Here is a 70,316-nt window from a genome sequence, read left to right as displayed (position 1 = left end):
GCCCACCCCAGCAGAGCCACAATCTGGACCCCAAGTCAAAGGACTCAGAATTCATGTTCTCATTTTGGCTCTATGCCACCCTGCCTCCTTCAGAAGAGAGACCCAAGCCGTGGAGCACCTGGGCCAGCTCTGCTTTCCTCCTCTGTCAAGGTCCACCTCTCTGAAGGTGTGTTTGAGGTCAGCAGCTCAGCTGGAACTGTTCAAATTTAGCTGAGGAAAGGCAAATGGATCCCAGGCCAAACACTGGCAGACTGCTCAAGTTCAGGAGAAGGTTCTCTTCCCCTGGCTCGCTTCTCTCCTTGCTGCAGCCTCTGAGGGAGTCAGACGCTGCAAGATGGGTCGAATTCTCCAGATACCAGAAGAAACAGGCCATAGGAGAGCCAGACCCCAGCAAGAGATGCTCAGGTGCTGACAGAGGGCAGCTCAGGCTCGGGCTCACAGGGAACCCCCCCTCCCCCCACCCCGACACACACACACACACACACACACACACAGGCAAGGGCTGAGTCAGCTACCATCTGCTGTAGGGTGGGGGCTGTAGGAGTTCCTGGATGCCTCAGAGACCCATGCCAGTTTTTCTGCAAGAAGAGACCCTGCACAGATGTATAGGTATTTGGGAGGCTCCCTCTCAGCCCTTCTGCTGGCTTCAGGAAAGTTCCTGATGTTTGACTGAGCCCTTGGGTCCCCTCAGAAGCTTTCACTGTTTTCTACCTTCCTGCCTCACCCACCTGTGCAGACAGACACACAGAGCAAAGGTCCTTCAGTTTACTTCCTTCTACTTCCTACTAATCAGCTAACAGAATAAAGGATCGCTTAGAGTAGCTTGGTAGCACCTGTGTACCAGGATAATACCTCTCCCTAATAAATGGGTCCCCCTGTAAATCCAGTTTGCCTGTCAGAGCTCTAAACCCCCAACCCTAACTAGAGAGCTTGTCCTAAAGGCACAGAGCTCAGAGCTCATGGGTGCATCCTGATGTCATCCTGAGGAGGTCAATCCTTCCAGCCATGAAGGGCTGGAGCAACATGGAGGTTTATGCTTAAGACCATTGAGTTGTGAGGGTTGAGGGGGTTTTGGCCATGATCAGCACTCGGCCGTGTCAAAACCCCATCTCTTGGTGTTTAACACCAAGGCAGGCCCCTAAAGGACCCAGAAACTGTCCCTGAAGCCCAACTGGAGCACACGAGGGGGAAGTGAGCCGTCCTGAGGCCGGGGCTGAGAGGCACTTTAATGACAGCATCTGGAATTTCCCTACCGCATTTCAGCATGGTGGCACTCTGGAATCTGCCTGGGGACAGATCAGCTCTGAGTCAAAGAGAAAGACAGCAGTGGGCCCAGAGTAAGTGTGGACTTGAGAGACGCTGGGCCTCCTCTCAGTACCTGAAGTCACTCCTGAGTGACCTGGGTGAGGGGCAGGGGCAGAAGGTTAAGAGAGCCTCTCTCCAGCATGGTGGGTCCCTCTTCCAGAGCACAGAGTTCCCAACACATTACTATACCCGTTGGGAGATCTGTGCAAGCCAGACATACAATGTCAGATGCCTCCCACAGAGCCACAAGGTCCCTGATAAGCCTAGGGTTTCCAAGGCCTTAAAGTGGAAGCATCTTCAATACATATGGATGTGGCCTCAGAGTCCACTGATTACAGTGTAAAGAAATGACCCTGTAGGCTCAGGCAAGGCCTGAGCATCCTGTATCCACCTTTAATACCTTATAGGCACTACCTTTGCCTTCACTGGTACCAAGAGCGTGTCGGTACAACAGGAAGGATCTCTCTCTCTCTCTCTCTCTCTCTCTCTCTCTCTCTCTCTCTCACACACACACACACACACACACACACACACACACACTCACACACACACATCTATATAAGCATATGACTTATGATACGGTCAGTAACTCACTGGGACAGTCTGAGTCAAGGCAGGTGTAAATTGAGAGCCACTGCCCTCACCTTAGTTCTACAAAGCATGAGTAACTGAGTAAACCTTCCCTTTAACAGTCTGCTGCTCTGTGCTGGGAGTTAGGAAGGCAGGACAGATCATGGACACCATGGACCAGCCAGGCTTGGCCCTGCTTCTCCCAGGCCTCCCACCTCCAGGTTAGCCCTCCCTCATCCTTGGGAATCAAGATGGGTTGGCTGAGAATCAGCCCTACCACCATCTAAACCCCAGAACTCCGTGCCTCAAGGGGGACAAAAAAAAAAAGGCAGAACAGAGGGAGACAGAAGAGAGAAACCAGCTTGTGCAGACCCTGGGGACCTCTGTCACTTAGGCCTCGCCCACACACCAAACAAGAGCCTGGGAAAGTCTTCAGAGCTTGGGTCTCTCCCAAAGGGGGATATCAATCTCTAGTATACATGGGCATGTGCACACACATGTGCATTCAAACATGTATACACACATGCATCACATGTAAATAGTGAGTGAGGTTGGGTAGTGGTTGAAAGCCGCAAAGACAGTGGGATGTGAAATAGTATCGCCCGTGGGAAGCAACTTAGCATCCCCCCCTGAAAGTCAAACAGGGTTACCATATGATTGTGCAATCCCACTCCAGTTAAACGCACAAAGAATTAAAAACATGACCTCACGTAGGCTTCACCCGGATCTTCGTGCATCCTGATCCTGATTCACCACAGCCCTCAGCTCAGGTGTGCAGTGGCCAATGTTTAGACAACACAAATAGGACAGAGTTGTGAATGTGTCATCAGCCCTGAACAATGAGGAATGTCGATTTGTCCCTCAGCACAGACAACACTGAAAGCATTAAGCTAAGTGAAAGAAACCAGACACAAAGGTCTCCTGGCATGTGACCCAGACTAATTCACGGAGACAGGAAGTAGAGTAAGGGGAGGCGGGAAAAGAAAGTAACAGGGTTTCTGATAAGTGAGGGAGTGTTCTGGAATTGATTAGTGGCAGGTATCACACAGTACTGGAAATACATGAGAACCACAGATTGCTCACTTGCCACTGGTGAGTTTTCTGGGTTTCGTTTTTTTATGTGGATTTCCTCTCAATGAAGAACGTGTGAAGGCCAACAGTCTCGCCACGAGCAAGCCGTTCTATTTGTGTCTGTCTGTAAAGCTGCTGCACTGATTAGCCTTTGCCCCGAGAAGCCCCCATACCTCAGTGATGTCCCCGAGAGAAGGTGGGGAAAGCCATCCCCAGGGGAGCACTCCCTGGGGGCCACTCAGGGGGGTGTTCCATTTTCAAGAAAATGTCACACAAGAAAAGAGCGCCAAAACCAGCTCCAGCCCCCGTGCGGTCCGGGTCCTGTTGGGACTGCAGTTTCCTATCTGTCCATACCTCCTAAGGTCTTTCTGAGGCAGGATGTGGCCTGACAGAGCCCCAGGATGAGTGTTCACTCACAACAGTGCCTTTGGCATGCATTGCTGGCCATGTGTGGACTAGCAGTTGGGTCTGGTCTGACCACAGTATCCCACTGGAGAAAGCCATGGGCAGAGGTTTCCACTAAGTCAGTTCTGATTCAGTCTTATTCAGCCTCAAGGCACCCACAGAGGTGCTCCTAGCTCACAGATGTTTATGTGGAGTAATGGGACAGGATGTGGGTGCCCTCTGCCCCTTAGAACAGCTGCTCTGTGAACCACCATCCCACCGCCCACCCTCCTGTGCGTATTAGGAAAGTGCTTCACCACTGAGCTACACCTCAGTCCTTCCTGGGATGGTTTTGATGGGAACCAGCAGCGGAAAAAGCTGTCATCCCCACCCTGCCCCAAGAGACATCCCAGCTAAGCCAAGGGGCCAGATCCAGATCCCACCCAGTCATCTCTGGTCCGGAAGAAGTTAGAATGGCTAAGCACTTCGCCTCTCTAAGTACCATGTGTCTTGGGGCAGATGATCCCAGCCCCTTCCTCTGATGACCAAGCCTTAAGTCCTAACTGACTGTGTCCAGGAATCCCTGACCCTGGAGTCGGTTCTGCCTCAGGCCCCATCTTGGTAATCTTGCCAGAGAGTGGCTCTCCTCCATCTCTGCTGTACACGTTGTGTTAACCACATGTCTAAGCAACGAGAGATGCTCAGTGGTGAGCTATGCAGTGTGTAAATAAGAGTGATGGAGTCAGTCTAAAACCCCAGGTACCTCTAGAGTCATTAAGCTCTGGTAAACAGCTTCCCCTTCCTGGGTCTGAGTTCCTTTAACTGAGTGTGGAGATAGCTGCAGCCTGTAACCTCAGGGGCTGAGGCAAAGTGACTGCGACCAAAGGCTCAGGTCAGTCCTGTTTCAAAATTTAAAAAGGACAGGAAGAAGAGGAAGAGGACCTAAGAATGTAGCCCAGTAGTGGGGCCTATAGCATGTGTGAAGCCATAGGTTCAGTCTTTAGAAACACACACACACACACACACACACACACACACACACACACACACACACAGGAGTTGGAGTGGGGTCAGCGCCAATCTCCAAGAGCTTATGAAAAATCTCTAAGATAAGTCATATTTCTCTTTTAAAAGGATTGGTACGTACATTAATCGACTGTGTATGCTGAAGGGGCGCTTGCCTCAGCATTGCCTGTGAATGTCAGAAAGAGAACATGTGGTAGCCAGTTCTTTCCTTTCACCACGAGGGTTCTGGAGGATCGAACTCAGGGCGTCAGGTTGGCAGCAAGCGCCTTTACCCACGGAGTCCTCCTTGCCGTCTTTCCAGATAGTCCTAGGCAGGGAGGTGTGTGCTACTTGGTATATGTTCACCTCTATTATATTTAATAGCAGTTAGCCTGAATACTCTGAAGTCAGACTGGCTGACCGATTAGTGTCCCTCTTTGGCGGGAGGTAGAGGTAAGTGACATGTTTCAGAATGTTCTCTGGCCTCTGCTGGGTCAGCCCAGCCCTGAGAATAGGCCTGGAGGATTTTAATCCTGTCTAGCAGAGAGAAGTGGCCTTTGCCTGGTGCCAGGCTTGGCTCTACCTGACCCTACAGGCCTCTTCCAGCACAGCCCATAAAAATCAGGTGCTCTGAGCAGGCAAAGGTTGTGTGGCAATGGGGACTGGGAGGAGACAGGCTCAGTGTGCCTCCTGAGCCCAGACACAAGGACAGACCGTGTCCCTAGTGTCTCTAAGGACTTCCTGTCTGCCCTCCCACCCTTACCCCCTCCACCCACCCCCACCCCGCTTCTGTGGAATCCCTTCAGTCCTAGGACATCAAAAAGGTTGGACATTCCAGGAAAGTACCAGCCCGCCCAGGAAACCTGAACACCTGGCGGGGCCTCATCCGGCCCATTGTCCTGCAGGGACAGAAACAGAGCCCTAGTCATCAAGATTGTCCACCCCAGGGACATCTAGTCCCAAGCCTTCCATGGGTGGGGCACATAGTCAGGCTTCCTTCCTGCAGACTGTAGTCCAGTGGTCCCCTGGCCCCAGCCTCAGGCGGGCTACAGCACATCTAAGCAAACCCCCAGCAAAGACCTACTTTTCTGCTTGCCTCCAAGGGACCCCTGACTCTCTTTGCTGGCAGGTTACCACAGCCTAGTGTTCCCTACTAGAGCCCTGGGTATTAATGGTGTTCTCAGCCTGTGTCTTCCAGTTCCCAGTAGTGAGCATACAAAGAGAGCTTCACACACACCAGTTCCCCAAGGACCCTGGAAAGGCGGCAGACTGAAGTGAACATGTGCACAGATGTCTGTGTGTTTACTCAAGTGAGCAGCCCAGATGTTGGTGCCTGTGCGCTTCTGCGCATGCGTGTGCTGCCCCCTCCCCTCTCCCATGTGTGTTTCACGTGAGTGAAAACAAGAAAACAGGCTCAAGAGAAAACAGGGGTGGGGGGTAGGGGAGGACACACAGAGCCTGAGACAGTAGCAAACCGAGCCTCTGATCACAGGGGGCAGAGGTCCCCTTGCATCTTCTTCTTGCTTTGCCTGTGCTTAGGCCTGGGGTAGGGGTAAGTGTCTCCAGATGAGGTCAAGAATCTACAGATGGTGTTCAGGAAGGGCTGTCTTAGGCAACAGGCCCTACACCTCCTCATTCCCAGGCCCAATCTGAAAACTCTCCTAGGGCTACAGTTTGACCCAGCTGAGAAGTGACTCTGGGTTCCTGTGGTGGCCGGTGTGGATTGCCAACCTGACACCATCTAGAACCATCTGAGAGATGGGCCTCTGGGCATGCCTATGGAGAGTGGAAATGAGATTAATTAATGAGGAAAGACCATGTTAATTAGAGGTGAGGCCACGCCCTGGTCAGGGGAGCCTAGGTGATGAGTGGGGAGAGGACTCTGTAGGACAGTATCTGATCACCGCTCTTTGCCTCTTGAGTGTGTTACTCAACGCGACCAACTGATCGAGGCTCCCGCTACCCTTTGAATTCTTGGTCACAATGAACGTTAATCCTTAAACTTTGAGCCGGAATAAACGTTATCTTCCTAAAATTGCTTTTGTCAGAATATTTCTTCACAGCAACAGAAAAAGAAATGAAGACTAGATAGAGCCCTAGACATGCAGGATGCAGAGTGAGTCAGGGCTCCTGAGGCAGCTGGGAAGACAGAGACACTCAGAGCCAGGGGCAAAGGTCCTAAAACTATCTGGCCTATCCCAAGAGGCCAATGTGCACAGTGGAAAGGTCTCACATCTGCTAAGAAGCAGAGGTGACGTGGAGGCGAGAAAACCTCAAGGTTTTGAAATGTTCCCCCAACACCTTCACCTTGATGGGAACCCTCTAGATTCTGCCCACCCCTGCTTTCTTGGGGGAGGGGGCTGTGTGTAGGCAGGAACAGGCAGTCAGGAGCCCTGGCTTCTAGGCCTGGCTCTAATGGTCAGGTAATTCTGGGCATGAGACTGGTTCTCCAGGGCATTCTCTCCCTGTCTGTCAATGGAGGACCGTAGAGTCTACACCATGACTCTGCCTCCAAGGGCTACTGGGAAATGACATGGTAAGACGGGGCTTTGTTAACAGAATTCTGGCACCAGCCATGGGAAGAACCACCCCAGGATCTCAGTATCTTCCTCTTGGCTTCCCCTAAAGCTGTCCCGGGGAGAGGAAGGTGATTGTGGCTTCTGCTGGCCCACTTCCTGCAGCAGGGAGCATGGGAACTCACACTTCTGCTGTGTCACCTGCTCACTCATTTTTGCCACAGGAAAGCTCTCTCAAGAGTGAACCTCTAAGATGGGCGTGGTGGCACACGCCTTTAATCCCAGCACTCGGGAGGCAGAGGCAGGCGGATTTCTGAGTTCGAGGCCAGCCTGGTCTACAAAGTGAGTTCCAGGACAGCCAAGGCTACACAGAGAAACCCTGTCTCGAAAAACCAAAAAAAAAAAAAAAAAAAAAAAAAAAAAAGAGTGAACCTCTAAGCTCTATAGGTCAAACGCGATGTGCTCCTTACAGTACCCAGCAACCATGACCAGAGCTGGAGGAGGGCTCCAGGCTGGGAATCAGGACATGGAGCCCTGGTCCCACATCTAAAACAAAGGACTTACCCTCACTGGGCCTATGGGAACAGGCCCCCCTTTTCCCTGCAGTGCCCAGAAGATGGAAAGTCCAAGAATTTCAAGGCAGGAAGACATAGGACTTCTTCCTGAAAAGTGTGGAAGCCCTAAAATAGGGAGAAACTCCTAAGTGCAGCATGAAATATGAATGGCTGGACAGAGATGCCGCTCTACCCAGAGGAGTCTGTATGTAGGATGGAGTCAACTGCCATCACTGGCCTCATACCTCTCCTCAGTCCTGCTTAATCATCCCCATGTAACCCCAGTGGCTCCTACTCGCTGCCACATGCTGCAGGCTCTCTCGCATGCTCTCGGCTTTGCCCAAAGCTTCCATTGCCTGGAGACCTGGAGTTTGCCTAAGTCCCCACAAGATCCAAGTGGCTAGGTCACCATCATCTGGAAGCCCAGGAACCAGTGGGCTCGGTTTGTTTGGGTGGTCAGAACAGGAGGCAGACCTCAGCAGGCCTAAGAGAGGAGTGCTGACTCAGGGTCCCCAGGGCCAGGACACAGAGGAGCTGGCCAGTGGCTTGGGCAGATTGTGCAGACAGTCTGGATTGCGGAGGAGCTGGCGGGCGCGGGGCCCGGCTTGGCGCGGGTGGCTGTGGGGGAGGCTGGAACTGCAGACTATTTTTAGGCTCCTGTTCGATTTGAGAGACAAGGATGCTCCAGGCTATAAGGCTTTGTTCACTGGGGAAAGACTAGGGTGGTCCATTCCCCTGTAAATCACCATAACCCCACCAGGACCTCAAGGCCATCAGAGTTTCCTCTTTTGTCCCTAGGGACCAGTGTTGGGGGACAGAAAGTGGACTGGACACATCTCCATCAACCCCCTATGCAAACATTGTGTGGAGAGGTGATTTCCATACCATTTGCAAGCTGCCCAGCTTCCTGAGCAGAAGGAATTGAAAGTCCCCTCTTAGAAAACTCTCAAGGGAGCAGGGCATTCACCCAGGCATTCAGGTCCCCCTTGAGCTGCCCTTCTGAGTGGCAGAAGAGATACAATCTCAAAAGCACAGATGGGGGCAGTAACCCCGTGGTGGAAGATCCACATGGGCTCCGAGTAACAAATATGTTCCACTGGGTGAACTGGTCTCTCCCTGCAGAACATGGGCTTCCTCATTCCATCTGTGAACATCTTATTGAACACCTACTATATGTCCCACACTGTTCTAACTGCTGGAGATTCAGTTGGGAACAAGACCAAATTCTCCACGCTCACTGCACTGGCCAGTAGAAATGTGATATTGAGCTACAGAGATAATTATAAATTTTCTAGTAAGCCTCATTAGGAAAAAGGTTTTGTTTTGTTTTGTTTTTTTAAATGGGTGAAATTAGCTGGGTGGAGAGTCAGAGATTTGTAATCCCAGCAGCCTGCAGCAGCAACAGAAGGAGCCTCTGTGAGTTCAAGGTCTATGTGGGGTGTGTTTCAGACCTATCAAAGTTACACAGTCTCAAAAATAAAATAAAACAAATAGATTGTGAGGGACAGGGGAAGCTGGAGAGGTGGCTCAGAATTTAAGAGCACTCACTGTTCTCTCATAGGACCTGGGTCCTCGCCTGGTACCCACATCAGGCAGTTCACAACTACCCGTAATTCCAGCTCCTGGAGATCCAACACCCTCTGGCTTCCAGGGCACCGGAACACATGGAGCACATGAAGTCACAAAGGTGTATACATGTATCCATAAACAAAAAAATAAATGGATTTTAAAAATAGCCGGGTGTGGTGACACATGCCTTTAATCTTAGCACTTGGGAGGCAGAGGTAAGCAGCCTCTGAGGCCAGCCTGGTGCATATGGTGAGTTCCAGGCCAGGGCTACACAGTCAGACACACCTCGAATAAAACAAAATAGTAACAACAACAACAAACCAAACCTGTCATTGCAATGTGCTGTCCACATAGCAATTTAAGATAAATGCCTGTCCCGTATTTAGATTTTTTTGAAGTCTAGTGTGCCTTTTAACCATTGCTAGACATCTTAAATCAGATAAGTCACATTTGGAGGGCACAGTGACCCCAGAAGGGTACAGTTGTAGAGGAAAACACTCATTTGAGTCAGGAGAAAGAAATACCACAGTTGATAAATGACATCTGTAGCTGCAGGAGCAATAGCTAGGTCAAGTAACAGGCCTGTGTCTATCCAAGGTGATGCAGGCCCAACCTTAAAGATGGTTCCTTCTCCGTGCTTAAGACCATTTACTCTGCTTAAACTGGAGCAACTGCCTGTCTAAGTGCAGAACTCTTGTCAGGGTCAAGGCCAGCGGTTCTGGCACCGACTGCCTCCGGGATGTGGTCCTGTGTCATTCCCTTTGTGGGGCTGGCTTACTGCCACTGGTGACCCTGACAATATGTTTGTTTTCTCCCCAAAGTTTCTTCCTCCCTAGCTAACCAATACCAACATGAAAGAACTTCCTGAGGCTGATTTAGCTGTTTCAGATTGCTTTCCACAAGCCCACACCCACAGACCTCCTGTCTGGCACCCTCACTGGGATCACCCACCCTAGCTGGGATGGCTCCATTTTCTTCTTCGGCTAGATAATGGCAGACTAAAATTAGGCTTCGGAAGGAGTTCTGAACACCGAAGGAGGAGTGTGGTGTTTTGGTTGAAGCAGGTAAGGATCAGGTATGAGAACTAACTAGACCTCAGGCTGCACCCATCTTACCATCCTCATTACCATTCCCCACCCCTGCCCTGTGTCCTGCCATGACTCCTTAGCACCTGCAGGTTAAAGATCTGGGGCCTTGGCACGTGATGATGAAGTTGTCGTCCAGTCTCACTTCCTGACATTCCTTCCTTTCATCAAAGTGTTCAGAGCACCCTCCTGGGGACTGGGCGCTGGCCCAGGTGTTGGGGATATAGCTGTGAGCAGCACTGGCGAGGCTTCCTGTCTTTGTGGAGTTCACTGTACTTCATCCAGGCCCACAGGCCCACATACCCCTGCCCCTTCCTTGGCAAAATGTTTCCTTTCTCTCCCATTGCCATTCTCTTCTTGGGGCAGGGGAGCTTATATTCCGTCTAAAGCCTTTTCTGGGCATGCCAGGTAGGTTGGGCGACCTCCAGGCTCCCATCTCTAACCTGGGGTCATCTCATCAATGGTTGCTATTTATCCCCTAGCTTCTGTTCCCTACAGTGTCTTTTCTCCTGGGGCCTGCATCAACGCATATTTTTCCAAATGTTTCCTCTAGCCTCTGGAGTTAGCAAGCTGAGGAGAGATGAGCCCAGAGATCCTCACTCTGGGTCATCAGGAAATCCCCATCTGGAAGCATCCTCCTTCTTGTATCCCAGGGAGACAATTCACAGGAATCAAGGCGTGGGAGTTCCAAGAACCATAGATGGGAGACTGAAAGGTGGGATCATGAGGCTCAGGGTAGCTCAGGGCTCATGGGATAGCAGATAGAGTGGCTAAAGGGATTTTTTAGAGACAAACAGGCCTCTATTGCTAGCCAGGGGCCCAGGAATGGCAGGGGTCGGGGGAAATAGGGATCTCCGGTTGAGCTCTCCAGGGGCTAGCCTTTGGTCCTGCTCCCCCAGTTAAGTTCCCCCGGGGCTAGCCTTTGGTCCTTCACAGACTTTGCCCTTCCTTTGCTTCTAAGAGAGAATGCATAAGACAGTGGTAGAGGGATGAGGCTCACTCCCATCCCCAGCTATCCTTGGCATCATGGATAGCCAATGGCTATCCTAGCAGTAGACCTGCTTGCCACTGAGCCTAGTTTAACAGTCCTATCTACCCACTGCCGTACTGAGGCCCCTGGTGCTGATTACCCATCAGATCAAACAGACAAGAACCTTGATCCCGAGCTGGCCATGTCTGATGGCTCATTTACATGGGATCTACATGGGCTCATGTCATGCCTGGATACACAAGGCTTCTGCCTGGCTGGGCCTTTCCTGGCGCCTTTGTAGAGACAAAGGAGTGTGCTTTTACTCAAGTCCCTTATACAAACTCATCAGGATACCCTGAGCATTCCCAAAGGGCAGAGGAAGGCTGTTGAAGTGCAGAGAGGGCGGTGATCACCCTAGAGGTCACCCAGTGACCCGGGAAAAGTCAGGGTTAGACTCACATTCCTCACTAGTTGCTCTGCTCACGTGAGGACTAAAGCCCATTTCTTCCCTTCATCTGAGGTCTCCCTGAGGAGGCTGTGAAGTCACCTGCTGCTGCCGCTGCCTTAACTATAAGGTGGAGAACAAATAGACTGGAACTAGACCCTGTGAAGCTCTGGCGGGAAGGAGTCTGCCCCAGACTACAATAGGCACCAGTAGCTGAGGACTCTGCTCCAGCCACAGGTCTGGGTTCCTCAAGGCCCATAGTCCCTACCACTTTCACTACTTTTGCCACCCTGGGAAGATTAAAGGGGATAAGTGTCCTAACAATAAGCATCAGGCTAGTCCAAATGAACAGGAAATGCTGCCGGTGAGGGCTATCCCAGTCTTAGGGACTCTTCCATAGCTCACTAGAAGCTTGACCTATTCAAAGAAACTGACCCCAATTGGCCGTGCACCCCTCTCTAAGCCATGGCTGCTCTTCAAGGACCCAGGTTCAAGTCCCAGCACCGACATGTTGACTCATTACCGTCTGTAACTTCACTTCCAGAGCATCTAACGCCCTCTTCTGGTTTCTGCATGCACTAAGCATGCACACGGTGCACAGACATCCATGCAGACAAAACACCCGTACACATAAAAGAATATGAATCTTATAAGTATAAATTATATATTTATAAAATATTTTACATATCTTTAAATAATATAAAAATTATAAAATGTGTGATTTAATTTAAATCAAAACAATATGTAAATATATATAAATAATGCATTGCTAATGGGGCTGAGGAAACTGGAAGGAAGATCACTGGGGGAGCATTGATTTCTGAGCTGTCAGGTATTACCCCACTTTTATCCCATGGTCACTGTCCTTAGTCTTGACCTCCATCTCCTGAGCAGCTTTTATTCCCTGCCATTTCTCACCTGTCTCTGCTCCAGCCCTTTCTCCAACGGGGGATGCTCAAGGTGGAGACAGAAAGGCGCAGCCTGCTCTGTCTCAATCCCTTCTTCTTTTCTTCCTAGCAGCCTGGCCAAGAGCAAGCAACCATTCCTTGGTTATATCCTGGCACCACCAGCCTCCTGCACACACCCTTCTATCACCACATCCTAGTGTTCTTCGTTGGCCAGTTTCACCCCTTCACCGTGAAGGTAGGAAGGCCTGGTAACTGCCCATAGAGTGATCCTAGCCAGGTCTCCCAAGGGAAGGGAAGGGGTTGGAGCTACAGGAGGGGAGGGGCTACAGGCTCACATTCCCCATCCCTGCCCCCCACCCCCTCTAGCCGAGGTCCTCTGAGCCCTCCTGCCAGCAGGATCACCAGGGGAAGCTGAAGCGGTGATGTTCACACTGGCAGGAGGTACTGAGTGACAAGCTGGAGTCCTACTCAGCACCACAGGCGTGGAAGACAGGGCACAGACACAGGTAAATAAATAGCTTGTTTATTAGTAATATGTTACATTATTAAAGTGCATTGAGAAGAGATAAGGGACGGAAGCTGGAAGGCCCCCGGCCCCAGGCCCTGCCCCAGACACAGCTGGAGAAGGGTCAGCTCTCTGCTGAAATCTATGGACTGGGGGCTGGGAGGCCCACTTGGGAAGCTCGGTCTGGGCCATCTCCACGGGAATTTTCACAGTTTAGCCTAAGTTAGGACATGTCCTGAGCTGAAGGTGGGAGGTTAGGAGCATGGAAGCACAGCCCCTGGGGAAGGGGGCTGAGGGGAAGGGAGGAGACTCCCCCTGCCCCCCAACCCACAATGCCAAGGGCAGAGTCCTGGAACCTCCCCCTGTGGACCCGGCTCCTCCTTCAAAATGACCACGGCAAATCTACCTAGGGCTCAGTTTTCTTCTTCGCTCTCCCCTGTCTCCCTCACCCACCCCTCCCGTAACCACCCCCCACACTGGAGGCTCATGCCCTCAGACCAGGCTCCCAGGGCAGAGCCAGCTCATGCCACTCTCGTCAAACCCATGCCTGTCCCTGGACTCTGATCCTATCCCAGGGAGCCCCAGCCTGGGATCAGCCCCCCCCTTCCCAGACCCTCCCTCTACCCGCCCCACCCCCACCCCAGCATGTAGTTTTGGTATTTTCATACAGATGCAGTCAGAAGTAGCTATACATGAAATAAGCCTAACATAAAAATAGAGCTTTTCCCGCCCTTCCGTCCGGAAAGCAAACATCCTTCAATAAACATGCAAGGCGCTGTCCGGTGGGACCCAGGCTGTGAGGGAGGTATAGAGGAGCAGCCCGGGTCTGCAGGGACACTGGCCACCCAGCAGTGGAACAGGGAAGGACACAGTTGGGTACAGAAGGTCCCAAAGGACTCAGCCCCAAGGTCCAGAGATGGGGGTCCCAGCTCCCCTTCCCAAAGCCCACTGCCAGGCCGATGGGCTCTCAGGCCAGGTGCATCACTGCATGAAGTCAAGTGTGAGGAGATTTCGAAAAAATATTCTCGAGAAGATAAAGTCTTGAGTTGCTGATGGCCCAGCTTCACAGTCGGTGCCTTCCTTCTACAGTCCCTCACTGTCCCTACCCCACCTGGGCCCCAGCAGCCGCCTGCGGCTAGACGTCTCCAGGCCCTTTGTCCCCCACTGGATTATTCAGTACCCCTGGAAGAATCAGTGGACAGGGAGCTTCCGGGCCGGCCGGCTGAGTGTGACATCATTCTAGTACTCCTGGGCTACAGAAGCCTGGGGCGCACCCAGCTCCTAGAAGCCCTAGTGAACCAGCAGACTAAGTATGAGTGTGGGCAGGACTCCCAGCCAGAAGGAGGCGGCCAGGGCCCGGGCATGGCCCATTAGTTGTTCGGCCAGTGCTCTGTCCTCTGGCAGCAGCTCCCAGTGTTGAGCCTCACGGAGGTAGGAGCCCTCCTGGGCCTCACAGCGGTAGTGGCCATACTGACGGGCCGTGAGGTTCTCAATGAACAGGATGCAGCTAGGGCTTTGGTGGCCTGGCTCACAGCTCTGTTCCACATTCTCCTCGTGGCGCCATAAGTAAGTGGCATGGCGGGACTCCATGGGGCAGGTCAGGTAGTATCGAGAGTTCCGAGCCAGGGAAACCTTCTGCAATGGAGCCTTGTCTGAGAAAACAGGAGGGAACAGGCATGAGGAGGGGTCAGGAACACTTGGGAGCCTCTGAGTTCTGCAGATGCAGCTTCTAGAGCAAGGTTAAAAGGAACACGGTGGAGATGGGGTGCAGATCCTGACTTTTAGGGGTTTTCTTGTATTTTTCCCACATCCCCAGCCCTCTCATGAGCACCCGACATCATGGGAGTTCCCTCAGCGGGATATGGTCCAGGGGCCTCAGGTCAAGCTCATGCCTTCTGCAGATCAAGGTGACTAAGGCATAGCTGTGCCTCCTTCATCAGCCTGGGGCCAAGGTTAGGGCTAGATGAGATACCTGGTTTAGGGTTGGGACACTCTCTGTGTGGCTCAGCTGGATTAATGGACTGCAGCACTGACCTAGAATTAGGAGGAGCAAACATCAGCGGTTGAGAGGCTGTAACGGAGCGCCCCACCTCTCCTCATATGACCCCAGAATGATCCTCCTGTAACCCTTCAATGCACCCCATTCTGAGGTCTGCTTTCCCTTGGGGCCAATGTACCGTTGGGAGCTGTAGATAGACACGCAGCGGTCCTGGTCCCAGCCACAGTAGGGGTCTCGGGACATGAGGCAGCCATGGCAGCCCCCACTGTAGACCTCACACATGTCCAGGGGTACCTGGCTCACTTCCCACTGGGAGGTCACATAGAGCTTCCGCTGGAAAGAGAGCAAGACTGGGTCAGGCCTGAGCCCTCCACTGAGTCCTCAAGCTTTGAAGAAGGAACTCTGCCACCCTAGAGGTCCTTGAAAGGACATGCAAACTGCAAACAGAGTTGCCCTCTCCTCTGCCAGCTGTCTGGGTGGTCCCAAGGGTACAGAGTAGGGTGGGACGGCTCACCCGGTCAGCATCCAATGATATAGCCTGGATGGCCGCTGCACGGTGAAAGGGCTGGATCTCCATGATGTTGAAGACAAAGCTATGATCCTGGTCCCCTGATTCCACCACCTTGTGAATGGTGCCCCTGTCTGTGGGTAGTGAGCAGAGGAGAGAGTCAATAGATAGGATCTACCTCAGTACATAGATTTCTTCAAGGCTGGGCTGCCAGGAGAAAGACTCTGGGCAGGGAGGGTTTGGGAGTTATGGCTCATGCGAGTGTCACAGGACTGGGGTAGGGTGGGGTAAGAACAGCTGACCATGAAGGAACAGAGAGCACAAGGGCAGCCTGGAAGTTTCCAAGGCTGACCCCCAAAAGCCATTCCCTTCAGTGAGTGCCCCCAATATGCCAAAGGCTTACTGGAGGCTGCAAAATTAAAAAGCAAGCCAGGATCGACGCCTTGCATGACCTTGGTTACCCCTTCCCTCCTCTGCCCTTTGAGGTGGGTGTTATCTCCCTTACTCTGCAGATAAGGGGGGTGTAGAACAGCTATGCAATTTGCTCAAGGTCACACAGGTCGTGAGCAGCAGGGAAGAAATTGGAACCCAGACGGGTCAGAACCCCACATCTGGCCTTTCTTTACAAGCTGCTTGCATCCTAGGTGCCTAGGGGATATATTGTCTTTAACTGTTTATTTTAGGTTTTTCAGAAAAGACGTGCAGAGCCCCGGTCTAGCCTTCTCCCAGTCTCCCCAGCTGAAAGCCTTACATAACCAGAGTAAATCGTCACAGCTAAGCAGTTGACGCCAGTGTGCCCCTATTCACTCAGCTACAGACTTCATTTGGGTTTCTTGGGTTTTTCCACTGAGTCCTGCTTTTGTTCCCGGAGTCAATCCAGGATTCCGAGTTGCGCTCGGTCTTAAGGGATATTTTAATTTCTGTAAAATCTTAGATCTCAAAAGAACCTTAGATCCCATATGAGTACTCCCAAGGTCACATAAGCAGACTGCCTGCTAGGGCAGCTTTCTCTCCACTGGCACCTGTTGGGGACTAATGGGTATCCTGACCCTGGTGCTCCTAATCCCACCTCAACTGCTGTCCCAGTTTCTAGAATAGCCTTTTCCTTCTCTCCTTCCACACCCCCATTTCCCAGGGCATCATCTGCCCCAAAAAAGCAGTCAGGTGATGCCTACCTGAGATGGTTCCTCCAGGCTAGTATTTCAACCTGCGGGCTTTGAGATGTGGCCAAAGACTACCTAAACCTGACAAACCCCCAACACGGTCTCTGTCCTTATCCAAGACAGACGCAGACATAAATACAAACAGGCAAACAGACCCCAGTTCCCACTGTAAGAGCTTCCATTCTCTGATGAGAACCTAGAGGATTCTTTATTTTTATCTGGCCCCATTATTTCTAAATGCTGCAGGCTCTAAACTGGTGTTTCTCCCATGGGCCACAGAGAAGATAAGAGACTCCCTCCATAATCCCTGAGTGTATGTATAGCCCACACATGTAGGAAGGGAGTAACAGGGCTCTTGGCCAGCCTTCCCTGTCCTGTCCTGTGTGACCTCCCTTCCCTCATCCCCAATGTACTGTGGGAAAATCCTCTCTTTGAGATTTCCAGGATCCAAACAATGACCCTAGATCTCTAACTTCAAACCGGGCCAACATGGCCAAGGAAGCCCCAAAGTGGAGCAGCAACAGGAAGCTACTGGAGGGAGTTTGAACAATGGAGGGATGGAGCCTGGGCCCTGATGAATGGTCCCAAATGGTATAGGGTCCTTTCCAGTTTCCAGGAAGGCCTCTCTCTGGCCAGGCTCACAATGGCCTCCCAAGCAATTTGCAGGATACCACCCCAATGTGAACTGGAGATGAGGTGGCAGACACAAACTCAGCTCAGGGTATATCGAGGCTTTCTAGAGCATCTCTCGGGCATTCACTCAGCCTCCTCCAGGGAAGCCCCACCCCCACCCCCCACAGGAAAGAAAGAGAGGGGAGAAGATGTCTCAGGCCTCTGTGAGGCTTTGCCGCCTTAAACTCCGTTACATGGCATCAAATTTTTTGGCGTCCTACCAACTTTTCAAATCCTTCCTCTCACCTGCCTAACCCCAAAGACTAATAGAAGGCCCATGGTTCTTATTCCCAATGGCAGAAGCTCCCAGGAGGCCCAGAGCTCAAGCCCACCCCACCCCAAACTCCACTTTCCACGTCTTTTCCTATGGCTTCTCCATAGGGTGAGACAACTGGACCAAAGCGGCGCCTGGCTCTGCTCATCCACTGCATCTCTGCCTCAAGTTCTAGTGCAAGATCTTCTGTCAACTCAGCATGACTTCTCTTTTCTCTCCTCTGCCTCATGTTCTCTAGGAGGCCCGCCCTCTCGGCCTGGGCTTTCTCAGCCTGCATACACTAACCCCTGACAGCTCTGAACACTCAATTCTCCATCTACACCTAAAGGCCCAAGCAAGCGTGACCTACATGGTTCTTTGTACCTTTTATGCCTTCTGCTTCGCTTTTTCTCACCATGTAGCACTGGTTGGCCTAGAACTCACCCTGTAGACCAAGCTGACCTTGAACTCATAGAGATCTACCTGCCTCTGCCTCTTGAATAATGAGACATTAAAGGCATGTGCCACCGTGCCCAGTTCAAATCTGATTTTACAAAGTAAAAAAAAAAAAAAAAAAGGCGGGGGGAGTTCTGGGATAGCCAATCACCTGTGGTTAGATAAAGCACATGGAAGGTCTCTCCATTGCTGGCTTGCATTCGGTGGACAACCACTTTCTGGTAATGGTACTTAGAGTGGAACAATGGTGTCTTCAGTGGCCCCATAGGTTCCACCCTCTGGGCCACCTCTGGGTGACTATCAGCTACCTGGAAGGTTTCTGTGGGTATGGGCTGCTTTTTTGGGAGGCACTGGGGAAGAGAATAGAATAGGTCAGTGGTGACTGGGAGGTGAGGCCAGGAAGGGCTGGGGTCTGGGCCATGTTTGGTCAATGGCTCACCATGCCAGGTCGAGGGTTGGGAAGGCCCATGTGGTAGCCTTTGAGCGATGAGGTACGGAAGACTCTGTCAATGTCACCAAGCGAATACACGCAGACAGCTGAGTAGTTCCTGCAGGGATACACAAACCGCATCTATAAGGTGTACAGGATGCATCCACCTCCACTTACCTATGCCGGACAGGGCACAACCATAGCCCTCTGCCTACAAGCTCTGCGAACCAGGACTATCACTGGAGCAGAGGCCAGTGCCTAGCATATCAAACAAGGTTCTCTCAGGGGAGGGACAGAAGAAGGGAAGGGAGGAAGGAGGGAAGCTCAACTACAAAGTTGTCCCCACTGCAACCTAAAACCACAACCTTGGGTTCTGTTACAGCATCACTGAGTTTCACAGGCCACCTGTTCTGCCTTACGGAAAGAAAAAGGAACCACATCACAGCCTGAGTCATTCTCTGTCCCCTTGCCACCCCCCACCCCGACAGTCACAGGCTGAAGGGTGCTGAAGCCTCAGGAGCTCAGACCTTCAGGTCCTGCCCTATCTGTGGCTCCGTGCACATGAGAGCCAGCACAGGGTCTTTTTCCACCCCCCAACATTTGTCTGTTTTATTTTCAATCAATGAAAATGATTACAAGGTGTGAATTATCAGGCAGTGTTTGAGCAGCTGTGATCACACCCAGCACCCCAGCCTTTCCCAGGCCTACTAGTATCAGTTTTGGGCACACATATGGCAGAACACATAGGCAGGAATGTGCACGTGACCCATGGCCACACACCATGTATACAGAAGCGAAAACACAACAGTACACACATCACACTGCTGGACACCTCTACTGCACACCCAGTAAGAACTCAAGCCTAGCACCTGGCTGCTAATGTCGTGAACTACTCCTTACCAGGGGTTGGAGAAAACACCATAGACCCTGGTATCTCTCCACTGGCCACTGGGGTCGGGGAGCAGGAAGACATCTTGCAGCCGATTGAAGTTCCTGTTGGTGGCTGCATCGCTGCAGACCAACATGGCTTTCAGGAAGGTGTTCCACTTGGAGACAGACAACGAACTCTCACCACCCTGGTCCCCCTGGAAGGACAAGAAGGCAGAAGAATGCCCTCAGCATCTGCTTGACACACCAGAAGCACCCAGAGTACCCAGAGCAGGGCAGGTTTCGAGGGGCTGAAATCTGTAGAGACCTAGGTGAGCTTTCAGCTGGGCTCCAGCTTGGTATGCCCGGGACCCACACTGGGGCCCTGCAGATGAACATTCTGGGTCCTCCATAGCAGACAGGATCAGACACACATCTGCTACCTTCACTTATGCACACTTGTACACAAACACACAAACACAGCACAGGTAAACACACATGTACTACATACCCGCATGTTTGTTCATCCAATATGCATACAAAGCTAAACCACATTTACTCACAGGTACATGATAGCCTGTGCACACACACTGTCACAGTTTCATGCATGTGTGCACACACACACACACACACTCACTCCTATTGTATATATACAGACACACTATCATTCACCCAGCCACCCCTCACAGAGCTGCCTCACCCTGCACAACTGGGCTACTCGGGACACATTGAGAGGAGCCTCGGGGTTCTTGTCAGGGTTGTCTTCTCGGAAGAAGTAGTAGATCTTATCATCATAGGCTTGGTCTTGGTGCACAATGGTGGCCTTGATGAACTGTGGGTCTGCCAGGAACATGGGTGATAAGGTATGAGGCTAGAAACCTGTGTGGCAGCCATTCAACCTTGCACTCAGAACAGCGCTTAAGGCCTCATGGGGCCCTCAGCTCTAAAGCAATACCCCACACCTGTTATGTCCTCCTCTACAAAGATGTCATGGGCCCAGGAGCAATGACTTCATGCTTAGGGACTGAAGGAAAGTCCCTGGGGTGCCTGTGTCACTTCTGCCTAATCAACGGGGCCTTAATGAGGAAGACGGGGCCATTGCCCCACATGGGTTCATGAGAAAGCTGAACTTCTGGCTCTCTGAGCCTCATGCTAGGTCTCAGCTTCTTCTGTGTTTGCTCCCAGAGTTATTCAGACCCATCTGGCCTCCACACCTTGATTCCTCCTCTTTCACAACTCAAGACACCTCAGTGCTGACTGTTCAGATTTGTGCCTCTTAGGAAGTCCTCCTGGCACACAGCAAGAAGACTATGTGCCACCCTGGGCACTCACACCCCTTGGTCCACCCTCAGCACAATCAGGATCTGACTCACTCTGCATGACTGTATCACTTGTGTACAGTTCACTCTCGCCCCGAATGCGTCGAAACCGAGGGATCTTCCCGTTGTATTCCTGCTTCCGGATGGTAGAGTACACTTCATCTCCTGGGGTGGCAGGAGGACATGTGGGTTAGAGCGGCATCTTCTCTAAGTCCTTCCCCCAGGCTCGGGCCCCTGAACAAGGAACTGACCCTCCTACCCCGAGCCTGGTGCTGCAGCACCCTCCCGGGGCCCCTGCCCAATGCTGTTCTACCTTCAAACAGAACCAGGGAGTTCTCATCCGGGCTGAAGGGGGCATAGCCTTTCATCTCACCAAGTGACATCACCACACTGTCATTCACCTGGAGGAGATCAGAGGTGCAGATGGCCACATGACCACCGGCTACTGCACCCTGTGAGGGTCAGTTGCCCAGCCAGGAGCCTATTCTCCCAGAGATTCTGCTTAGGGTAATGCCGGCTTCAGAATCTCTCACCTCTGTCTGGCCATGAGGGGCTGACACCCACCTAGGAAATGGGGACTGCTCAGGCACATGGGAAGGGTTCTTACCAAGTTCCAGCAGCTGGGCTTCCGGGCATTGGTGCCACAGACCAGCAGCCCATTACCCCGCCTCTCTAGAAGAGTGATGTAATTCTCACAGTCCTGTATGGGGAAGGAGAGAATTAGGTGGGTGGGAGTCCCTGGCAGGCCCAGAAGACACTAAGATCCAATGTCTTGGGAAAGAAGACATCCAAAAGGGCTGAGCATAGATAGCAGGCACCCAGGGCTGCTGACTCTATCCTCCCCCGCCCCACCCGTGAACAAGGCCTATGTCAGGAGCCTATCTCTCCCCCTCTGTCTAGGGGCCCAAAGACTAGCCACAAGTCTAGCAAACTCATGTTCCCTCCCTTCCTTGACTCTCAGGATCTTCTCCTTCTTCCCCAAGGGGCCCACTCTTCCCTATGGTCCCTCCCCTGACTCACCTGTTTGTCCTGACAGGACCCCTTTGTGGAGCCGATGTTCACCTGGGGGAGGGGAGAAGCATTAATCCCCCTTCCAGGGGTGAGATGCCCCTGAAATGCTGCCCACACAGCCTCGGGGCAAGCTCCGGATGAGACTATTATCTTTTCCATCTTCCACAGATGTAATTGAGACTTGGAGAGTGTAAGTACATTTCCCAAGGTCACAGAAGCTCTTTGTCTGATACCAGGAGCAGAGCTGAGCAACCGCAAAAGGCAGGCTCTGGGTTCTGGAATCCAGCTTCCTAACCTGGCATCCCCCATCAGCACTGCCCGGCCATGCATGTTAGCTCCCAGTTTCTCTCCTCATAGCCTGACTCCCTACTCCAAAGTAGACTACCTGTAGAAGCCGCCCCAGGACCCATGTGTGAGGGTATGGAGGTAGAAGGCCACATGCAGAAAGATGTGCCAGCTCCTTCCTTCTCCATAAGGACCGTCAGTAGGACCAGAGGTCAAGGAAGAGGAAGGAAGAGGGGACGGCAGGGGCCCAAGCTCACCGTGCGCACGGAGGCATTCTTGCCTTCGGGGAAGTTGAAGCGGTAGACCTTGCCACGTCCACCCACCCAGACAGAGAAGCTGCCCGGCTCATGGAAAAGCACGGTGTGTGGCTCAGGCTGGCTAAAGTCCACATGGTCCTGCCCTGTGCAGCATGAAAGAGAAAAACACCCTGAGCAAGAGGACCCTGGAGTTCCCACAGGCATGCTAGACCCTGCTGGCTAATTAATGCTCCAAGCTCAGGGCACTGGACGTTCAGAGACAAGGCCTGGTTTAGGTGGACCTGAGAAGTAAGGAATGCCCTGGTGGACTCCAGCGATCACCCGTCCTCACCCAAAGCCACTGTTCCTTCCCCAGAATGTGTGCTGTCTCAGAGTGAGGGGCACTTTAGGGATCTTAGGGAAAGCAGCCCCCTTTCCCAAACACACACACACTCCTAAGGGGCTGTGCAAGTATGGGAAGGCCATCAGCTCTGTCCTGAGAGAGAATCTCCATTTCCCTCCATCTCAGTCTCTCCAGAAGCAAACAGCAGGGCTTTGAAGCTCCCCAGTTAGGGTTCGGATCCCCAGGCTGTCATTTTATTCACAGCTGAGAAGTTGTCTCCAACCCCTCCTGGCTTACCCAGGGCCCTTAATGGGCACCATTTCAGAACTGAGAGAAATCTCAACATCTACTCCTTCTCACTATACAGTTGGGAAGACAGGTCAAGGGATAAACAGCCCCAAAACACAGGAAAGCAGGTGGGGAGTGGGCCCTAAATCAGTCCCTCTGCTTCTGTCTTCAAAGCTAATCTCTAACCTGATTTCACCTGCACAGATGCCAGCTCCTTATGGGACTCAGCTCTCTGTCCCAGCAACTCTGGGACAGGGGACCTTCAAAAAGTACAGCCTACGCCTTTCAGCAGAAGGGCTGACCAGGGCAGTTTTACCCAAAAAAGAAACTGTCTGCAGCCATCGCCTCCAGGGAGAAGCTGTCTCATCTCTAGTGACATTGTTGAGGTTGTCCTGGTTGCAGGACTAAATTACAGGGATGAGATGGCTTATGGCCATGCCCTCAGCAATCAACCATAGCCACTGTCCCCTCACCTCTGATTAGCCTGGGCCTCACCCCGGAACCTGGTCTAACCACTGTTTTTTTTTGTTTGTTTGTTTTGTTTTGTTTTTTTTAGCTGCAGCAAACTTTGGGACAGCCAGTTTGGCAGTGACACCCAAGCAGGACACCACTCAGTCCAGGCAAAAACAAACTGCCAGTTCCTCAAGGGCTGCCCTAAATCCTTCTTGCTGCTACTTAAGCCATTCCTAATGATCTTGCATCCATCAGAGGCAAAGAAGGGCCGGAACACACACGTCTCCACAGACAAGTGATCCCAGACAGACAGTGGGAATAATTCAGATTCTGCATCTGCTGTGGCCTGGCTCACTGTGAAGAGGAGGAAACCAAGGCCCTCTGGGGGACAAGCCTGGCCCAAGGTCGCATCAGCAAGCAGGGCAGAATGTTTCATCCGGACAGTATCAGTTCTCAAGAACATTCCTGGAGATGTGAGCCTAGCTGGGTACAGACTGAAGTGCTGAGTCTGCTGCCTTCTGACTGACCTGGCTCTCCTGGGGCACACCACCAACAGCCTGATCCAGCAATGAGGGTGGGAATGGAGGGACAGGAACCCTACCTCTCATACCCTAGACCCCCAAAGCTGCCTCTCGTTAGATTAGCCCCAGATGTGCAGGGCAGAGGCTGAGAGCCCAGCTCTGTGCTGCTTTCTGGGCAGAAGTGCTCAGTGGTGGCAGAGCATGGGCACTGTCCTCCGGCTCTCTTTCAGCTGGGATAAAACTGTAGAGCTGGGCTCAGCAGGCAGCAGACACTTGGTCTTCCTGACTCATGGCTTTCCTTTCACCCGCAGCCTAAGCGGCAACATGAGCAGCCCATAGCCCAGGTCCCAGGCAGCTCAACTTCTCTCACAATTCCATAACATCCAGACTGGGAGGCAGGAGGAAAGGTTCGTATCTGTGCCTGGGGATGCTGGGCTACTGAGACCTACAGCCACAAAGCTAAGAAAAAAGAAGCACTCCCAGGCCGGGCTGGCCACTTCCACCAGTCTCCTTAGCTCCCAAGCACCTGCATCAAGTTCAACACTCTGGACCCCAGAGAAGTCTTGCCCACCCCTTCCCCATTCCTGTTCCCCATTCCCATTGGTTTTTGAAGGATGCATTCAAGGCTCTGCCTATTCGGAGACTGGGCAAACTGGAGTTTATCTTTAAGTGTTCACTAAGCGTTCACTTCCCGAACCACTTTCTCTTTGCTGTCTTGTTGATTCAGAGCAGATAAAAGCTAGATCAGCCAGGAATGGGAAAGAGTTGTGCAAGAAGGGACAGGCAAGGGACAGGAAGGGACAGGCAAGGCTAATGTACAGATTAACTCAAGGGGAAAATGGCACCAGAGGGGACCATGGAGGGAGCCTTTGTCTGGAGGTAGCAGGGCTGTCAAAGAGCAGTCCTGGAAGTGAAGCCTAGTGTGGAGGAGACAAGCACTAAGCCTGGGGAGGATACTTGGCTCTCCTCAGAAGTGTAGATAAGAGGCACCCACACCACAGGAAGGTCACTAAACAGATAGTCCTAGGAGGGAGCCTGGGCTGCTCCCAGAAGACCCTTAGAAGCTTTGAAGGGCAGGGGAAGGGCAGGGGAGGGTGTCGGCAGCGGGGTACGGGTAATAGATACAGCCAGGGCAGCACTCTGTTGATTTGCAAGCCTTCCCCTCAAGCCTAGGCAAGGTCCGAGTGAGGGAAGACATGAACTGCTGGCCCCATTTTGCAGAACAAACAGAAGCTTAGGACCAACCCTCCGATGACCCCTCAGGTTTCTGCCCCTCCCAGATCTGGGCCTGGTGATGTGTTATGAACTAGGGGGAGGAAGGAGATGGCACCAGCTCAGCCCCAGGACAAGACCTTGGCCCATTCTCCACCCCGGCCCCGGCCCAGGCTCCCGGCACTGCCCGAGGCCCTCAAAGGGCCTGATTGTGCCCAGGAAGTGTCAGAGCAGCAGTTCCATGAATACATGAAAGAAAGCTTTGTTCAGGTCAGCAGGATGGGGGGAGAGGACGGCGCTGGGGGCGCGGGGCAGGAGGGCTGCCTGGAAGTGAAGGCAGCAGCAAGCCTTTTTGGCCAGGATCACCTCCGAGAAAGTTGGGCCAGAGGAAGGGATGGATGCAAGGCCCTGCCTAGACAGGGGCTGAGCAAACTGGAGTCTATTTCTAAAAGGTCTAGCCTAAGTGTTTACTCCCCTAAGCTCATTCTCTTTGCTGTCTTGTGAAGCCAAAGAGACGAGAAGGCAGATAAAAGCTAGACTGGCCAGAAATGGGGAAGGGGTGTGCAAGCAGAGGCAACTGCATGAACGGAGCAGGGTGTATGGTAGTAGAGGACTGCTACCTGACAGAGAATTAATGAAAGAAGAATCCAGAAGGCTAGGTCTTAGTGGTGGGGCAAAGAAGGCACAGATAGCCCAAGGACATATTGACCATCAGTCTCTTCTTACTGCCTGCTACCAAAGAGCAAGGCCAGGAGTGGGAATATCTCCCTTCCTCCGGCAGTCCCTCACCTCCCGGCTCCCGGCTCCCCCTGCTTCCTTTCCATCCTGTGTGTCTAAAAGGAGCACCGTCTGGCACGGTGTCTCCCCCCCTCACTCCCCGGCCTGACGCATTAGTGGCTGACTAAGTGGTAGCTAAAAGCTCCCAGAATAACCAGGGGTTCAGGCAGGGGAGGGGGCTAGGGGCACACAAAGAGGACATGGCCTCAAGGCAGGCTAAACACAAGAACGGCCATCCCCAACCCATGTGGTTCAGAGCCAATCATGGCTCTCCTGAGCAGAGTCCCCAGGTAGTCCCATAGCTAGCTGGTCCATGGTCCCTGAGCCCCCACCTCCTCACAGTATAGGGTTCATAAGGGCTAGACGAGTTCTAGTTAGATGTAAGTGTTGGGAAGACTACAGGAAGTGGCCCCATGCAGACACAGCACTCCAGACAGGGTGTCCATAGGGCCTTGATTCCATTGCAAAAGAGAAAAACCAGCAGGCTTGGTTCCATTTGGGAGCCATCCTCCCATGACCATCCCAACACTCGGCTGACTGTAGGAAGTAGGGAGGTTTTCTTTGGGTTTTCTCAAAGCAGGCTTGCCTAATGAAGGATCCGTCCTCCTCTTGTTCACTCTGGATGCTGTACCATCTGCTCCCGTCATTCCCCCTAGCCCGGATGCTTGTGAAAGAGGAGGGCAGGCTGGAAAGGGTAGAGTGAGGGTCACTGCTTACAAAGGGAACAACAAGGGCTGGTCCTTGACCCACTGAACCCGTCAGCTTTGAATGCTAACCTCCAAGAGCCCTTGGAAAGTGGGCAGAGAATGGCAAGAATGTGGGCATCCCAGGAGGAAATGCCTGAGTTAAGTCACCAAGGAGCAAGAGCCTGGCCAACCACAGACTGGGGACACAGCCATATCTGGCAGGGACCTCCTCCCACACTTGTGCCCACTCACACCCTCACCCTCGGAGAAAAGAATGAAGAGCCGCGTGGCACTTGGGAGCTAACCTGCAGTCCCTCCACCCTTTGGAGTCTCACATAATACACATCAAGGCAGGTATATCCAGACAGCCACCAAGCTGGGAGACGCGGTGGTCATCGAGGCTGTGGCATTGATCTAAAGGCAAACACACACCCCAGGGAGGCTCACAGACTTGGGGACCCACTTTGCCACTGCATCTCTCTAAAGCCACCCTCACTGGGGTCTCCTTTGAGAAACTGTTGTGAGAAAGCTGCTGAAACCTGCACTTCTCCGCCTTACTCTCTCCTTAACCCTCCGCCCCTACTCACCAAGCACAGAATCGCTAACTTGCTAAAGGAAGGGAATCACCCATCCACCTGCAAGGTAGGGCCCTGATCTCCCAAGGGCCTTTAGTAACCCAAAGGCATGACTAATGTAAGGCAAGATGGTGAGGAGAATCCCTCCCAGTGGTGGCAGACAGGCAGGGACAGATGTTTCCTTGGTTCTGCCTCTGATATGGCCATCTCCAGATGGCACTGACCTGGTGTTATGAGCAGATTACGGCTACTGTCAGGGTACTGGTGACACCTGTGCAGGGCTGGGTTCTGACAGCTGCCAGGTAAGTGCCGTGCCAGCACCGGTAGCAAGGGCCTAATGTGGCAGTGTCCCTCATGGAGTAATGAGACATCTACCCTCATTATCAGCAAGCCTACACTGCCAAGGTCATGGGTGGGAGGAGAAGATACCTCAAGTGTTCGTTCAGCCCTGGCTCCAAGAAACCACCCACTCTCTTTGGCATCCAGGCATCTGGTTGTTGTTTGTGAGCTGGGACAGGGCCTCCCTGAGTTCAGTTCCTCCTTCAGTGGCTGGTGGAGATGGGGGTTGCTGGTCTGTTATGGCCTGGGTTTTATGACCCATCATGATTCCAGGAATGAACACAAAGCAGTCAAGGTTTAAATTCATGAGTTAGGGGAAGACTTGAGTATACATGCTAAAGATGTTAGCACAGCTTTCTGAAAGCAGAGCAACTGTGAAAGCGACATCTTCGTCTGCCTCCTCTGGCCAGCCCAACAAATCCTCACCACCCTGCAAAGAAGGCAAGACAAACATCTGCATCCCCATTTTAGAGAGAGGAAAACTAAAGCCTTTCCAAACCACCTAAGGGCTGGGACCACTTGCATCACCGTGACCAGAGGGCTCAGGCTGCTAGACAAAGAAGCTGGGACAAAGTTTGATGAGAAGTACTTTTGGAAGAGCTGAAGTGAGCAAGGCTCAAAGGGTTCAAGTGGAGATGGAAGGTGGTCACCGAGCCCAGTTGGAGTCGGGAGGAGGTTCTGAGCTCAATCCCAGGAAAGGCAGGGAGCCCAGAGCCAACGCCACACCCTATCTAGCTCCAAGCTGTTCTTTGGCCATGCAGGTTCCCAAAGCCCTAAAGGTCAGCTAATGGCTACTTCAAAGCAGTTATAGGGCAAACAGTACAGAGTCTGCTCTTGGGCTCAGAGCCAGGGCAGGGGTGGCAAGAAGGTAGAGGATGCCTACCTCAGCCCAGTAGGGAGGGAGACAGGTGGACGACTGTGGTGAGACAGAAGGTTCCCAGCCTCAGCTTTGGCCTGGACCAGCAGGGGACACAGTGTGAGGGCAGGCAGCCAGCATAGCGTAAAGGCAGGGTCTGGGGTGCCAGAACTGCAGAACTGCATTCCATGAGAAATTAGAGATGCTGCAGGAGGAGGGAGGGGGAGGAGGGAAGGGGAGGGGAGGGGAGAGGGGGAGGGAAGCAGAAAGAGGGACAAGGATGGCAGTGGTGAGGCTAGCCCTCAGCAGGATCTGCCAGGTGCTATCCCAAGGGGTTTTTAGAGCTATTAACTCAGCAAATCACTAAGCTCATATGATGTCTGCTCTCTTCTTAGCTCTGCTTCACAGATAAGGTGTGCGGGGCACAGAGAAGCTAAGCAACTTATCCAGAATCACATAGCTCCATATAAGCAGAGCCTGACACAGACTGACTAACCCTGGGACCTGAATGTATCCTACTGTACTCCAGGGATGGACTCTCAGAGACTTCCAGGGCAGCCCCTTCTATAGCACTGAGGAGAATGAAGATGAGGGAGGCTAGAGGTCCAGACAAAGGCTACTTGCCAACAAATGCCTGACCTCTACTTGTGACACCTTGACAAGTGTATCTGAGTGAGCATGAGTATGCCTGTAGATGGGACAGGAATCAGGGGTGCAGTATATCACCCTCGCCCTAAATGCTAGCCAGTATGACAAACTGGGAAGATAATTCTGGGATCGCTGTCCTTACTAGGAAGCTGTTGGGCTGGGTATGCACACCAGCCTTTGTCTACTGTACACCCAGGCTCCCAGCCAATCAGCACTCACTGTAGCATGCACCTCCACCCTGGCTCTAAGCTCAGGATCCCACCACAGCTCCCAGGCTGGGACCATCCCAGCAGGGACGAAACCCCAAAGCAGGGCAGTCAGGGCTCACCTGTCTCTGAGCATCCCCACGATGCCTATTCCCCATGTGCACACGGCCAGTGCTCACAGCCCCGTCCTTTCTCTGCTGCATGTGGATCTCACTTGTCCTTGAACATCTAGCCCAAATCCCCTGGCTCCAGAAGTGTTCCAGACTGCCCTAGCCCTCATTACTCTGTCCTGCACTCTCTGATTGTGTTCCGTCCACTATCTGACATGTTCTCTTCTCTCAGATCACACTGGCTCTGGTGGGAGTTCACTAGATATGTGAGGTGCTGTCAAGGAGGACCCACTGTCCATTGCCAGGGCTGGGCAAGATAGGAAGGTCCAGCCGTTAGGAGGGGGTCAGCCTCCTACCACGTTTCAGAGGAGGAGACATTTAGAAGAGGTTCCTGAGCCACCTATGGGGTACAGTGCTTGTCATGATGACCTTACTTGGGATGCTGAGGCACAGCAGCAGCTACACCCTGTGTCCCTTGCTCTTTCCTTCTCCTCCCCCTGACTGTATCACCCACACCAACCTTCTGTCATAGTCTTGGCTATGCACTCCTGACTTCCCAGGGGCCCCTTTTCCATCACTAACAGCTGGCTCCCTTGGGGCAAGCACAGGGCTTCTCCTGCTTTCTCTCTCCCAGGAGCTGAATGGAGGTGCAGGCAGGGGTCAAGGGCTGGCTGCCTCCACAGTGAGGGTCCCTAGGATGCTGGCCCAAAGCCTGGGGTCTTGATTAGAAGGGTACAGGAGGCTCCAAAGGATCAGCCTAATCCTCAGGCTGCTGTTGTGGTTAAACCCAGATTAGCCTGAGCAATGACACAGAGCAACCTGCCCCCTGAGACCCAAGCTCTGCTCAGTAAAGGCCAGACACGAGGTAAACAGAGCGGGTCCAAATCTGAGGGTCTTGGTGGGTGGCTAGAAAGTCTCTGGGCTCAGTTAAACAGATCAAGGAGGTAACAGGCTTTAGAAGCCCTAGACCCAGAAAATCATGACAGTAGACAGGGCATTGGGAGGGGGCAGAGACCTGGGCTACTGGAAAGCTCAGGGCAGAAAAACACAGCCCTGACACTAGTTCTGCCATTTTGCCAGTGACCTTGAGTCTGTTCTACCGTCTCTAGGCCTTAGTTTCTCCATCTGGGGCCTGTGTGATTGGCCCAGCTTCTCTCTGACATTTCTTTTCTCGCACCCTGAGCTCAGTTCCGTCAGGCTGGGTAAGCTGAGTTCATCTCAGAAGGTTCCTCGATGGAACTGAGAACGAATCGGCAGGCAGGAGGAGGGGATTGAGGAGGAGGGTAAGTAGGGTGCAGGGAGGATGCCCTGGGGAGCACTGGGTGCTGGGAGGGATGGGGAGAGGAGTCGGAGGGTAACCATCAGGCTCTGGGGAAGCAGTGCTCTGCCTGGCTGTGTGTTCTGGGTAGAACACGCAGTAGAGTGTCCCAGAGGAATGGAGGGGTGTTGTGGAGGTCAGAGTACAATCTACATATGGGACAGTGGTGCCAGGATGAAGGCCTGAAGGAGGATAAGGCTTGGAGAACCTGCTCCTGTGGTAGGACAGTAACGTAGGACCTGGGCTGGCTACGGAAGGTAGAAGCCTCTAGACTCTAGGGATCCAGGACTGTGGTCCTTTACTCTCTCGCCTTCTCTGGTCTGCCTGGCTCACCGACAGCCAGATGCTCATACATCTGGCAGCTGGTCCTTCTTGCACAGCCAGGGCAGATCAAGAGCCTGTCTCTCCTATCCCTGAAGAGGAGCAAGGTTTCTGGGGTGGCCAAAAAAGGAACCTAAGAAGCAGAAGCCTTTTGGTTCAGAGCTGCTAGTAAAAGGCAGGGAAGTACGGTGAGTCTAAGATACAGCCACCCCGAACTGAGGTCCAATGAGGGATCTGGAAGACTGGAAGACGGTGGAGGCCATGCTGTCAGCTGCAACTCTAGCAGGGAACTCTAGGGTCATTGTTCTCATGACTGCCCCCTGCAGGCTGAGCCTCACAGACCACCTGGCCTAGCACTCCTCAAAGACAAGTGAACAGTTTACTTCTCCCAAGTGCAGAAAACATCATATTCAACCTAGAAAACTATGTACTCTCAAAAGGGACCAAGGTTCCTGGAAGGGGAAGTTGGTCAGATGAATTGTGCCTGTCCTGTCTGCAATACAGGGTTTGGATACAAGGGGGTTTCTTCTGCCTTACATGCAGAGAATTGGCATGGCAGGCTTCCTACGTTAAGAATTCTCCCTTGGTCAGGAGCTGATGGGGAGGTCCTAGTGGCCCTGGACCCCACCACAACTTCCCTCAGGGACCTAGGACAGCATGGCCTGCCACTGTCTTTCTCTAGAAGGCTGCCCATGCAGTGACAAGAGGCTGGCTTGCATATCATCTCCAAGAAACTTGCTGAAGTCAGGTCTGGTGATACACAGGCCTTTAGTCCCAGCACTAAGGAGGCAGAGACAGGTAGATTTATGTGAGTCCGAGGCCACACTAGACTACATAGCAAGTTCCAGGCCAGTTGGGATTACATAGTGGGGGTGGAAGTGGAGGTGGGGGAGACCTTGCTGGATCCCTGGCCAAAGTTGACTCAACCCTGTCAGACAGGTGCTTCCCTTGTCCCTTCCTCACGCAGCCAATTCCTGCCTGTGTCATCTCATGTTTGCTACCTCATCCACTGGCCAGGCAGACTTCCTCAGACCCATGACTGCTCTCTGTTACAGGTCCTGTCAGTGTACACACAGATTTACCTGCCCAGGCTTCCTGTCTACAAGGGCACTAACTCATTTAGTTTCTCTGCTGGACCCTTAAGTTCAGTCTGGAACCAGCACGAAGCAGAACCCAGGCAACCCAGGGCTGTTAAATGTGTGTCTGCCCTTGAGGTCAGACGCCAACAGGCCATTCCCTGCAACCGATCCTTGACTTTCAGCCTATGACAGTGAAGAGAAGAAGGAAACAAGACTCAAGGATTTCCCCTGACTACCCAGGTTTCAGTCACTTAACACCAAGATCTAAACTGGCCACTGTGACCTCTGCTTTGCCCTCTGCATCCTAAAGGAAAAGGATTCTGGAGGAATTGTGGCCCAGCAGTGAATGAGAGTCAGCCTCTCTCTGTCTCTCTGTCTCTGTCTCTGACTCTCTCTGTCTCTCTCTGTCTGTCTCTCCCTCTCCCTCTCCCGCTTGCTCTTCTCACCTATTTCTACCTGAGGTGCCAGAGTAACTTGTGTCCATTCAACTCAGATCTGAGCTCCATCCCCAATTATCTACTCTCTGAAGCTTCAATGTTCAGCACAGGGCCAACACAGAACTTGGCAGGGAGCGTCTGGGGAAGTCACCAAGCATCTCTTGCAGCTTAGGAAACCCCCTTTCCTCTTGGGGATCACCCCCCCTCAGTCCTGCAGGGGGTTCACCTTGAAGGTGATGAATTCATCTAAGTCCCCCAAGGGGTCAGGGATTTCCACTGGAAATGCTGATGCTTTGAGAGCCCCAGCTGTGACCTCATCCCCTGGAGGAGGTGACAACAACCCCCTACCCTGGGGAGTGGCACCTTAATGGCTACCCAGCAGCTCCTAAGTCAACAATAACATCCTGTTGTTTAATTGGGCCAGAGGGGGAAGAACCAGCAGGGCAGGGAGAGCCTGGAGCCCGGACGATTTCCCTTCTGTGGTCAGGCTGGATCACTCTGACTTGGGGGTCAGGACCTCCATAGGCTTCTCCTTCTCCAGCTCTTGGGGAGCAATACATAGCATAACAAGTGTACCAACTTCTTGCCACACTACGCCCTCTCCTGCCATCTGATGTCTCCCGCCCTTGCTTGAAGGGTCAGAGTCATACGTTTACACTGATGACTGACTCACAAGTTAGAGATGCCCTGTAGGGACTACCTCCAGAGCTTTCCTGCCCTGGCAACCTTTGGGAGTCAAAGACAGGTGCACAGCTCGGGATACCCAGCAGTCTGTGATGGAACACCTTCTCCCTGGTCCAAGCTGTTCTGCACCAGGCTCTCATCTGATTGCAAACAACTGCAGTCTGGGACCTTCTCAGAGACCCTCCTTTAATCGTTTCCTAAGGCTTGGAGTGAGGGTGGGAACCAAGCAAAAAAATAAAGACATTTCTATACCTGTCCCAGTCCCTATTCTGTCCCAACTCAAAACTAAACTTCAAATCTATGTCTTGTAGAGAAATGTATGTGGGGTTACCACTATCCACTCATAGTCTAGTCAACCCTGAAGGTTACTATATCCCATCCACTGGTAGACAGGGCCCTAGGCTTACTGCAAAGCTTGGGAGGGTCTCTCTCTCTCTCTCTCTCTCTCTCTCTCTCTCTCTCTCTCTCTCTCTCTCTCTCTCTTTCACTCTGTGCCTGGGTTGGCCCTATCCAAGCTCCCTACTATCCGACTGCCATGTGTTACCCCATAGGAGACAGGAGGCAGCTGTCAGCCGGGCACACCATCACCAGCTGGTGGCCCTAGGGGCTTGGGGATAGGTGAATGGCAGGGCCTGTCTGGCCAGTGGGGCACCTGGCACTTGTGAAGGAGACTGCAGACTGTCCTTGGACAAGATTGGTGAGTGTCTGGTGGATCCCAGCCAGAGGGGGTCAATAGTGCATTACCAGTGTGGTCACTCAGTGAAGTGCAAGCAAGGGAAGCGGCACATAGAGACGGGCTGGGAGCCTGAAAAGTGGGTAAGAGAGCTGAAAGCAGCTTTAAATAGTCTGAGGGTAAGGGAGGACTAAGTGCCAGGGATGGAGAGGCATGCATTAAGTGCTAACAAGTGGGTGTGCATTAAGTATGTGGCGGGAGGTCAAGGAAGGATTTGGGGGGACAAGCACAATCAAATGAAAGGGGTTTGATACAGAGGGAGATTCCAGAACACTCAGACATAACCGTTTGTCTCCTCTGGCATACTCATATGCATGTGTCTAAGACACAAGGGGACGGAGGAAGTTAACATGCTGGCAGGGACAGAGAAAGAGGCTGAAGTGGTGCCACTGTGGAGGGTGCAAGTATCCACCATGAACTGGATGTTCAGAGGTCCAGATAAACTGCTCCTCTTCCACCAGTTACACCTCTGGCTGGATGGCGAAGTTGGAGACGAGAGTACCACGTTTATGGTTGGAGAACCATCTAAATCCTTCTCCTCTCCCTAACCTGGCCCAGGACAGATCCAGAGTCAGATCGGAGACCCCTCCTGCACAGTGAGTGCCTACACTGCCCAGTGACCTTGGGCAAGTCACATTCTCTCAGCTGCTGCGGCAGTTCGGGCCACTCATTTTATGTGGGTTCCCCCCCTCTGCTAAGAATACCTGCCCCAGATAATGCTCAGACTTCCGCAATCCCTGCAAACTGCCAAGGCATCAAAGGGACAGTAGGGACAGACAGGACAAGTACCCCCAGCCCCCGTGTGAGTCCCCCATCACCACTAGGGGAGGGGCTGCAGAGATGCCAAATTTGGGTACAGAGCTGAGTTTGTCTGGGGGCGGGGAGGCATTTGTGTGCAATGCAGGGAGGGAGCTCAGTCCCTAGTGGCAGAAAGCCTCCAACCCCAACCTAGCCAGCTCTCTGTCCCACCACCCGTGGTTCTAAACTGAGATGCCCGAAGGAAAGACTCCAGTCCCTTAGGTTCTCATATTCACTACAGTCCTAAGGATGCACACCCCTCCCCAGATACGCCGCTTGGGGGTCCCAATGGCCTCGCCCCACCCAATGGGCACTGTCCCCCCCTCCCCGTGCTAGTGCCGATTTCTGGTGACAACTGCCACGTGCGGGCAAGGGGGGAGCGGCTGGTCCTAGCATTACGGAGACAGCGCCCAGGTGCTCGGAGCCCCTGCACCGCACCTTGTCCCGGTTCGCCGCAGGGTGCCCACCCCCTTGCCTGGCCCGCGCTCCCGGCCGGGGCGGGGGCGGGGGCAGGCGGCGGGGTCTTTGTTCCCGCAGCCCGAGCGCAGCGGCGGCGGCAATGGGTCCGCGCCCCCTTCACCATCCGAGCCCGAGCCCGAGCCCCGCGTGTCAGCAGAGCTCGCAGCTCGTAAGGAGGAGGTCGGGGTGAGGAAGCTGGCCAGGGGAAAGAAGGGTTCTGTATAGTAGACCCCGTGGCGGAAAGCCAAAGAGCCTCGGTGAGACAGGGGCCCGCAGCCTCCCCCCGCGCTCGGGCGCTGCGGCTCGGGCTCAGAGCTGCCGTTGGACTTGGAGCGCCACTTAGCTGGGCCCGGGCCCCAGCCACTCGCTCGCACGCTGCAGCGCTCCAGCCCGCTCCGGCGTGACAGTACGCACACTCACAAACACTCACCCGGACCCACACGCTCCCTTCGGGGCCAGCCTGAGACCCGCAGAGCTGCGCACACTCACTCTCTCCGGGTGCCGCACACTCTGCACCCGCCCCGCACAGCGTCCGATCCCGCGCCCCGCCGGCCGCGCGGCGCCGCCTACCTTTCCAGACGGCGGAGATGCGGGGTCCGCTCCTCGAGTGGCCTTGGGCGGAGGCGGCGGCCACCCAGAACACCAGCAGAAGCCGCAGCAGCAGCGGGAGCCCGAACCGAGCCGGCAGGCTGAGGACGCGGGCGCGCGGTGCGCTGGGGGCGGCACGTCCGGGAGGAGGAGGCGTCATCCCGCAGCCCCGGAGCGACAGCGGCAAGCAGCCGAGACTGAGCCAGCGCCCGGCCGCAGGCAGAACCTAGCGCCAGGAGGCGGAGTCAAGCGCCTGACCCCACCCCGCCCCTCCCCCCCGCCCCTCGCAGCCTTGTCTAGCTTTGCCGGTGGCCCCTTGCTTGTGCGGTGACCGCTGCCAGGAGAACCTTCGCTACCTGCACGCAGGCAACTCCACCGGGAGAACCCAGCTGCAAAGAAGACAGACTTGTGATCTGTCATGAGGGGCAGATCCCATCCCTCCTCTGGGCTTCAGTTCCACTTCCCTCGCCCCAATGGTAAGAAAGGCCTAGGAAATCCGTAAGGATCTCTCAGCGCTTAGATGAGTCTAACACCGGACAACCCCCTTGCTGTCAGCTAAGTGGTTTGTAGTCAGAGAACCATTCTCAGAGAATGGGCTCGCGGGAGTGGGACTCAGCTCTCTGCTGATCCTATCAGCCGGAGCAAGATGCTTTCCTCTGTGGAGGAGAGAGGGGAGGTCTATGATGTGTGGGGTCCCCACAACGCCCCACGATTGCTCTGCCTGAGAGAACACTGGGAATTTTTCATCTTGGCCTGGCTCCCTCCTCTCCCTCTCCTTTCTCCTCCCTTCCCCAGCCAGCAGCCTTCTGGGCTGCCTCCCCCCAGCCAGCTGGTGTATGCTCAGAAAATCCAAACTCATTTCCATGTGCGCTGAGGGGGATATAATTAGGAAGGCCCCTTCCTCAAGAAAAAAGTGAGGGGCACAAGACTCATAATCAGAGAGGGAAGGTCAGACCAGTCGAAGGGATCTTTTTCTGCCTAAGGCTCAGCTACCTACCAAGGGCAACCTGGTGACTCGGTGGTAGTTCCATCAGAGGGTCCAGGCCCCAGCCCCTCTGCAGTCACCTGAACAACCCAGGGAACTCTGTCATTGGCTTATGTTCTCAGAGCCACTTTGTCTGCTCTTCGTAAAAGGGTCTCCCATGTCCCTTGGGCCAGAGATGGACAGACACCCAACCTCTGCTTGTACCAGAGGAAGCTATGACTGGGAAATCCATCCAGGTCAGCTTGTCCCAATCTATTGCTTACTGTATATGTAGTCTAAGGTGTACTGCACCAAGAAGAGACAGGGCAAGGAAGAGGGAACAGAAGTAAACAAAGACTTGACCTTCAAAACCCACAGACCCAGACATACTGAGCATGCTATAGACACAGGCAGACCCTGGGCAGGATGCCCTGACCTCAGAGCCAGCCTCTTCACTGCTCCACGGGCAGGGAGGTTTTGATACAGCAAATCTTAGCTCTGCCAATTGTACAGTCTGCTTCTAGTTGTTTTCTCCATTCCTAAAAGCCCCAAAGTACCCTAGCCACTAAGGTGAATTCCTCCAGATCTCTCTGTGGGGAGGGGTCTAGAGACACTACAGGACTGTGCACAGAGTCACTAGCTTCATGATGCCTAAGATCACAACCCCAGAAAGAAAAGGCTATAGACAGCCCAAGAACTCCTTCCCAGGCCTGCACTGAATCCTGTGGCCCTAAAGTTGGCAAACTGACCAGGCCAAAGTAGCTTCTAAGAATGACACTTGCTTTCTAGCCCAGTGACTCATATTCTGGGCAGTTATGCCCTCCAGTATCTTCATTTCTATAAATGATTGGGGCAAGTTAAGAAATCACCCATCCCTGCCTTTAAGAACCAAGCATTCAAGTGCATCTGAAATGAAAACATTACCCATGTGCACAGTAACTCATAAAATGCAACCCACTCCCGCCTACATCATTCCTCTCAGACCTACATTTTTTTCCTCTGATAAGGAAACATAGCTCCGACTTAGGGACAACACTGAGGCATCCAGGACAACAGGGGTCCGTCTGAGATCAATTGGAAATGAATGAATGGAGACAGAAAGCCAACTTTTCTGACTCTAATAACAATTGCCAATAGTGTGGTTACTAGTGCATGCTATAAACATTTCACTGCCTCATTTTTAATGCCAACTTCGTGATCCTAGGAGTTAGGTGCTATAGTTCATCTCCCTCTATAAGCAGGGGAATTAAGGCCTAGAAAGGTGATACAATCTACCTAAGCTCATTCGGGTGGATAGAGACAGTGACAGAGCTGGGACTTTAACTTGGGTGGTCTCTCAAGGGCCAACACCTTTGCTTCCATCAGTGTAATGTGCCTTTGCATGCTGCCGCTGGTACTTGGTTGCAGTCTGGGTCCAAACAATCCTCAGAAGGACCCAGACAGGGCTAGGTTACCACGTGCTGAGCAGAAGGGCAGGCCAGGGGCCAGACTCAGCCTCCTAAGCAATAGGGAACAGATGGAAACTAGGGGTAGAAGCCAAAGCGGTTTTTTTTTCAAGGCTGCATGCTAGAGTGAGAAGTGCTGAAGGCCGTCTTTTCTCCAAGACAGACCCTGTGACAAAGGGCCAGGCCAGATGGCAGCCTGCTCCTTGATTCTATAGAAGGAAAAACCACAGAAGGGAACAGGTACTAGCAATAGTTTGGGGGTTCCTGACTCAGGTAACACAGGGAAATCGAAACAGTATAGGTGGTGACAGGCCTGCCTGCCTTGTTAGAATCCAAAGCTGGCCCCTGAGCCTGAACCAAGTCACTCATGACCAGTGATGGGAGATGGCATCACCGGAAGCAGCATCAGATGCAGGTGATGACAAGTCTGCAGGGGAGACACAGCTCTGCTTCCCCTCACATGACCCCAGAACTGGAGGAGTGGGAGACAAGACTACTAGAAAGGACGCAGGCCTGCACCCTGTGGGGCAGAGAAGGTGCAGCCAAATCCAGCAGGTATCCTTGAGAAATCAAAGGATCTGGACACATACAGATTGGAGCTTCGTGACCCAGAACCAGCGGAGGTCCTAAGGTCCATCACAATATTCCAACAGAGCCTCTTACCCTCTGGGACCAAACTCAGTCCGTTTCTCCTTTCCCAAGCTTTCCTCAGCCTTGATTCCATGGCCTGACCTTGCAGGCATGACCTACCCCAACAAGAGGCCCAAGGTGAGGAGATACAACATACACACAGGTTGACCATCATACTAATTTTCATAGACATAATAATCTAAGAATCTGACTTCTCAGGGTTATTAATAACTCCAGTCGTTTGTGTCGCCTCCTCATGTAGGATTCCATCCCTGCCATTAAGTCTCCACCCAGGCCTGCCTCTAACAACAAGGAACGATTTACTCATCTTCATGTCCCCTAATTGTCAGAGGCACACAGACCAAGCAGGTCATGGGTGGAATGCTGTTTCACAGGACAGCTGCTACTCAGCTCGGGACCATGGAGGCCACAGAAAAGGCAGCAGATAGACCGTCTGGCTCTTCAAGTGAAGTTGAAAGTTAAGTCTTTGCTCAAACTCTCCGGTTTAAAGAGATCATCATCTCCAAATGATCCAAAAAAGTTAACACGGACGCATGATGCCAGGTGCTAGGAGCTAGAGAGATGGCTTGATGGTTAAGAGCACTGGTTGCTCTTCCAGAGGACCCAGATTCTATTCCCAGTACTCACATGCTAGCATTCAACTGGCTATAAGTCCAGTTCCAGGGGCTGATGGCAGTGTATGCATATGGTGGGGAGACATGTGAACAGGCAAGACACCCATAAACACAGAATAATAAATAAATAAATAATAAATAAATAAATAAATAAATAAAGTTTTAAGAAACAAAACAGTTTTTAGGCCACATCTGGACCACTCTGCATACCATGCCTGTCCGTCTCACAAGCATGGCACAATAGCTTTAGTTACCATTGTTTATGGCCACATGCCTAGGTATGCCTGAGTAGGAGCGAGTGCAGAGCTCTTTAGACTCTACAGATCCCAGTACCACATCTCACCACACCACACATCTCCAAACCCTCACCAGCTTGTTCTCAAGCTCCTGCCTTCTCTCCCTAAGCCAGATCAGAGTCTACCAGCTACCAACTCTGAAAGACTTGAAAAACACACTCTACTTAGCCCCTCTGGTCTGCACTGCCCAGTGCCAGCCTATACCTGTATGTGTCACATACATACATTTTTATTTGATTTCTACCATAAATTGTTAAAAACTCAATGAGATCAAAATGTGAAAATCCAGAGAGGAATATTTAGTGAGGACAGGCAGAGAAGAGCTAGACTTTTTTACCTTCCGTTTAAGGCAGTCAGTTCAAGTATGACTGGGTGAGACAGTTTAGCACCCTTAGATGGCACTGGGCTTGTGGTAGGAGCGCCACCTGGTGTCTGCTCGAGCAGACAAGTCTTAGGGACAGGACAGAAACTCCCAAACCTTTCCAGAGAAATCTCCTCCCTCCAGCCCATTCCCAGGCCACAGACCCATCTCTGAGCTTCCATTCTTGCTCTCCAGGGCCTGGATCAGATACAATCACATGAAATCACATGTGGCCCAGCAGTTGTAACAAAATCTCCTGACTAGATGGATCTGGAAAGTTCCTATCTCAGCTTGGCAGCTAAGTTATTTGGCAGTGCCCTGTTCCAGGCCAACTCTGATTCTTTTCTCTTCCCTTTCCTTCTTCCTTCCTTTCTTTCCTCCTCCTCCGCCTCCCTCCTCCTCCCTTCTGCTCCTCTTCCTCTCCCTCCTCCTTTTCCTTATCCTTCTTCTCCTTCTTCCTTCTTTTCCTTATCCTTCTCTTCCTCTTCCACTTCTTCCTTCTCCTCCCCTTCCTCCTCTTCTTTTACTTCTCGACAGGGTCTTACTCTCTTGTAGTCCAGGTTGGTCTCAAACTTACACCAATCCTCCTGCTTCAGCCTCTTGAGTATTGAGATCATAGGTGTAAGCCACCATAGTTTCTTTGTTCACAAATGAAAAAGAAGAGCTAATGCGGTTGTTTACCTAACCCAGCTCCTTTCTGGACTGGAACAAAGCATGGCACCTTCTGCATTTTCTTCTTGCTTGGACACTGGACTACATGCACTTTTACTATGCTTTACATAGGGTAGGCTCCCAGAACCCTTCCAGCTGATATGATCCTTGGGCTTGCTAGGACCCTATCAATGAGAAGACCACATATAGGCCAGTGCTCTGAAAAATCACTCACCTTTTCTCATGGATGTAAGAACTCACAAATTGCACTTCTTGGGACCAAAAGCAGTATTCAAAAGGCATGCATACAGTTAGGAGCCTCTTAACACAGCCCTCGTGGCCTCAGACAGCCTCTAAGTACATGCCTCTGATGACAATGTACTCCCTCATGGAGGACCTCTGCCCATATTCTTAGCTCTGCACAAAGGTTTCTTCCTCTGGAAGACTGCCAAATAGTGGTCCGAAATTTGCCCTCTAAAGCTACACAATTCTGTCTATTCACTTTTTAGAATACAGCCCTTCACAAATTTAGGTCAAATTCTTTGAAATCGTGTGCGTGTGCGTGTGTGTGTGTGTGTGTGTAAAGATGCCTTCAGAGGCCAGAGGTGTCAGATTCCCTGGAGCTGCAGTTACAGGTAGTTGTGAATTGAATAGTTAATAAGTAACCACTGAGCCATCTCTTCAACCCCAAATTTGAGGGGATTTGTTTTAGATGTACTCTTTTGAAGCCAGGATACATTTATTTGTTTGTTTGTTTGTTTATTCATTCATTAATTCATTCATTCATTTAATGTGTGTGAGTACACTGTATCTATCTTCAGACACATCAGAGGAGGACACTGGATCTCATTACAGATGGTTGTACGCCAACATGTGGTTTCTGAGAATTGAACTCAGGACCTCTGAAGAGCAGTCAGTCCTCTGAACCACTGAGCCATCTCTCCAGTCCCTTAGCAATTGGATTTTTGGTTTCTCAATGAAAGGCTTATTCTAGTCCTCCACCTTGGATTCCCCTTGTGCTACTTCACGTGGTAGGATTCCAACTCCTTGAATGGTCCCCAACCCAGCTCTGGAGTGCCATGTGTCTCCAATACACACACTGTCCATATCTACAGACTTAGAATAAAATGTCAAGCAGGATACAACCGAGGCCCAGAATACAAGCCATGTGTGGAAGTGATCTAACCTTCGGTTGGTCTGATGTAGAAGCTTGTTCCCCTCCCATGCCTAAACTGCCACTCTCTGGGTGAGGGTTTAATACACTCTTCAGCCCAGGTAGCTTCCAGACTGTGGGCTGGGGACAAAGCCTAGGTGACAGTAAGGATGTCTGCTGGATACACTTTCTCACCCAAGCCCTGGAAAGGCTGGCTTCCCAACACATAGTTACATCTCCTAATGGGCACCACTCGTGGGCACAGGATAATAAAAACCTGCTTTTCAAGGTTGTTCTGAGAATGCACTGAGATGGCACCATGGGTCTCAACTCAATCCCAGCACGGAATGCCCGATAAATGAGCATTACTGCACGGCACTGCTGGGACCTAGCCTTGCCGAGGCAGAAGCCTGGGTCGTTGTGAAAAGGCATTTCTGGCCTGGGGAAGGCTGAATTCTGTTACCAGCAACTGCAGAATAAATGTATGGGACCAAGACATGGCCAAGCCCACAGGAACAGTGTAAGTAAGCTGACATGATTATGGCCCAGAGCCAGAGAAGGCCGAACCGTGGGAGTCACAGGAGGCAAACAGAGGCATGTCAATAAATTCCCCTAACATTCTCACTAAACTGTCACTGCCAAGGCCTGTGGCAGAGGAAATGAGAAGCCACCTCAGGGTAGGGATCTGAGAGCTTGGTCTGGGGCCCAGGCCAGATGGGGCTGAGGCGAGGAGCAGAACCCAGGCCCATGTGCCCAGCAAGCTGTGCCAGCCCAGTCCGTGTCAGCCCAGCCAAATTTGAGTTATATCAGGAGAAAGATCTGTTCAAAAAGCTCACCCATCTCTGCATATTTGCATATTCTATTTTGGGGTCTCTCTTCCTTTTTTTCCCCTTTAGCTTCCCAGAAAAGTTCTCGTCATCAATTCCAACTTCACCTCTGTTGAACTGCAAATGCTCGCTGGGCCCCACCTCTGCTCCCTCACTAGGATCCCTGGCCTCCTGACCTCCACTGCCCATGGCTTATTCAGGGCCAGTTCTTGCAACTCAGCTCGAGCTCCAGTGTACCATCTCCCCAAGGTCACCAAGGCCTAAGTCCCTAAATGCAAGGTGGCATTCTGTGACCAGGCTTGCCTGCCGGCTGATGCCACTGACCATGCCCTGTCCACTTCCTTCATCCCACTTTGGTGACCCCCCCCCCTTCCCAGAAGTAGATCTCCTTTTCACATTTCCCAGTCACCATTTCCCATAAAGCCTAACTCTTTTATGGATATCTATTTTCTTCCATGTTTTCCTGGAGAGATGATTTCCACATAAGATGCCAACACAGCCTTGAACTTGAAATTTCCTGATGACTATCTCAGCCCAAGGACCACTGCCTGGCTGTCTTGGAGTACCTCAAGCTCACTATGTCCAAACTGGTCTTGCATTATTCCAAATGTAACCCTTACTCTTGGCAGCATCAACATCTACCTACTCACATCCTGCCTCTCCCCTTTTCCCCACCCCCAGATCTGGTCTGCCCTTCACACCTCACATCCCTCCCCTCCTGCTGCAGCTTTGGTTGCAGTTCCTAGTGTCCCATCTGGAGATAACGAACCTTCTCACTGGTTACCCATCCTCAGTCTCACTTCCCACAAATCCAGCCTCCACACAGCTGTCAGATTATCTCACATACAAATCTGGTACCCCACCCCCACCCTGCCCCACTGTCCTGCATAGACACTCCGCAAGGCAGGGCTCCAGGCAGATTACTGAGGCACAAAAGGCTTGGCACCCAGAAGCCTAGAGAGTTCTGAGTCTTCATTGCCACGGCAAATACTCTTCAACATCAACCCAAGACTGGAAATGTGGAAACCTAAACATTTTTGCAGAGTAGGTAAAGAATAGGCTGCTGGGGCATCTCTGGAATACTGTGTTCTTCTGAGAGCCCCTCAGGAGAAAACCCAAGCTCCTTAGCCTGCTGACCGCCCTCATCACCTACTCCTCCCATCTCAATGGCCACAGCTGCAGAAAAAAAAAAAAACTACACCAGAGTCAGTTTCTAGCTGCCCACTTCCTAACCATGAAATTGTTGACAGGATTTCCCCCTCTGAACCTTGTTGTCTCCATCTGTTTAATGGCAATGCTAGGAGTACCCTCTCCCAAAGACTGGAGTCTGTTTTAACTATAGCAACTATCCCCCAAGCTCCCCTTTACTGCCAGGCCAGACCTCTGCCAACCAAAGTGGCCCACTGCTTCAACCTTTCCATTCTTCTCCATTGTCTATTGCTAATCTATTCACCAACCAGAAGCCAGAATGGCCTATCTACGATGGAAAGTGCTTCCCCAGTTAAAATTCTGACTTCCTGTGGTGCCCAACTTACTTTCCACACCAGCAGGTCCACATAGACATCCCCTCTCCACAGCTAGCCACACAGCACATACACTTGCTTCCTTAACCTTCCATTCTAGCTCCAACACCTCTTCCCCCAGGTGGCTTCTCTTAAGGGACATACTACTAATCTAAGTGATTCTTTCCCCCTGAGTCTTCCACTCAGCCTTGGCCTTGTTCTGGCCCAGCTTTCATCAGGGTTTAGTGGGCAAGGTCTGCCTGTCTTACCAATAGCACAGTTCTTCGGGAGCAAGGAGGCCGCCATGTTTACATGACACAGAGGCTCACTGTTTGTTGAAAGAGTGAAAAGCACAATGACAAGGAAGGAGCCCTCAGCCCACGGAAAGCCCCGGGCTCGGTGGGGGCACTTATCAGGCTCAACATGGACTGTTTAAAATATGACCACAGGAAGCAAAGCCAATGTGCCAAGCCCATGGAGGAAAGACCTGACAAACAAGGGAAACTGTTCACTCAATTCTGGGAAGCTGTGTAACGGGTACCAAGAGTTGTTCCAGAAAGGGCAAAGACAAAGGTTCTGCAGCAGAAAGGGATGCATGAGCTCGGGAGCCTTGAGCGGAGTAAGAGAACCAAGAGAGGAGGCAAGCTCTAGGGAGTGCACAGGAGGGGCAGCATCAGCACCATCGGACCACCACTGGCCCTTGGCCTTTGCTTCTATCACAATACTTCTCAACATCAACTCAGGATCATGAAGGAAATGCAGAAACTTCAAAAATTACAATGGACTGCTGAGAGCATATCTGGAATAATGTCTTCTGAGTACCTCTCCTTAAGATTATTACTAACAGAAAGGTCATACAGACCAAAACGTGCTGGGGACCAAGATCAGGAGGGTAGTTCAAAGGGCCACATAGAATCACCAAGTAACTAAACTATAGGTGGAGAAATAGCACAGACCAGTTCCATGTGGCTCCTTGAGGTGAAAAGGATTATAGATACTTTCACAGGAAACCTTCTGTCCCAAGAGGAGACAAGCAGGGGCCACAAGGCCATGACTAGAGATGGTGTGAATGGAATGTCTACCAAAGCCAAAGTTGGGACAGACTTCTGAGCTTCTGCCTTCCACAACAGCTCCAAATGAGTCCAAGAACTATTGAAGGGATAGGCACTTTTCCCCCTAACAGATTTGAAGCACATGAAACCCACTTTGTCAACTTGGCCACGTGTGTGATGCTGCAGGCAGCACCTCAGATCCAGAGCAGACAGATAGCAGCAGCTGGGTTCTCCTCGGTATTAGAGTTCAGCTGTGTTTGTACTGCTGGTGCAAGTAGTATTTTTAACTGCTCTTGTCTTTATGCCTTTAGGACACAGGAAAGGGACACATTTCCTGGCACAGTTTGATTCCTGAATTACAGAACACACATCAAAGGATGTTTGGTGAGACACAGCCAGTGTAGGGACATGGAATCAGCTGATATATTCTCTCATGCCACATCCAGAATTCACCTGGTCACTTCCCAGACTTTCATCAGAGGTCATAGTCTCTTCTGGCCGTCTCTGTAACTCAGCAACTACCCTGAAGACTGGGTTGTAGCTCACTTCAGCCTCAGGCTCTAAGGCACCAAAATAGATGGGGGCTATTGCTAGGGACTTGTCTAAGATGAACATGGGTATTACACAGCATCCCCCATGACATTGGCCCCGAATCTCCTACTCAGGATCTAAACCACGTAAGGATCAACCTGAACCTTAACACCACAGCACCACAACCATACATCTTGCTTGCCAAGCTGCTCCCACCAGTTGAGATCAATAAGAAGGCCAAGCACTGGACACGGCAGGCAAGGGGAGCATCAGATATATTGGGGTGGGGTTGGGTGGGGAATCTAGAAGCAACTTCACAAGTGCTTCTTGCCAGGAACAGCCTCTGCAATTTGCTAGGTGTTCAGGTACAAGAAGTTCATGGGGCTCCTCCAGCAAAGATGAGTTCCAGGGCTGCTTGGATATCACCTCCAGTGGCCTGAAGGGCCCGGAGGCTCAGCTCGTCATCCTGGATGCCCATGTCACGCAACTGCTGCAGCTGAGGCTGCCACTGGCTCTGTGGAAAGACAGGTCAGGCAGAAGGATTAGCAAGGCTCCTGATGAACAGTCACAGACTTAAAAGGTTGTATTTTCAGGATAGAGAGGAAAAAAGAGAAGACACACAGCAAAGCTACTGATGTTCGGGACCATAGCATAGGGACGTCACAAAGACTGAAGATACACTTGAATGTGAAAAAAACAAATGAGCTTGTTGTTGCTGTTTTTATGTATATGAGCACACTGTAGCTGTCTTCAGACACACCAGAAGAGGGCATCAGATCCTATTATAGACGGTTGTGAGCCACCATGTGGTTGGTTGCTGGGAACTGAACTCAGGACTTCTGGAAGAGAAGCTGGTACTCTTAACCATCTCTCTAGCCAATGAAGTTTTTGTTGTTGTTGTTGTTTTGGTTTTTTGAGACAGGGTTTCTCTGTGTAGCCCCGGCTGTCCTGGAACTCACTCTGTAGACCAAGGTGGCCTCGAACTCAGAAATCCGCCTGCCTCTGCCTCCCAAGTGCTGGGATTAAAGGGGTGCACCACCACCGCCCAGCATGAAGTTTTATAGTAAAGAGAAAGTATAAATTATTCAATGTCTAAATTCCAAAAACTTATTAACACACACACACACACACAAGGAATACATACTTTGAGGTTAGCTTTGAGACAGGTGTGATGGTTCTCCCCTTGGGAGGTCAGTACAGGGAAGTTCTAATTCAAGCCCAGTGAGTCTTTTTAAAAAGAGAGAGAGTAACTGCAGATGCCAGGAAACTACTAAGAGGCCACTGGGAGGAAGCTGCCTTAAGAGAGGAATGAAGTAGAATGTAGGTACTATGAAAGCAGAGATGCGGGGCACTGGAATGGAAAGGTTTAAGCAAGGAAGAGGTAGGTGTTGTGATAGAAGAAACAAGGAGGGTAGCTACCCTACCCTAACACACCCAAAACAAAGGTGGTGTGAAAAGTCACAAGGAAACCTATTAAGTAAACCTTTCATGGTTTAGAGAAGCTGTTCCTAGAAGCTATAGATTATTAAACAAAACAGCAGTGCCAAGGGTGGGATACTTACTAAGGAGTTACTGGTTAAGGAGGTTCCAGAGCTCCACAAAGCAATACAGGTTCTTTCCATTCCTCTTGGTTGCCCACCAGAACTAGACAGTAAAACCTTATCGCTGAAGACAACACTTTGGTAGCACGAAACAGATACAACACTGGAACTAAGCTGGAAGATTCCCCTGCTAGATAGCTTTTTAATAATCCCAAAAGTTTCTATGCAGGCTACTGAAGGAGAAGGGTCTTACCCACCTGTGAACCCTCCACATGAAACCAGATAAGAAGCCCCACTTGCACATGGTGGCACTGCTATTACAGCTGTAAATAACTGTTCTATGATTGGCTTTGAGGCCTGCTCTACACAAGGGACTCTATATCTAAATATGACAAATCTGACCAAAAGCCCTAAGGGGAAGGGGACTGAATGATGTTGTCTAGAAAAATTGGCACTGCACTAAACTGCCTTCTAAATATTTGTTTATATACAGATACTATGTTCCTCTCAGCTTCAATCAGAGAAGCTTGTCTTTCCAGTAAATGGTGATGAATGAAGATTCATGACTGTACATGGTGCTTTAGTGCGCATCCCTAAAACAAGGCACTTACTCTATCCCTTCTAAACTTCAGAGAACATTTTGGAAGAAGTGGAAGTGAAAGCTCTGGACAAAGAGTTACAAAATGCTACTCTCTGAGCAAGACACAACCATTGCAATAATGAATTCACAGCAGATGTGGATGCCTACACTGACTGAGTCTTCCTAAAATGGCCCATGGGGACTGGGAAGATGGTTCAGTGGGTAAAAGTGCTTGCCTTGGGAACCAGAGGATCTGAGTCTGGAATCCACATAATGGTACATGATACACATACATACACATAATAATAAGTTAAATAATGTAAAAACAAAAGCAAAACAATGGGCCTGCTGATAGTCAGGATAGGTGGAGGAGGGGCTGGGGGCATCCTTCCTACTGAACTATTTACCACTGTTAGAGTCAAGGAGAGGGAGAGTCACTGCCTTCAGTCTTGTGTCCACGGGTGACCTCACCAGGCTCCAGTGGATAGCTCTGATCCAGTGCTTATACAGAAGGCCTGGTCAAACTAATGGGTACAAAACAAACCCAAAAGTCATCAGTCTGGGAGAGACCAGCCGTGTTGGGAAGGATTTGATAGGGATGAGGGGGATATTAAGAGGGTCAGAGGAGGGTAATCAAAATCAACTATATTCAAAACATGTATGAAACTGTCAAAGGGCAAAACCAACAAAAATAAGCTAAAGTTGTATTTTAGTTTTGTTTTGTTTATTTTTTATTGTATTTTCGTTTTGGTTTTACTTTTTATTTTGCTTTTGAATGTTTGATAGAGGATCTCATGCAGCCTAAGCTAGCCTCAAACTTACTATTATATAGTCGGGGATAGCCTTGAACTCCCAATTCCACCTTCTGAGTGTCATCACACCTAGCTTAAAAGTTGTGTTTACCATGAGGTGTAGTGGAAAGTGATCTTTCTATGTTAGTACACTGTGTTAAGTCAGAGTTTCTGCCACTGTGATAAAATACCATGATCAAACCTAACGGGAAGAAAAAGATTTATTTTACCTTATAGCTTTTAAGTACTGGCGGGTGCCATGCAAGAAGAGCTACAGTGGGCAAGTGAGCTCCCTAGAGCGATGACAAAGGCATGGAAAGGCTCTGGAAATGCATGGCCCAGAGACTTCTCCCAGGATTCCTTGCTACTGATGTGCTTGCTTTCTCATGTTTGTCATTGCCATGCTCCTATTCATCTGGCTTGGTGTGAGTGGACACTGAGAGACCCTCACTTGCCTATGGCCTGGTGTGATTACTTCCTGGGTGATAGCCCACTCTGTTGAGCAAGTCTCCTGCACATCAACATGAAGATGAAAGAAGTTCTTGAGATAATGCTGTTTAGATGAATTAATGCTTTTAAAAACAGGCTTGGGACAAGTTAATGATAAAAGAAAGCATTCACTCCAGGCTGGGCCTGCCTTCCTTGGTCTTGTGATCTAGGGATGTGGGAACAGGTTTCGGTGTGTACCATGAAATAGAAAGATTATGAGTAAAGAATAAACAATTCTAAGTGTAAGTGCAGAGAACAGATGATTAGCCAGTCTAGCTGATCAAGACTTCAAAAATAAGACGTAAGATAGCTGTCCTGCTCCTTCGTAAGTACAGATCGCTGTCAATCAAGCACAGGGGAACCTGCTACTACAGACTTGGCCTGCTTAAACTCTGTTAATCTAGGACAAAAGAATTAATGCTTCCGAGTTACAATGAACTTGTAGATAGAAAAATAGATGAGGGGGCTGGAGAGATGGCTTAACAGTTAAGAGCACTGACTGCTCTTCCAGAGGTCCTGAGTTCAATTCCCAGCAACCACATGGCGGCTCACAACCATCTGTAATGGGATCCGATGCCCTCTTCTGGTGTGTCTGAAGACAGTGACAGTGTACTATATTCATGAAGTAAATAAATCTTAAAAAAAAAAAAAGACAAGAATTATTTCGTTAAAGTTGCAAAAAAGGAATACATAATCAATAATCCTGTTGCAATTTCCTTTTGTGTCATGATTTTATTGTTTTTGAAGAATATGTTTTTGTGGTGATTATTTTTAGATAATGTGTAACTTGTGGCTATGAGGCAATTTTCTTACATAGAAAAACTTTGTCTTAAGAGGTATAAAAAAGGCTAAGAGAAAAAAAAATGCTGGAGTCTGCCTTTGCTTCAATCTCTCTCTCTCTCTCTGTCTGTCTCTGTCTCTCTCTGTGTTTGTCTCTCTCTTGTGTGTGTATGATTTTCCCCTTTCCTTTTTTCTCTTATCGCTGGCTGTCATAGGTAGCAGCCCCTGTCAGCTGCTATCAGGACTGATCCCCGTCAACCCCTCTTAATGCTGACCTCCATCAGCTGCTTTCATCACTGACCTCAATTGCCACCACCACACCTCACTGCCTGACTCAGTTTACCCTGTGGTGTTCAAAGATAGCCTCTGACAAAGTTCATCACTGAGGAGACCCAGGGCAGGAACTCAAGCAACGTAGGAAGCTGGAGACAGGAGCCGATGCAGTCCATGGAGATATGCTACTCACTGCTTTGTTTCTTATGACCTGCTCAGCCTGCTTTCTTATAGAACCCAGGACCACCAGCCCAGGAGTAGAACAGCCCACACAGGCAAGGTTTTCCTACTTCAATCATAAGAAAATGCCAAATAGACTTGCCCACGGACCCATTTTATGGAAGGAATTTCTCAATTGAGACTCCCTCCTTGCTTATGACTCTACCTTGTGTCAAATTGACATAAACATAAAAATGCATAATTTTTTAAAAAGAGTTTTGCTATATAGCACGTGTTATCCACCAACTCATAACATTCCTATGTCAACCTGGTAAGTGCTGAAATCACAGAGTACCAAGATACCCTACTACAAAAACTTTTTAGCAAGCATATAATAATAATTCTAGCCCTTGGTTGACTGTTTACAATCTTCTGCCATTACAAATAATGCTGCCGTGACTCTCGGTGCCGTGAAGCTTCCATTGTCTATATACACAAACACTTCTGGGACAATTTCCGAGAAGTGGACTCCTAGGAGTCCTGCACGTGTAAGAGCCTGTTCTGAGAACAGTCTAGTCACACTTTCCTGCTTTCCTAGGAAGTGCTGGGGCTTACATTTCTCTTTTCAGGAAGATGTGCCACTTGTCTGATAGGGTTACAACTGTCTGATAGGGTTACAAAGCTGTAAGACTTTGCTTAGGCTTTGCTACTGATTTTTTTTTTTTAAGCTGTGGTTTTCCAGGAATAAATTTTCACTTTGTCAAACTCAAAATTTAGAACGACGGTATATAATGGCTCCTAGACTCTGAATTTCAGCCATGAGAAGCATTCTCTGATGTAAAGATTCAAAGAAATTTACCCGCATTTTCTTCTAGTACCTCATAATTTCATTACTGTCTGCCTCTTCACAGAAAGGAAATGTACAACTTACGGAAAACTTTATATATGAAGAGAAGGTGGTGGGAAGACAAACAGATATAGGCAGGGGTAAGGCTGTGGAAGGCAGAGACATACACACATCATCTCAACTTTGTTTCACACCAGGCAGAGGCAGTGAAAGCCTGGAGCCTTGGAGCCTAGTGAACAGGCATCGCGCTGGAGATAAACACAAGCTGTCCATCTCAGCAATGCGCACCACATACAATAGTGAAAATCAAAAAGGTCTGTCCCCCCCCCCCGCCTTTTAATGAAAGTTTTTACTATTTCATAGCTGTGGGACACAAACAAACTCAGACTGATGTGTCCTTTGCAGATTCACTGTGAGTAAGAACATCAGGCATAAAGCGAACAGCTCACTCGACAGTGTGAGATACAATGCTGAGACGCTGACTCTCCATGCAGCTGACCCCTTTCTACTTAAAGCTTCTCAAGAACTACCAAGAACTACCAGATAAATCTAACCTCCTTGGACCACATTCAAGGCCCCTTCTACCTGGGCTTTACCCTCTTTCTCTGATCCCATCTCAGGATGCTCTACGACATGACACTGCATGCTAGCCATATAGTTTTGAGTATATCACATATACCTACCTATATACACCTGTTCCATCAGGCAGTTGTCTCTTCCCCATCACAAAACCCTTCTACTACCTGGCTTACCAAACTGACCTCTACCAATCAGCTTAAACCTCTCTCAGTTCAGATTGGCTTAGGCTCTTACCCTAAGCAGCTAAGCTTCTAACCAAGATGCTCCTCAAATGTGTGCCTACATTGTGTGCTAGCATGGCAGGGGCAAAGGACCTGCTCTTCTTGAGGTTCTAGCAGTTCAACCCAGCCCTATGTATGTGCTTACTGCTCAGTCAATGCTCAATGAATGAATGAATGAATGAATGATTAACTAAAACTTCCTTATGACCACAGGAGTCAGGCTACAGTTGCTCAGGCAAGAATGGGAAGCCACAAGAACAATATGCCCTTTCTGGGAAGGCTCACCTGTCAAACTACCATACATTTGCCCTTGGTGTTCCTAGAGGGAAGGCCTCCAGCCTCCTGTGTGCAGAAAAAGGCTCAGCATGCCAAACTCAGCATGAAAACCTGGAGGTGGGGAGACTCACCTGAAGGCTGGGCTGCCCAGAGGCCTGCAGGGCATGCTGGAGAGCTTGGCTAAAAAGATCGTTGGTGATGGGTGTCCCTGACTGGACACCAGAGGACATTGGCGAGGTGCCTGAAGAATGGCCCTAGATTCAAAGAAATAGTCAGCGTTGCCCAGAGCTGCCTCAGTTTCACAGCAGACAGTCACAGGACCCCACACTACTCCTGGGGTACCTGACTCCTGCTTTCCAACAGAGGCCTGTTAGGTAACTACACTGTATTATGGAGAACCTAAATGTAATTTATGTGGGCAGAAAAGGTCCCATTCTCTTTCACTGCAGAGAAAAGGACTGTGAGGCCCCAGGCTCAGCCTAGAAGCCCAGTACTGAGAGAGGTAGCTTCGGAGAGGAGCAAGTCATCACTAAGAATCTTACTAGCTGTATCCAGTCCCTATTGGAGGGACGAGGGGCACTCAGCCTGTGCTAAAAGGGGACTTCTGAGCCCTTAAAGGCAAGTAAGTCAAAAGGGGAGTCACCTGAACCTCAGGTGAGAAATTCCTACCAGGGCCCCATGGTTTAGTGCAAAGAGATCTACCACCAGGGTGCTAGGCAATCATATCTACTCCAGGGGAGTTCCACTCTTGGCAGCCTGGCCTACTGGTGCCACCCCTCTCTCTCCATACCTGGGTGCCAGGAGTTGGTGTATGAGAACTGCTCTCTGGAGTACTGGCCAGGGCCAGGGCAGTGGCCAGCTCACTCTGGGTGATGGGACGGGGCCCTGCAGCTCCACTGTATCCCAGGGAGGCAGGGCGGGAGCTGGGTGTGCTGCTAGAGGGCGTGGACCGAGTACTCTGGAAAAAGAGAGGCATCCACAATTAGGATAAAAGAACCACACCCCACATCCCACACCCCAGTTCCCAGGAAGACTTCCTAAGGTTCCACCTTTCTTTTTTTTTTTTTTAATATTTATTTATTTTTATGTGTACAACTGTACTATAGCTGTCTTCAGACACACACCAGAAGAGGGCATCAAATCCCATTTCAGATGATTGTGAGCCACCATGTGGGTGCTGGGAATTAACTCAGGACCTCTGGGAGAGCAGTCAGTGCTCTTAATCACTGAGCCATCTCTCCAGTCCAGACCCCACCTTTCTAAAGGAATACTATAACATGGCCTTGGTCCCCAAAGGTCCCCGTGACCAATTCCCAGGCTTGGGAATAGCAGGTACTAAGGAGAAGCTAGTTCCTAGGACCATCTTCCTCAAGGGGCAGGCTGCCATGGCACTCACTGGGTGAAAGTCGTCCTCGTCATCTGAGAGCCTGTCAAACAGGAAGCCACCTGGAGGAGAGTGAACAGATTCCAGGAGGAAGAACAGAAAAGCACCGGCGCAGCTCCAGATCTCAGCTCAAGTTATGCTCCAAATTCCTATCTCATCTCTCCCCTCGGAAAATTACAGGACAGATGCTCTTCCTGACTCATGCCCTATGCCAACACTATACATAGCTGCGAGTAAAGCCAATCCCTGAGCTACGACCAGCTCCTGAGGGCCTCACCTGGCATATCTCGGTAAGAGCTGGAGGGCATGCTTCGGGAAGAGGAGTCAGCTCCTGGCATTGGGGTGCTGCCTGCTACGGAGTGCAGAACCAGGATGATGGCATTGACTAGGGCTGGGTGGGCAGGCACCAATCTAGAAGAGGGGTAGAAAAGACAGACTAAGGAAAAGACACCCTTGTCCATGACAGTATGGGTGGCCAGTAGAGCAGAGTACCCCAGGCTGCCCTTATGCCCTTAGTTTTTAGCCCAAGGTCATTTTGTTTTAGTTTGGGTTTTGGCTTTGAGGTAGGGCCTCACTGGGTATCTCTGGCTGGCTGTTACCCTAGAGAACTTGCTCTCTAGGCCAAGCTAGTCTCAGATTTACTGATTGCCTCTGCCACCGGAGTTCTGGGATCACAGGAGTGTGGCCCCACATTTAGCCCACTCTTCAGCGTCTTTTGCCAGGAAGTTCTGTCATCTTGATGATCTGACCTTAGAAGGGTCAGAAAGGCTCAGTTTTTAAGATCCACTGAAAACCTATCACACAGATAAAAAAGCAAAACTATAGGCAAGGCATAATGGAATATAGGAACATACAGCCTGGTAGGCTCAAGGTTCAGAACTGGGTCCAGACACTACCTCTTATATAATGGGCAGCCTCTGAGGACTCCTTTCTCTTCCTAAAGCAGTTAACGTCTTCATTTGTAAAAAAACAAGGGGACAGAGCCACTACTGTCATTACAGCTCTAACATTTTATGCCCTATATACCTATGTCTACTTCACCGAGCTTAAAATCCCTGACATTTACTAAGTGAAATCAACCTAGCACACAAAGCATGCACCCTTGCGCTGTCTCTCTCTCTCTCTCTCTCTCTCTCTCTCTCTCTCTCTCTCTCTCCACACTGCTTCATTGTGCCACACTTCACATGCTCCCACCCCTGGGCTTTTCTATTCCTTAAGCAGCCCTTGCCGCTTCTTACATCTTGACACATTTAGAAAGCAGACCTGGTGAGAGACTGAACTGGCCTCCAAAAAAAGATCCCAGGGCAACAACCAGGTTTCTAGCCTGACCATGTGAGGAATGGCACGCTATAAAATGATGGCTACACTTACGTGTCTAGCATGTTGGGATCAGCAAAGACAGAGAAGAGGTCCTTATCCTGGAGAACCCCTGGAAGAGACCAAGATTTCTCTTAGACAGTGGAACGCTGGCAAGATCCCGGAAGAAGCAGCAGCAGCATTAAATCTCAAAGCAAGCAACTCAACTGGATCCCAAACCAGCCCTCCTGAGAAGAGCAGAAACAAGGTCATGGGTATCTTGTTCCAGTGGGAATGCTCCCTCCTCCCCATGTTTTCCTGCATTTAGGCCACACAGAGTTGCCACGAAGGAGGACTGAGAGCCATTAGGGGGTAGGTGTGTGGAATGTACCTTGACTACTCTCCCTCACCCCTCAATAGCAGTGCCTCTTCAAAGCATGGTCACAGCCCTTTTTTGCTCCTGTTTTCTCCTTTTCCAAAACCTCATATTTCTTCAAATCTTTTCTTGTACTTACCTAGAGCAATGGGGTCACTGCTGAGGCCTGGAGTGGCCACAATGATCTGATCCAGAGATTCTTTATTGCTGAGCATCTTAAAGACCTGCAGGAGAAACAAGGATGGCTTAGCACACCAGCTAACACTATACATTCATCACACACCCACACTTTCTTGACTTCCTCCATTTGAGTGCTTATATAGGAGGGTTGTATACAGACCACCACAATAGAACAGTCTCTGTGGTTCACTCTCACCATCCCTATTTGTAATATTTCTAAAACAAAATGCTCTCTTCACAGCCCAATAACAATTCCTCCAGCTCCCCGAAGGCCCTTCCAATCTCCATACAATGACTGCTTCACATTTGTATACATTAGGAAGGAAGTTCACAGCTGTATTAATTCTCCATTTTTCCATTGGGGAAATCCATGCTTAAGAGGTGATAGGCAGTTCACCAAAAGTCAAGGATCTAGTCCCATTAGAAAAGGTGTGTAGACTCTGTAGCTGTAACCACAGTTGGTCCGTAAGGCCAGTCTGAGGAGAGGGTGTATAATTATCATCATAGGGAATCTACAACCAATGCTTGACTGAGACAGGCTCTTTGGGGAAAGATAGGAGTCTATTGAGGCCCACAGACATGGCAAAAATTCCCAGAGGTACTCTTGGTTGCTGTGGCAATGTACTGTCAGTTCCTATGCTAAACAACAACCAGTGTTCACATTACTCCTACAGTCTTAGCTCAAACTCACCGCCTCTCTGTAGGAAGAGCTGCTGTGCAGGGCAGTGTGCAGGACCCGGAACTCTCTCAGGGCAGCTACTTTGTCCACAGGTTCTGGAGAACAGGACACTTAGTTATCTTACAACCCAGGCTCTATCTATCATTACCATAACTGTAGGCAAATCACTTCAGCATCTGTCCAGGTACAACTTGGTCTACAGAGTCCCTTCCCTCATCACCCTCTAAGAATGTAAGCACCACCTCAAACAAACAAACAAAAAGTACCCCAACATTTGTGTCACAAACTTGAAATTTACACGCTCAATGAATTCTCTTCAGTAGGTAAAACAAAGTTCCAACAGAGGGGGATCTTGTCACATGAAAGAGGTTCTTCTGATCAACAACCCACTGCAGAAATTCTAGACTTCTTACATTTGAAAAGAAAGAATATATAATCAAGTCAGTGGCCTCTTATGTAGAAACTTAAAATAAGTGTACGCCAAGGCATCTTAACGATATAACACTATGCTGACACAATATGGTAAGAGAAAGAAATAGAACACAAAGTTGGATGTGCATTCTCTGGTAAAACTATGCAAAATATGTCAGTCTGCATATGGTCCAAGGCTGGAAGGAGCAAGATAAAGAATAACATGTTCTTAGAGGGACAGGCCCATGGGTAATTCTTTCTTTGTTATTTTCTTTTGAATTTTTATAATACTTTTTAGACTCCTTTACTTTTCTATCTTTTAATTATTATTTTACATAATAATTATTTTACATAATTTCTCTGCATGCCTGTGTGCCACATGAGCTCCTGACCACCAGATGTCCTAGAACTGGAGGTACAGTTTGTTGTGAGCTACATGTGGGTGCTGGGAACTGAACCACAGGGCTCTGGAAGAGCAGAAAGTGATATTAACCTTTGAATCATCTCTGCAGCTCCAGTAATATTTTTTGATGCATAAAAAGACAGACAAACTGGGCTAGGGGAAACCTGTGCCTAACAATCCGGTAAGCCCTGCATCTGATCCTAAGCACCACTAATAGACAAATAAGTAAATAGCAAAGCACAATAAAAAAAAAGAATCCCAGTATGGACTAAGGAAGTGCAAGGCACGTGAAAGCTCTGAATAAACTTTCACCATGTGCCAAATAGCAACTTCTCTTAGGATTTTTGGACACTGTATTCTACATGCAGGGGTCTAAACTGCATTTGCTTACCTGACTATCAGCACCTATTTTATAGGGGAGGAAATCTGGGAAGGGGATAGGAACAAGTAGGAAGTTCATCCTGGGCCACGCTTCAGCGCTATCCTCAGGGTAATCTAGGTCATAGCATCCAACTCTATACACTGCTCTCAAAGCAACGTGAGCTCTATGCCCGGAGGTCAGCGCAGCAACCATGTCATCATGACCATGAGGGCTGGCTCCTTTGAAAATAGATACCACAAGTAAATTACCTAACCAAGCATTTATTTTGAATCTTGCTTTGGGCAAGTCACAAGAAAGACAAATCACACGCACACACACCCATTATAACAAGCACACAATTATAAAATACCATATTGAGGCCCTGGGCAGAGATACGGATGCCTGTAAGAACATCCCAGGAAAGAATCACAGTAATACTTAGGGAAGTAAGGTCAAGGAATTTGAAACCTCTGAACTGGGGCTGGAGAGATGGCTCAGTGATTAAGAGCACTGACCTCTTCCAGAGGTCTTGAGTTCAACTCCCAGCAACCACATGGTGGCTCACATGGGATTCAATGCCCTCTTCTGGTGTGTTTGAATATCTGAAGAGAGTAACAGTATGCTCACATAAAATAAATAAATCTTTAAAAAAAAAAAAAAAGAAAAGAAAAAGCTCTGAACAAAATTTTATCATGTGACAAATAGCAACTTCACTTTTGATTTCTGGACACTGTATTCAACATACAGGAAGTCAAGCAGTGTTCTAAGCTAAATTTGGTTAACTGACTAGGTATCAATATGAGTTGATGAGTTGGTCTAGACCATCCAAGAGGGGAAATTAAGGCAAAGTAAATGTTATTGGAAGAAGGTCTTCAAAGCCTATGTAAAAATACATAGGAAGGCATGATAGAATTGAGGAGGCAGTGCTGTGAAGAAACATCAAATGGCTTTCTGTGGCCGGAGACCAGGGTAATATCTCTGCTCAAATTGAAAGCTAAAGTAAGATCCTTGGCTCAGAGTATGGTTCAGTAGTAGAATGTTTGATCTTAGCACTGCTAATAAATAAATAAACAAACATATACATACATAAAAAAGTTAAGCTGAGTATGGTAGCATATACTTCTAATCCTAGTTTCTAGAAGGAAAGAAAAGAGTACAAGTTCTAGGCTATAAAAACGAGGCCCTGGCATGAATGCATGCATACACACACACACACACACACACACACACACACACACACACTCATAAAACCTGCAGTGGAGACCGCCACAGTAAACCAGTCAGAAGAAGAGAGGCTAGCAGATTCTCCTCCTACAGAAATGTACCAACTCTAGGGTGGGGCTACTGTTTGCTTCATCCCTGCTGTTTGGGACCGAATCTTACTATTTAAACCAGGCTGGCTTTCAGTGAGTAACCTCCTTCCTTGGCCTGTTATTGTAGGACTACGAAAGTGTATCATCAAATCCACCTCCTTTTAGAAGAATACTACAGGAGAAAATATCTAAAGTACTATTATTTTAAAACTTTCTTTTCAGAACTAAATTTACATTCACCTCCCAATAAAAATTCCATTTGTTTCTAAAATAAACCTGCAGATGACACAGGGAGAAAAAGGCTCTAAATGTCCTAAGGCACAAGCTGCTAAGAGTGTTGGGTGTCGCTGTAACACCCTTTGGGAAAGAAAGGCAGGCAGGCCAAAGGAAAACACAAGCCCAGAATAGTCTGGGTTTATATCCTAGTCCTAACATTCATTTTAATTAGGTGACCTGGAACAAATATTCCTCTGATCTTATTCTTATCTATAAAGTGCTGGAGTGTTATTTAGCTACCATGTGCTGATTATGTAACATACTGACGGAGGGAAAAACAAACAAAACCAGCTTACAGAAACCACAATCATTCATTTTCTTCAGTCAATGTCCTCTAGTGGAAGAGCAGAGAGACAGACCTGACCTGAGCAAGCTAGGTTCAAGGTTCAGGACATAGAGAAGAATACATACCACGAGAACTCTAGGGCAGCTCGATCAGAGGATATTAGAAAAGCAGAGGATCTGGGCTTGCATGGATGATTCTATGGAAACATTTTTGCTCTGGGGTCAGTTTTATTCTTAGGCTTTTAATAGCCCTACTCAAGAGAAAAGGCAAACCCGAGAGAGGTAAAAGCTCTACGTAGAAGAGGAACAGTCCCGCTCATCAGCAGGGGAGGGGTGTGTGATCTCTTGTGTGTCTGGACAATGAATGGGCTTTGTCTCTGTTCAGAAATGGCAAGGATATTATTTTCCACTTGATCCATGATGTCTCAGGACGTCCTTGACTCATCATGGTGAACCCTATAAACAGTGGGGCTCCAAAGTCTGGCTGTGAGCATCACCTAATCCTAGGATGCCAGGCTGCTCTCCTCTCTCACTTCCCATATGGATACAAAAGATGTTTTTGCTCTGTTTAGAATTGAAAAGATAACGTTCAAATTGATAACCACAAGCCGGGCATGGTGGCACGCACCTTTAATCCCAGCACTCGGAAGGCAGAGGCAGGCAGATTTCTGAGTTTGAGGCCAGCCTGGTCTACAAAGTGAGTTCCAGGACAGCCAGGGCTATACAGAGAAACCCTGTCTCGAAAAACCAAAAAAAAAAAAAAAAAAAAAAGATAACCACTCATAACAGACACAGACAAATAAAAATATGTCAAACTGCTAGTTTAACAAAGCTGACCTCTTTTACATAGCCTAGCTTTATACATGGAGACATGTTTAAAACACAAACACAAAATCTAAATTGTAAATTCCAAGAGCAACTTCCATTAATAAACTAAAAGGGCTTTAGGTTTTGTAGTTTCTCCAAGAGCTACTTGAATGCTAGTGGAATATTTCTGGAGGTAAGTTATGAGCTCAGCAGGCGGGGTTAGCTTACTGAACAAATCACCACCTGAGGGAATTTGTGGGAAGAGTTGCTTAACCAAAAACAAACTGTCGCACTACAAAAACAAAGTAAGTTCCTGGCTTTTGCCTAATGAACAGAGCAACGATAATAAAAGAATGTAAAGTTTACTGAAAAATCAACTGTTGATCTAAAGAGTTTAAATAGATCCATACACACTACATGGTTAGAAAACAATGGTTAATGAACTTATTAAGTTAAAAAAAAAAAATATATATATATATTATTAGTGGTGTTAACAGTAACAACATCACATCTTAATTTACCAATGGGGATCTAATCCAATAAGGATAAAGATAGCACCTATCACCACTTTGGTAATCACCAGGACTGTATCTCAGGAACACACAAGCTCTTCCCTTGGAGATACTAGAAAGTTCTGCCCATCTAACTGAGGACAAACTCTCCCTTACCAGGTTTCTGATCAGGCTCAGGCCAAGATTTTCGGAGAACATGAACTGTGGACCCAGGCTGAATACCATAGAAGTCAAGGGTCTGGTCATCTTTTAGCTTCCGGCCACAGTAGATCAAATCTACAAAGAAATCACACAAACAAACAAAAAACCTGCCTATTCATATTTTGTTTCTCAAAGCAACTTGGTTTCTCTCCCCTGAGCATCTTATTTTCATTAGACAGCACTCAGGAGACAGGAAGCAACCCACCAGGTAAACAACACTCACTCTGCAAGCATCACGACCTAAGTTCAAGTCCCCAGCTCCCACATAAAAAGCCAGGCATGGCTGCACATGCCTGTAATACCAGTGGCTAAAGGCAGAGAGCAAGCTGACACCAAGAACTTGCAGTCTAACCCAAACTGGAAGAAGCTTCAGGCTCAGTGCCAAGGAAATAAAGTGGATGAGATGGGGGGATACCCGACATCCTGTTCTGGTCTCTTCACATGCATGCACGAGTGCATGCTTCTGTACATGCACATGCATGCATCACATACATACAAAAAAAAAGACTCCCAGGTGCAGTGGCACATATCTATAATCCCAGATATTTGAGGCCAGCCTGAGCAATTTATTAAGACCTTGCTTTAAAAAAGTCATATAAATAGGCTTTGGATACAGCTCAGTAGCAGACTAGTTCCCTACCATATACAAGACCCTGGATTTAATCGTCAGCACCTATGTGTGTTGGGGACATTAAGAAATACATTTTGCCAGGCGTGGTGGTGCACGCCTTTGATCCCAGCACTCGGGAGGCAGAGGCAGGTGGATTTCTGAGTTCAAGGCCAGCCTGGTCTACAAACAAAACCCCAACATTTTAAACAACTTTATCAAGTACAAATGCTTATTTAAGAAGTATATCCACAGTACACCTCTAAAGCTCAACCCTGTAGAGAGTAGTCATTCCAAATAAATGTGAAAAATATAACATCAAAAAGGATGGAGCTGCCGGGCAATGGTGGCACATGTCTGTAATTCCAGCACTTGGGATGTAGAGGCAGGCGGATTTCTGAGTTCGAGGCCAGCCTGGACAGAGTAAGTTCCAGGACAGCCAGGACTGCACAGAGAAATCCTGTCTCAAAAAACCAAAAAAAAAAAAAAAAAAAAAAAAGGATGGAGCTGATCCACCTATGATAGGAATGTCTTCACCAGGGAGAACCCTTGGCTAGCGTAAATTTCGCTCCTAATCTAATCTGACTGTACTCTACTCAAGTTCTTCCTTCCTCCACTAGGAATGCATTGCCAACCTCATTTCCTATTTTGCGGCCTTCCCTTTATTCAGCCATCAAGACAAACAAACAAACAAAAAAAAAAAATCCTTCTAAGTATCCCTTAAGTCTTCTGTGACAGATTGAGGAGTCTTGTTTCATCTGCAAGTCTTTGCTAATTTTGTTCGATCAGACAAAAGACTTCAACATCATCATAATGAAGAGTCTTAAATAATAAAGTAGTTCAGTGTAATGTGAGACTAAAGTGACAAACAACAGTTTTGTCATGTTTTACGTTTTCACTCATGTAAAACTTACTCTGGAAGGAGGCAACAAGCCCTTTTACCTCCTCTCCCAGAGGCAAGAGCAGCAGCCCAGCTCCTGCCAATGAAGACTCACCGATCAGCTCCGGGTCTGGAACAGATTCCTGGAGCTTGCCAGCAATAAGCTGCTTCAGAAATGAAATGCTATAGCCCCCTAGGGAATATTCTCCCAGTTCTGTCTCTGGCAACTGAAGAATAGATTTTGGAGCAAGTGGCTGGTCAGCCAGCTTCACTGCCAGATGCCAGTCTGAGAGAGACATCCTCTCTCTTTCGCGCTCTCTCTTTCTCCCTGTAAAACAATAAGGCATTAACAGTTAAAAGACAACTCACCACCCTACTCATCTCTCCCTGCAACAAGAATAAAGGAAAGATCATTTCAGTGTACTACTGCTAGAGAAGCATAGGTGTAGCATTAAGAGGCTAGAACTAGAACCTAGTGTCCCTCCCTTAATTCTTTCTCTGGTGGACTGCAAGGGATTTCTCTTATGCCTCAGTTTCTTCACCTTTAAAGTAAACACAAAAGCCGGGCATTGGTGGCACACGCCTTTAATCCCAGCACTTGGGAGGCAGAGGCAGGAGGATTTCTGAGTTCAAGGACAGCCCGATCTACAAAGTGAGTTCCAGGACAGCCAGAGTTACACAGAGAAACCCTGTCTCAAAAAACCAAAAGAAAAAAAAAAAAAAAAAAGAAACACAAAAGACCAATCAGTTGGATAGGAAGGTTGTGAGGTTCAAGCAAGATCACCCAGCCCACTCCCTTCTACACACTCATTTCTGGTTTTCTTCTTCAGCTTTTGATTTAGCTATAACAACACTTTAAGGAGGGCCCTTGTCTCTCTTGCCTGCCCTTATCAGAGATCTATAGCACCACCCAATGTCTTATTGTTAAAACACAGATCTAACAAACTTAACTGCTTAGAAGGCTCCCATTAATCCCAAAGCACTTCTATGAACAGGTAGGTGTTAACTTCACAGCCAGATTACAAACCCATTTATTTATTCTGACGCCTACCAGCTTTCAATAGACCCAGCCCTGCCCCTTTATAACAACACACGTAAGTATACTTCATAACAAAGTTGTCCCCTATATGTAACTCTGCTCACCTCCTGTCTTTGCATATAAGATCTCTTCCCTTTTTGGCCTCTTAGCAAACTCCTACCAAGACCCACACAAACACATCGGTTCCATGCTCTCTTCTTGGTCACACATTCCCTGTTCCCTCAAGGCAAAAGAGCAACACAAATCAATAGATTTGAGGACAAGTCAGCCAGCTTCATTACCAGATGCCAGACTTAAAAAGCTATCTTCTCTTTGCTGCTTTTTTCCTTGTACTACTTACTTACTTCTCAATTTTTCATTGCTTCCCTCATATTTGTGACCCCGCCCCATTCTTGAAAGCCAAGACTAGAGCTTTTCTAACACAGTCCCCATGCCTGACATATATGAATGCCCACAAAAAAAAAAAAAAAATCTAAAAACTCAAAAAGGGTGCCAAGAGCCTTGCATCGCAAGACCAGTCCTTGTTACAGACACTCTTTCTGCCAAAGAGGTATCTTGCAGTAGAGACAAGGCTAAAAAACTGTGGTACGACCCAGCGGACTTCAAGGTACTATCCACCTTCAGGTTTAAAGCGAGGAAAGAGGTTTTTGTACACCGATCTCGATCCTCACAACTGTCTCCTGAAACTGGCATCATTGTCCTTATTTTACAGATCAGGAATAAAGACTCAGAAAGCTGAAGTCTCTTGGTCCAAGGTCACAGATACCTAGTCGTGAGTAGGGACAATGTTGACAACCCCACTTCTCTCGTGGGACCAGTTAGCTACTCCGGACCCACGAGAGCCCCGCGCGCCCAGGGAGGGGGCCCAGCGCCCTCACCCGTCCCGCGGAAGGAACCCGGCCGCAGCGAGCCGCCGGTGTAAACACTCACTCTGGTCCTCTTGCCGGAAACCGGAAGCTCCGCGCTGCATTCTGGGGGCTATAGTTTTTCACTGAGGCCCCGCCCCTTATAAATGGCCGTCCAGCAGCTAGTGGCAATGCTTCCGGGTCCTAGGAGGCGTGAGTTCGAGCAGTTTGAGGTCCTAGAAGGGAGTAGGTTGTAGCTTTCTGTCAGACACAATTGTACCACCTGAGGTAGGGAGACTCAGTGTGGAATTTTCGAAAGCAGCCAATAGCCCGATGATTCCCGCGCTCTCCTGGGATATATTTGAAGCCTGTTGGTTGTCCCGGGTTTGGAGGGGTCCTAGGCCGGAGGGCGAGCCTTCTCCGAGGGGGACGGGTTCCTAAGTGGACAGGCGCCCCGCGGCCCTTTCGATGAAGACGCAGTTCTCCCACGTAGCCAGCCTCTTGTGCTTCTTGCTCCTTTCTCGCAGGAAACCTGCCTTGTGGCAGCGCACCAGGGCTCTAAAAGTTGAGTCCGTAAGGGGAGTGATTAAGTCGGCTTTCTGGCCCACCGCGAACATGCAACAATGGGGTTTATAACACAGTCATTCGTAGAATCAGTTTGGGGAGGGGAATTTCCACTGAGCTTTCGTAGAGACACTGCCTGTTTTAGATGGCTGAGAAACTAATGCACAGTCAAGTTGGATTGAGTTTACACAAAAGTTAGAATTAGCTAAACTCAAGAGAGAACTGATTTTTCTCACAAAGTTCCACAACTAAGGAAAACTATAACCAAAAACAACCGACTTTAAAACTGTGAAGCTGAGGGACAGGTGAGATGGCTCAGCAGGTAAAGGCACTTGCATTCAAACCGGAGGACCTCCCCGGGAACCAAATGGTGAAAGGATTGAACTGACTCCCCAAAACTGATCACACAATTACACTGGCATGCGCGCGCACACACACTCACACATACTAATAAAAAATGTAATTTTAAAAGATAAAGTTCAGGCTGGAGAGATGGCTCAGCAGTTAAGAGCACTGAGTGCTCTTCCAGAGGTCCTGAGTTCAATTTCCAGCAGCCAAGTAGTGACTCACAGCCATCTGTAATGGGATCCGGTGTCCTCTTCTGGTGTGTCTGAAGACAGTGACAGTGTATAAAATACATAAATAAATCTTTTTTTTTTTAAGTTCATAATAGCTACTGTGTATACAAGTATAAAAGTTGTATTCTTGTCGGGCGTTGGTGGCACACTCCTTTAATCCCAGCACTCGGAGGCAGAGGCAGGTGGATTTCTGAGTTTGAGGCCAGCCTGGTCTACAGAGTGAGTTCCAGAACAGCCAGGGCTACACAGAGAAACCCTGTCTCGAAAACAAAACAAAGCAAAAAAAAAAAAAGTTGTATTCTTGTACAGTCCACTCTAGGACAGAACTCGGGTAGTAACTGAGTACGATAGCTTAACAGAAAAAGCGAACTACACATACATAATTAACCCTCCTGGTCTTATAAAATATGCATGCTGCTAGAGAGTTTCACGGTGCCCAAAGTTCTTCTTCCCTAACCTGTCCATTTTTAAATACAGCCCCTCTTTCAGGAATTCTTAAGTGGCCATCCTCTTAACCAATTTTCTATCTACTAAAGTACTGACACTTAAACTCCACACTTTATTTCATTAAATTTTGTTTAGTACTGTGTCTTAACTGTTTGCCGGAGATGTCGGGAATTCTCTTTTTGTGTTCTCAAAATGGAGCTGAATGCTCAGGAGATTCTTTTGTTTGTTGTCATCATAATCTTCATGAAAAAATGGCCCCTGGCTGCCTTGCTTACCTTCCACTGTTGATCTTTACCTGAAACATAGCAGGTTAGCAATAAGAATGTCTTGAATTGGGGCTGGAGAGATGGCTCTGCGGCTAAGAGCAGTGACTGTTCTTCAGGAGATCCTGAGTTCAAATCCCAGCAACCACATGGTGGCTCACAGCCATCTGTAACAAGACCCGATTCCCTCTTCTGGTGTCTGAAGACAGCTACAGTGTATTTACATTCAATAAATAAAATAAATCTTAAAAAAAAAAAAAGAATGTCTTGAATGAATGACCCAGGCCAAATCTATTTATCGAATATGACTGCCTTATTGTATGTATAGCCTTTTGTTCTCCAGAGAGGAGAGAGGAGATTTCAATTGATGATGTTGCAAATGGGCAAATTAATGAAGGAATGAACCAAACAGGTTCTGTGTAAACCCAGTTAGCAAGTAAGTACCGTGCTCCCAAGCAAAGGTCATGGCCTAGAAAAAGAAAAAGCCTGGACACAAGACAAAGTTAGACGTTTGGCAAGAAGGAAAGAGTCCAAAACCAGGTCCTTCAGCCAGTTCTTATTTGGAAACACTGATATCCTTGTCAGCTGTAAGAACATGCTGATGATCATTCACTAAAGGTTCAAGAGATCATTTGGTCTAATCAAGAATTCTATTGAGAAACAAAGTGTAAGAATGGACATTTAATTTTTATTGGTAGTATTCTGGGGGAGTTCATGAATGCCATGGCAATGGGTGTAGGTGGGTGTGTGCCATGATAAAAATGTAGAGTCAGGTGACTGCCTCTAGGGATTGACCCTCGCCTTTCCATCTTGTTTGAATCCGTTCTCTTCCATGCTACATAAAGCAGGCTAGATGGCCCCAGAGCTTCTGTACAATCTCCTGTTTGAGCTTCCCATCCCCTGGCAGGGGTGTGCTGGGATTACACTACTGCCTCTCTGTCTTTCCTGTGGGTTCTGGAAATCTAAAATTCAGGTAGTCAAGCTTTTGTAGAAAGCAAGTACCTTTACCCAGCTCAACACTTAAAATGGTGTTTAACAAACCTTATACAAATATGAGGATTTCTGAGTCTCACAAGTAAGTAAATGAAACTCATCTGTAACAGCTCCTACTGCAAACACAAATGGTGGAGCTGGAAAAACGAGGCAGTGGTTAAGAGCACTTTTTTGAGTGTTCTTTCTTTTTTGAGAAGATGGATTTTTCTGTTCTTTACAAAAAATTATTTATGTATATGAGTACACTGTCACTCTCTTCAGACACATGAGAAGAGAACATCAGATCTCATTACAGATGGTTGTGAACCACCATGTGGTTGCTGGGAATTGAACTCAGGCCCTTTAGAAGTACAGTCAGTGGCTCTTAACCGCTGAGCCATCTCTCCAGCCCTGCTCTTTTTTTTTTTTTTTTTAAACAGTTCATTATTTCTATGAATATTTTTGTTTGTGGCACTTCTTTCAATGATATGGGTGTTGCTACTGCTGTCCCAGTGGACTGGATTTGTCAAGATCAATGGGACAAACTGCATATCCCTGGATGGTATTAGGAAGGTTTGACCTTAGACTTATGCAAACTGCAAGCTTGAGGTTTCACATTTTAAGGGAAGAGCCCTTGTCACACAGGGGCTCTTTCCAGATGCCTCTCCTCAAAGCCAAGCAGAGAGAGCTTTCCTTCTTTTCTTGTATACATAGTTATTGTTTTAATAATCTAGCCTTCCAGATTACTAAATATTAGCAAATACTTTAAGGGTTTCCACTTCTGAGAGGCCCCAGGACCCCAAACCAAAAACTCCCGAGCAAGATGCCCAGAAGCACAGGTCTTCACGGGAGGGTCTCATCAACTCAACCTCGCTGAGCCTTTCAGTTCCTCTTTTCTTGTTGGCATCTGAGGATTTCCTTGTTTTCCTATAAGTACAGCTGTGTGACTTTTTATGTATGTGAGTACACTGTCACTCTCTTCAGACAGTGAATGTTATTTATGTAACATTGTGGGTTTTTCCATTTCTTTGTTTATGTGTATCGGTGTTCTGTCCGCATGCATGTCTTTGCACCGCATGCTTACCTGGTGCCTTGGAGGGCTGAAGAAGACCTCTTGGGCCTGGAGTTACATAGGGTTGGAAGCCACTGTATGGATGCTGGAATTAAACGTGGGTCTTCTAGAAGAGCAGCCAGTGCTCTTAACTGCTGAGCCACCTCTCCAGCCCAAATACCTTTTTTCTTTTTAAGAATAATTTAAGCCGGGCGTGGTGGCGCACGCCTTTAATCCCAGCACTAGGGAGGCAGAGGCAGGCGGATTTCTGAGTTCGAGGCCAGCCTGGTCTACAAAGTGAGTTCCAGGACAGCTAGAGATATACAGAGAAACCCTGTCTCGAAAAACCAAAAAAAAAAAAAAAAAAAAAAAAAAAAAAAGAATAATTTAAAACTTTTTATGCATACGAATATTTTTATCTGTCTGTATGTCTGTAAATCACATGCATGCAGTGCTGGAGGAAGCCAGAAAAGGGCACCTGATCCTCTGGGACTAATGTTACAGATGATTGTTAGCTGCTGTACTGGTGCTGGGAGTTGAACCTGAGTCCCAGAAAGAGCTCTTAACCACTGAGCCATTTCTCCAGCCCCCAATCAACGTACCTTTCAAGTAGGCCTTGATATCTGGTAACACAAATTCTTGCCAACTTTCTTTTGTTCTAAGTTGGGCATGGCTATTTCTTACCAACAGATGATAATTGTTACTTTTTTTAATGCTCCTAAAATATATATGAACTATATTTTTGAACTAACCATGCATGAGCAATATATCCAACTAAATATATGCAGTCAACAAAATTTAAACTGCACATTTGTTTAGTAATCTACATATTTCACTTAGCTTGAATATTTTCACACATGCTGAAATTGTCTTTTGAAAAAGTGATGCTTCTACTATTTCCAAGTTATTTCAAGTTGATAGTAAAGTTACAAAAATTATACAAAATGGGGGCCGCAGAGGTGGCTCGATGGTTCAGAGCATTTGCTGTTCTCACAGAGGACTAGAGTTCAGTTCCTGGCAATCATGTGATGACTTATAACAATCCAAACTCCACCCAGAGGATCTGACCCCCTCTTCTGACATCTGCAGGTACAAGTCCCACATGATACATCATACACATAAAAATAAAATCTTTTAAAAATTCTACAAAATAACTCGTTTCAGTCCTTTACCCAAAGTCCCAATTGTTAACATTTTACATTTTCCTTATCATCCTTTTTTTCTTTTTAAAGATTTTTTTGTAATTTTATGTATATGTGTACACCGTAGCTGTCTTCAGGCACACAAGAAGAGAGCATTAGATCCCATTACAGATGGTTGTGAGCCACCATGTGGAAGAACAGCCAATGATCTTAACCTCTGAGCCATCTCTCCAGCCCCTCATCCATCCGTTCTTTATATATCTTAGGCAAGTACTCCACCACTAAGCCACATCCCTGGCCTCCTCCCTCCTCATATATACAGATAAAGATATAGTCATTTTGAGAACAAGTTGTAAATATGATGTCTCATCATTTCCCAAATGTTTCTGTTGTTTTCTGGAAATGAGGACATAATCCAGTGTACATTTACAGTATGAACCCTCAGAGTCACTTTAGATGGAAGGGATAGGTGACAGTTACATATCATTGTGATCTGTTGTTACTGCCACTGAATTACTATTCAGTGAAAAGTATTTAAATGATCTGTTTATGTTATGCATATTTTACCATGTTTTTAAAAGACACACAAAGCACATAAGCACTTCAGAGTTTGGTGATGGCACTTATCAGTCAGTTTTTTTTTTTTGTTTTTTTTTGTTTTTTTTGAGTCAGGGTTTCTCTGTATAGGCCTAGCTGTCCTGGAACTCACTTTGTAGACCAGGCTGGCCTCGAACTCATAAATCCGCCTGCCTCTGCCTCCCGTGTGCTGGGATTAAAGGTGTGCGCCTCCACGCCCAACTTCCTGACTTACTTATGATGGACTGTGACAGAAACGTGTAAGCCAAATAAAGCCTTCCTTCCCAAGTTGCTTTTGGTCAAGGTCTTTATCAAAGTAAGTAGAACCAAAGCTAAGTACTTAGGAAATTAATTACTGGGTTATCGAATAAGGGTCTTCAATTGGTCAAGCTTAGTAATTACTGCCAAACCTGCTTTGCAAGTTGTTTGCATGCCCACCAGAATTGCATGAGGTTTCCATTCCCTCTAGAGTCCACCAATACTTGGTATTATTAAAGTTAATTGGTTTGGTTTGGTTTGGTTTGGTTTGGTTTGGTTTGGTTTTTTTAACAGAGTCTTGCTATGTAACCAATGCTGGTCTGAAACTTGCTGTATTGACTAGTGGTCTGTGTCAACTTGACACAAGTTAGAGTCAGCAGAGAGAAAGGAGCCTCAGTTGAGGAAATGCATCCCTGAGATCTAGCTGTAAGGCAGTTTCTCAACATGTGACCAACGGGGGTGGTGCCATTCCTGAGCTGGTAGTCCTGGCTGAACAAGCTGTAGGAAGCA

At 49.1% G+C, this 70,316-nt stretch overlaps 2 protein-coding genes across 6 annotated transcripts; both read right to left on the bottom strand.

The window, feature by feature from the left end:
• Positions 1-13,531: 13,531 nt before the first annotated feature.
• Positions 13,532-35,724, bottom strand: Sema7a (semaphorin 7A (JohnMiltonHagen blood group)). 2 transcript variants are annotated; one of them, XM_021172087.3, is made up of 14 exons: positions 35,500-35,724; positions 22,108-22,250; positions 21,575-21,616; positions 21,162-21,254; positions 20,868-20,955; positions 20,609-20,719; positions 19,936-20,075; positions 19,269-19,453; positions 18,378-18,486; positions 18,090-18,288; positions 15,401-15,528; positions 15,065-15,219; positions 14,860-14,921; positions 13,532-14,539 (listed from the first exon to the last, which is right to left on the bottom strand). In XM_021172087.3, the coding sequence occupies exons 1-14, from the start codon at positions 35,675-35,677 to the stop codon at positions 14,178-14,180; spliced, it is 1,995 nt and encodes a 664-aa protein (XP_021027746.1). In that variant the 5' UTR covers positions 35,678-35,724; the 3' UTR covers positions 13,532-14,177. The 2 variants fall into 2 exon arrangements, with proteins under 2 accessions (XP_021027746.1, XP_085700789.1); XM_085844663.1 differs by lacking the exon at positions 35,500-35,724 and adding an exon at positions 35,360-35,447.
• A 10,098-nt stretch (positions 35,725-45,822) lies between these two features.
• On the bottom strand, positions 45,823-64,292 carry Ubl7 (ubiquitin like 7). 4 transcript variants are annotated; one of them, XM_021171617.1, is made up of 12 exons: positions 63,877-63,980; positions 63,215-63,323; positions 62,187-62,399; positions 60,540-60,659; positions 56,028-56,110; positions 55,296-55,380; positions 54,856-54,913; positions 53,762-53,895; positions 53,497-53,546; positions 52,891-53,058; positions 52,232-52,354; positions 45,823-46,078 (listed from the first exon to the last, which is right to left on the bottom strand). In XM_021171617.1, exons 3-12 carry the CDS (start codon positions 62,368-62,370, stop codon positions 45,941-45,943), a joined length of 1,143 nt encoding a protein of 380 aa, XP_021027276.1. In that variant the 5' UTR covers positions 62,371-62,399; positions 63,215-63,323; positions 63,877-63,980; the 3' UTR covers positions 45,823-45,940. The 4 variants fall into 4 exon arrangements, with proteins under 4 accessions (XP_021027276.1, XP_021027272.1, XP_021027273.1 ...); XM_021171613.3 differs by lacking the exons at positions 63,215-63,323; positions 63,877-63,980 and adding an exon at positions 64,041-64,292; XM_021171614.1 differs by lacking the exons at positions 63,215-63,323; positions 63,877-63,980 and adding an exon at positions 63,989-64,065.
• Positions 64,293-70,316: the final 6,024 nt, after the last annotated feature.

This window comes from Mus caroli, unplaced genomic scaffold (assembly GCF_978045245.1).
Source record: "Mus caroli unplaced genomic scaffold, Mus_caroli_1 scaffold_11, whole genome shotgun sequence".
Lineage (NCBI taxonomy): Eukaryota > Metazoa > Chordata > Mammalia > Rodentia > Muridae > Mus > Mus caroli.
This window is presented reverse-complemented; position numbering and strand designations above follow the sequence as displayed.

Excerpts from the sequence above, each read along its gene's own strand:
- Sema7a (XM_021172087.3), bottom strand. The coding sequence starts at position 35,677 with ATGACGCCTCCTCCTCCCGGACGTGCCGCCCCCAGCGCACCGCGCGCC. Across the intron at positions 21,255-21,574 it reads GGTCCTGTCAGGACAAACAG|GACTGTGAGAATTACATCAC; the intron begins GTGAGTCAGGGG and ends TTCCCCATACAG. Across the intron at positions 18,289-18,377 it reads CCAACCCTCGACCTGGCATG|TGCCTCCCAAAAAAGCAGCC; the intron begins GTGAGCCATTGA and ends TCTCTTCCCCAG.
- Ubl7 (XM_021171613.3), bottom strand. The coding sequence starts at position 64,080 with ATGCAGCGCGGAGCTTCCGGTTTCCGGCAAGAGGACCAGA. Across the intron at positions 52,355-52,890 it reads CACCAACTCCTGGCACCCAG|GGCCATTCTTCAGGCACCTC; the intron begins GTATGGAGAGAG and ends CTTTGAATCTAG. Across the intron at positions 46,079-52,231 it reads CTGGGCAGCCCAGCCTTCAG|AGCCAGTGGCAGCCTCAGCT; the intron begins GTGAGTCTCCCC and ends GTCTTTCCACAG.